Below are 60948 nucleotides of genomic sequence, written 5' to 3'. Positions count from 1 at the left end.
ACATTTGTCTGCATTATGAATACTTATCTCCACAACTGCAATTGCTGGAAAATGGGAAAGAAGGAACAGAAAAGCACTAGTAAATAAATTACCTTCTGTCATATATCAGTCTTGGGTGTTTGTAAGCTCCACTCAGGCTATTATGATTATGATTATTAATATTAGGATTAGGATTTTAAACAGGGCTGCCAACTCTCACGCATTGACCTGTTGACATTTTTACTTAAGTATTTTCAATTCAGGATTCTTACTCATAACTACTGTAAGTATTTCAGCACTGTCATATTGCTCATTTTACTTAACTAAAGTCTTCTGCTTCAATCTGTCATCATGAAGTAAATGTGGATTGCACAATGTAACGTTTACTTTGGTTCCCTATAAACATCTCTATCAGTAATACAGTTACTGGGCCACCGGGCACACGGTCACCCAGGAAGAGGAAGGTTAACTGCCGATTCATTTTCTATTATAGACTTTATGATCGAATAAAGTCACTTTTCGTCCTGTGTTGTTTTTATCTGTAACTCTGAGGAAAATGGAGACAATCCAGCTGTTTTTGACAACCATCAAACCTCCAGGAAACGCTCGGGGAGAAAAGTTGTCTGTTGTCACTTTGAGTAAAAGAGTATTTCTTTCTCCACTGACAGTCTTCAGTTTGTATCAGTCTTAGTAGCTGATCTTTTACATTGGTCAAGCAAACATGCCCCCGCAGGTCCCACTTTAAGATTGTCTCTCCCCGACACGGCGCATGACTTCTCCGGACAGACCGCTGGACCTCACAATCCTTTGTCCCGAAGGATCACAGAAAACCCCATCTTGAGGGTTTAGAGAGGTCAGTGGTGTCGACCTCGGACTGACCTGTGTCAACACCAAAGCCTCTGGTCTGAGGCGAGGTCAGTCCTTTTTAGTGCCCTAAAGGGTAAAAGATGGAGCAAAAGTCCTCTTGGTTTTTCACAGCCGATTGAGTGTAAAAGAGGCTCATTTCCAAAAGAGCTCTCAGTAACTTTTTTTTATGTGTCACAGCAGGCACACAGTGTCCCCTAAGGATGGCACTCAGACACCCTATAAGTCAAGTTGTCTGAAATTACCGTGCATTTAGTTTTTGCAGTGACCTCTGAGAGGTTACCCGAGCTGACAAATATTTATTCCTGGTGTGTAAGCGGATATTGTGTAAAGAAATGTGTTAAATCAAGTGTAGTGCAATTACATATTTAAAGGTACAGGACACTTAAAAAACGAGATGGAATAAGAAATCACAAGAGGGACATAATGATGTTATATATCATTCTTGTCTCTGAAGCAAGACAGAAATTATAAAAGTGAAAAAAAATGTCCAATGTGGGTATGAAGTAACCTCACTGACCCAGCGTTTTGGATCTGAAATGATGACGGGGCCCGGGCTTCGTTACGCTGCTCTGAAAAATTAGAATAATGGACTATGAAAGAAGGAGAGATGCAAAGAAAGGGACAGGGGGAAGAAAGAAGGTCTTTGGGAAAAGAGGAATTAGATAGGAAGAGAGGGAGAAATAAAGGGAGGGAAACGGTAAAATGGAGACAAAATAAGTAGGAGAGAAGAAAGAGAGGGGGCAGTAGTGGTGTGATGTGAGTGTTATCATCAGCTCTCATTCTCAGCATGGAATCTATAATGGGAAAATCAACCTCTCTGACTCCTGTGTAATTGGATTTGCCGGGTCTCGTGCTGAATCAGAGCCCAGTGGGTAGCACAAAGCTTGTTAAGATTGGACAAGCATTGCCGGGCCGCTGGGCCATGGGGGAGAGGTGGGGCGACGGCAGAGGTAACCTTGACAACTTTTCTGGAGAGGAGAGTGAATAATTCAAATATGTTGAGTGGATACCCGACATAGATAACTGACTGGAAAGCTATCCAAACATTAATCACTCCATTAATTGTGTGAAACCTGATCTTTTCTCACATTTAGGTCACCAGAGCAGAGAAAATGGACACCTGTGTTCCCCCTGCAGGGTGTGTGTGTTTTCTAGAGGTGGTAACCAGGTTACAGATGTAAACACATCTTACAACCTACCTGTCTCGTCCCGCAAGGTGCAGCGGCATCTTAGGTCACTGAAAACAGACCTTCTGAACACCCATGTTGTCTTCCTAATTGGGCCCTATCAGTGTATCATTAGCAAATGTGGTGATATTGGAGTATTTGTGTCCAAAATACCTGTGTGCACCTTGACTAAGCCTTATTGTTAGTAGATATGCTCAGCCTTAAAACAAAGTCCAGGCCCAGTAATTTCAGTTTCAGTCCTTTAATCAGTACGTGATTGAGTGTCCAGTTAAAAGCAGGAACAGATGTATTTAAACTACATGTAGATTTCATGCAGTTTTGTTCTGTTTTTATGACTGTACCAGCTTTATTTTCATCCAAACCAATGGTGTGGCTTTAGGTCGAACACTTTGGTCCAAATTTAAGGATCTTAACAAGTTACCGACAAGTTAACATCTGTAGTTTTCATATCTCGACAACTTTTGCCATTTGGTTTATGACCAAAAAACCTGCTGAACTAACGACATTTGGTCTTTGGCTCCACCTATCAAATGTTAGCATACTAACCCACCTGGTAAACATTATACCTCCTAAACATCTGTATGTTAGCATTGTTATTGTAGGCCTATTAGCCAGCTAATATTAGCTTTAAGCTTAAGGCACAGCTAGCAAAACTATTTTGGGTGTGCAAGCTTCTCTGTCTTACAAAGATTTTAAGGGAATGAATGATTGTGTTTGGGTTTTAACTGTGTTTACAGCTTACTGAACACTTTTATGTTGTTGGTACACTTGTGTACATAATAATCCTGTCTGTTCTTTACCTTTATCTGTTCATTTATCTTAGCAGTCGTGTGTGTTCCTGTGTTAGTTCACTATGAACAATACGCATGACATTTCTACAATGCGTGTCATATCACGTTCACATTACATGTTTATGACTTGACTTTCAAATCAGGGGTGCAGAGGATAGTTGTGGAGGCGAGAAGGCTTCAAAACCAGTGGACATTTTTGACTAGGGACTATGCTGTTTCAATATTTGTAAGTGTCATACAACTGGCTATTTTTAAGGCTGCGTCGGGACAAGTTTAAGCCGTGTTCGTGGTGACAGAAAGAAGATATTTTTTAAAGAAAGTCATGACGTGTCTGTCACGACCAAAATAGATATTTAAGCCAAAACATGATCTTTTCCAAACCCTAAACAAGTGTTTTTTGTGCCTAAACTTAAGGAGATCATAAGCAGAACACTAACACAAAATATAAACTTGAAGCTAAAGATACATAGATTTGCAATATAAAGAAATGTGTTTGCATAAACGTACATTACCAACATTTATTCTGGCGATGGGCTGCAAGGCAGATTTTCTCTTTGGTGCATTAAAGTTGAAGTTGAAACTGAAGTAGAAGGCTGGTTACAGAATAAAGTGTGCCCTGGTGGCCTGTGGGTTTAAGTCATCCCGGGGACCTTTGTTGCCCTTTGTCACTCGCTAAAATACTCACAATTGAGTGCTATCAGAGGGAGATTATCTGATAATTGTTTTCTCCCAAGCAAAAAAATGAGGTAATTGCATTTGGGCATCAACCCAGCAGCATTTTACTGAAGCACTGAGCACTGGCAGCTCAGACGGACGCTCCAAACAATGGTGCTCCCCCTGACCAGCATTGTAACACTGAGTAATAAAGCAGTTGGTGATTAGCCTGTAATGTATCCATCTAATCAAAGATCAGTAACCAGACCTAGACTGTGCCAGCAGGGAGACTGACTGGGGGCTTTTTTGCAGTTGGCAGTGATGTAATGGAGCTGAGAGAGAGAGAGAGGGAGAAGGAGAAAGAGAGAAGAAGTAGAAGGGGGGATGGTTAGATTGGTGTGGTTTGGATCTTGTTTCTGTACTGTTATGTTACACTCAGTGGAGCAGTAGATACCCAGGTAAGCACTGAATAAGATCTCTCTGTCCCTCCACCTCCCACGGCATGAATGATTAAGCAGCCGGCCCACAGTGCCCCGAGTCCTGGGTCAGGATGATGTGGAGGAGCCGCACACAGGCCTCCTCGAGCATCACCAGCACCAGCACCAGCACCAGCACAGCATGCTGGATGAATGAGCTACCAGACAGGCCAGGGGGGAGAGGACAGTAAATGTGTTGTTTTTTTTAAAATTAGTATTTCACAAGCTGGACTTTTGCCAACTAACTGTCAACAAGTCAGTGTTTACAGGTTCACTGATTGTCTCCATGCAAGCAGACACAGGAGGACACGCTCTTCTGGTCTGACTTCTCCGGAGAGAAGAGATTTATTTTTTCCAGTTTGGATCCTCGTTGAGATTCTGCATCTGACAGCAGAACAATACAACTCCAGACATGCAGGTTTGAGTTTTCTTTTGTGTTTTTCACCTATAAACTATTTCCTATATACTATACTGTTGGTGCAGGAGGCTTGAATTCAGTGTGAATGTACATTGTGTGAGTGCTCATTTTCCAAAGGCATCTAAAGTTTAAAATGAGCTTAGCTTCATTTAGTCTGTGGACTAAAAAGACTGATCATCCCCTCAAAAAAAGATGGAGATGAAGATGGATACCACTCTCATTTCTGTCCATTAAATGAGAGTTTCAGTCTTCAGTTGATTAGCTTAGCCTAACACAAACACTGGAAACAGGACAAACAACTCGCCTGGATCAGTTTGAAGGTAATAAAATCTGCCTGGTGTAAAATGACAATTAGCAATTTGTTTTTCCAGTCTTTGTGCTAAGCTAATCCAACCAGCTGCTCACTTTAGCTTCATATTACATAACAAGTAACATTTCCACATTAAAATGTCAAAAAACAACTAAATATTTTTTGTATATATTTGTATCACATCAAAAAACAAAGATGGACATTTTGGGAAGTAGGCTTTTTTGGCAGTCGGTTAGCTTAGCTTAGCACAAACACTGGAAACAGGGGAAACAACTAGCCTGGATCAGTCTAAAGGTAATAAACTCTGCCTGGTGTCAAAACACAATTCACTATCTGTTCCCCATTTCCAGTCTTTGTGCTAAACTAAGCCAGAGAGCTTATAAGAGAGGAGACAAACCATATAAAGCATTTTGAATAGAAAAGTCTGTAACGTCAGAGATGACAAATATCCCGCCCTTCCCCCCCAACAGCCAATCGTCACAGTTATCACAGCTGAACCGCGAAACATGTCCACCAATGGCGTTGTTGCACTAATGCAAGCGCACATTTGAGATGAATTTGGTCGCCTTACGCCAAAAACGTACAGGTAACCATTGGGTAATACATCAGAGAGTGAACAAGGATGCTGGCAAACATGAGTTAAAGTGACGTGAAAAAGACTACAGATCACATCACAACAACTCCCATGATCCCACGCTACTTCATGATGTCATCTTTTATTTCACTATCATGATTGACAGGCAGAAATTACATACTGTGCATTTAATGGTATCCGTCTTCTTGTCTAACTTTCCACCAGAAGACGAATAAGCCTTAAAATGTTGAACTCCCGCTTTGAGAAGAGCCTGAGCTGAACCAAAACTTAAAACAGTGTTGGAGATTAATGAGAACCTTTCTTGTGAAGAGGAGATATTACGAAACACATGAGATAATTAGACGGAGTCCTCTTTAGGAGGGAGATAAACTTTCCTTTTTCTTGGTTGGTAAATTGCTGCGTCTTAGCAGCAGCTTCCCTCCTCCCTCCCTCCCTCTCTGAAGATACCTCACACAGATGAGGTCACTCTGTCTCAGGCAACACTGACACTCTAGACCAAGATGAGGGACCATCTCTTAATTAAAATACAATTGGTTGTGCTCCGAGGTAGCGAAGGCAATTCACCTGATCTGACGACGGCTTAGCGGACTCATTATATAATCATTCTTTCCGCTGTGCATCAGATTGGGCTGCTTAATTATAACTAGAGCTACAATCCACCACACTTGGTTTGTATTTTTATAAAGCGAGTCGAGTCAAGTCAGGTCGACTTTATTTATACAGCGCCAGTTCACAACAAACTTATCTCACAATGCTTTTCAATCGGAGCAGGTCTAGACCATACTCTTCTTTAGCTCCAGATAACAAATGCATGAGGAGGACGGTTTTGTATACTGCTTTTCTTGAGCTCAGACTTTCTTGTCTTTTCTTGGACTGAGAACGCCCATTCAGTGTTCAGCCTTTCTGGCACAGTGTCTTTAGAAACATTTGTGCATGCTGCAGACAGCTTTCTTAAAAAGAAAATACCTGCAGGACACCAGAGGAAACCTGAATGGAAAACAACAGACCTTTAGATGTTGTCACCGCCCTGAATGAAAACCTAAAACATTAGCATTATTATCGCCACTGAATTCATTAATCCCTCCTCTTGACAGGAGCTTATCTGTTCATGTTATTACTTGTAATACTGTATGGCAGATCCCTAAGTCACGCTGTCCCAGCATATTGTCTGCTTGTGCTGCCCTGAGAGAAGTTTGTTCCCATGAAGAAAGGGGGTGTCACAGATACCCCACACCAGCACCACTACCATCACATCGCCAGATTGATTCTGACGTCCAAAAAAGGGTTCCTTCAATGATATTGTTCACCTGTCTCATTGGCTTAAAGTGGGTGGCTGGGAGGGGGGGGCGGCTATGGGAAGGGGGTCGGGTGAGGGTTATTGGTGGGGACACGGGGTGAGGGGTATTGTTGAGGAGAGGGGTGAGAGCATTGGGGCTGCGGGGCTGACAGGTGGAAAAAAAACCACTCTCATCTGACTAGCCTCCTCTATCCTTCCATGGGGCCCCGTGTGAGCAAAGTAATGAAGTCCAAATTACAGCACAGGATTGCTAAGAACAAGCCTCTATTGTTCGCCCTCAGGGCACACTAAATGAGTGTCACAGCAAGCAGCGGGGCACAGACCGTTACTGCACTATTTAGTCTGTCCCGTTGTCTCAAGACGGCCCCGTTTGAGAGGTTCTCAGATCAGACAAATACTGCTCCCCTCCTCCCGCTCTCCTTCGCCTTCACCCTTCCTCTGTACAGCCAACCCCTCCCCAACTCCTCACCCCAAAATAGGCCAAATCTCCTCCATTGTGTTTCGACTGCCTAGTGTGAAATTCAGTGTGACGTTAAATGTTTTCTAATGAATAATTACTGAATGGATATGCAGGGGGAATTTGTGTAATGGATTGTAGACTGCATTTTAAAGACGTCTTTTTTGTCTCTGCTCCGTGGTATTTACAGGACAAAAACACTTGGCCTTTCTCAGAAGAAATGAGGGCCATAGGCGGAGGATAGAGGCAGGGGAGGGTGGGGGACGGAGGGCTTTGTGTCAATTAGATCCAATGGATTATCTTTTTTAATGTTTTTACAGAGAGAGTTGAGAATCAAAGGACTTCTGCTTCCAAAGGAGAGAGAGAGAGAGAAAAAAAATACAAAACCAACAAAAGCTGTGAAAACCTTTGGTCTAAGTGTTGGTGCTGAGAATGCAAAACAGATTGGTGGAATTTTTCCCACTATGCCTCTTAAATGTGCCGCTGTTTTGGGCTCCCCGAGTCCATTTGCACACTGTGTTGTGTTTGGTTGGTGCATCAGCTCTAGTGAACTACGGGCTGGCAGCCAAGGGCCCTGCGTGCTGTGTAGCGATCATTAGCTTCTGTCTGTTCGTCTGCACAATCACAGAGCTTTGCTTCAAAGACACATAGGACCTCTGGACCTCTTATTTCAATAGAACTAACAGGGACCATGTTTGTGCTTTTTCTGGTGCTTTTTGCTGCTCCGTCCTCCCCCATGGAGCCATTTATTCAAACACTCATTCATCCAGCCGCACATGTCAAAATACATGGCTGAGAATTTTGAACATCATTGTTATGCATGCAAAAATGTGTTACACATGTTATTCTTGATTTTGCAGTTTGCTTCCTCTAAAGTTTATAATTAATTTGAATCATTTATAAAGTTAGCCCTCAAAAACTAAAATGCATGTAATAATGTTAAGTATTTAATGTGTCTTATGTTTAAGCGACAGAGAAATCTTCAGATCGTGATGCTAGGTACGAGGACATTTGACTCTCAGGTTGTGCATTTGGCTGCCTCATGGTTGATACAACTTGTTGCACAGGGGCAGCTGGACATGGAGGGCGCCCTGACTGCCAGGGACCGCGTTGGAATCCAGGATTTTGTCCTTCTGGATGAAACCACAGACGCGGCCTTCCTCAGCAACCTCAAGAAACGCTTCAGCAAAGATCTCATCTATGTGAGTCTGGAGCAGCTTTTAGATGCATATTTTTCCTCTTTCCTTACCTTCATCTAGATAGTTTTTGGTGTGAGTTGCTGACTTTTGGTGGTCTTCGCTGTAGAGATACATTCGAAAAACTCAACAGCAATACAGCTTTTTTCCAGAAATCAGGCCCCAGTTACTCAAGATGTGATACAGACTTTGATGTAGGAACTATTTTCTTGGACTTTCAACTTTCTTTTTATGGAAGAGAGGGTGGAATGTAAACATTAATGCCGTCCTTACAAGCAGGGTCTTAACGTTAGCTCTCTTAGTTAGCTAAGTTTGCTAGCCTCCTGTAGATGCACACTTCCTTCTGTGCAGTGATACGGTCGGCAGGCGTAGTTTGGTAGAAAGAAAATAGCTCCTCCATGAAACTGAGTTTTTCAAATGTATTATATTGGCACTCTAAAGGTCCATTATGTAAGGAAAGTTGATTTTTGAGTCTCATTACTGATGCTTTTGGATGGCGACCAACCCAAACTGCAGTCTACTATTTTTGGGTGAACTTTCCTTTAATCCCTGCTGTCAACAAATGGATCTTAACGATTAATTTGATAATCATTCTTCTCATTCAACTCATTCTTTTAGACGTACATTGGCACATTGTTAGTGTCAGTCAATCCCTACAAAGAGCTGGACATCTACAATAAGAAACAGATGGAAACATACATGGGTATCAACTTTTTTGAGCTTCCACCACACATGTGAGTGTAACAACCTGTATGAAGACTATGAACATTTCTACATTTGTGTGACTTGAAGAAGCTCTTGATGGTAACCTGAAGTTGCCCTGCATCCCTACAGCTACGCCTTGGCAGACAACGCCTACCAAACCATGCTGACAGAGTTCAACAATCACTTCATCCTCATCTCCGGTGAGAGCGGAGCAGGGAAGACGGAGGCCTCCAAGAAGATCCTGCAGTATTACGCTGTCAGCTGTCCGAGCACCACTCTTCTCAACACCGTCAGGGACAAAATGCTCATGTCTAACCCCATCCTAGAGGTCTGATGCTTATGTTATATCATTGTAAAGACAAAAAAAAGCAGGTCATGCTTTAATAAATGAGTCTGTGTCATGTGGTGTTTTTCCTGCAGGCTTTCGGCAACGCCAAAACACTGAAAAATGACAACTCAAGCAGGTTTGGGAAGTATATGGACATTCAGTTTGACAGCCAGGTAAGAATCAAAGGACAGATAAGCAGAAGTGCTTCACAGAGATCAGTTATAATTCATACAGAAAAAAGCCACCTCGATTTTTTACATCCAGATCCATGCATTATTCCCTGAGTATATTATATTTTCCTGAATTAAATGAAAAAATGAGGAATAAGTAAGGGAGAAAAAAAATCCTGGATCCAAGTTTCGTAGAAATCCGTTTTTTTGTAATCCTGCTGAAAAATCATCTAACCAAGAAATGGACACAGGTGAAAACATCACCTCCTCTGTGGAGGTAATCACAGAAGAAAGTTCTGCTAAATACCTGATGAATATTAATGTACGAGAATGAAACTTTAGCTGTCTAGAAGAAGATATTTAATCCAAGGAGATCTTTTTAATCCGTCCACTGGACCATAGGCTGTTTGTTTCTGTAAGTCGTAGAGCTGCTGTCTTTAGGATCATGACGTCCACAGGGCGACGCTGTCGGAGGCCACATCCTGAACTACCTGCTGGAGAAGTCGAGGGTCGTGCATCAGAATCACGGGGAGAGAAACTTCCACATCTTCTACCAGCTCGTGGAGGGAGGAGAGGACAACCTCCTGCAGCAGCTGGGCCTCGAGAGAGACTCCCAGCATTACAACTATCTCACCCAAGTATGCATAACTCAGTGACGCTGTTTCAGTAAAATATTTATGTCTCATTAAGATTAATGAGACAATTTGACAACCTGATGCTGTGTTTGCTGTCTCTGACAGGGAGAGTGTGCCATTGTGTCATCCATTAACGACAGAAATGACTGGAAAACAGTGAAAAATGCTCTGCAAATCATCAACATCGAGGAGATTAACACTAATGTAAGTTGGATGCTGACGCTCTTATTAAAACCACTGACTCTTCCCTACTAGTTTGTCATTGCCTCATAGAATTTTTTGCTCTGTGCAGCACTTGTTTGGGATCGTTGCGAGCGTTCTCCACTTGGGGAACATTCAGTTTGAGTCCAACAGTAAAGGCCAAGCTGTTCTGGCCAACAATGCAGAGCTGTGCTGGGTCTCAACTGTAAGAAAATCGAGGTTAAACACGTCTAGATATCCAGGATTTTTTGCAAAACGTCAAAAAATAAAATTACTCTATCACATTTTTCCCTGAAGCTATTAGGAGTTGATGCTCACAGCCTCCAAGAGGGACTGACATACAGGAAGATCGAAGCCAGATATGATCAGGTACACATGTTAACATGACCTTTAGTTTATTTATGGTTATGTTTTCATGAAGTGCTTGAACTCCAGCTTTCATTTTGTCTCACTGTCAAGGTCCTCAGCCCATTCACAGTGGATCACGCCATCTATGCCAGAGATGCCCTGGCCAAAGCCATCTACGGGCAGACCTTCACCTGGCTGGTCAACAGGATCAACGAGTCCATGGAGAACAAGGTGAGAGAGAAGAGTGGAGGACACATGAAAAATGACGGGCAGTGAGGATGAGCATGTGCTGACTTTATATTTCATCAGGACCCTTCGAGGAAGACTGTAATCGGGCTTTTGGACATTTACGGATTTGAGGTTTTCTATGTAAACAGGTAGGCAGAAATATTTTCCCACTCCATGGTTGATTCTGTGATGATGGTTGTGACGTGTTTGTCCCGACCCGTTTCCTCAGTTTCGAGCAGTTCTGTATAAACTACTGCAACGAGAAGCTGCAGCAGCTTTTCATCCAGCTGACCCTGGCGTCTGAGCAGGAGGAATATGAAGCAGAGGGTATTGAGGTAATCCTGCCACATGTGTTTACATCGACTGGTGTTGAATGGAGCTCCACAATCTGTTTTATCATTTTTTCTCCTCAGTGGGAGCCGGTTCAGTTCTTCAACAACAAGATCATCTGTGACCTGGTGGAGGAGAAACACAGAGGGATCATATCCATACTGGTGTGTGTTTTCTGCAGCTGAACTACACTGGAATATAATACGCTGAAGCAGAAGTTTTATCATGTTTTAATGATAATCCTGCAGGATGAGGAGTGTCTGAGGCCAGGAGATGCCACAGATCTCACCTTCCTGGAGAGACTGGAGGACAAGATGGGAAACCACCCTCACTTTGTCACGTGAGTTAAAACAATGATATTAATTTGCGTATTTTTGGTTATTAAGCATTTGTTTAAATGTACAAACTCCGTCTAAACGTTATTATGTAATTCAAAGCTGCTCCTTAACACTAAATCTCCATCCATCGATGCTCTGCTGGCTGGTGTTGTGTGAGCGAGCCGACACTGAGCCGATAGAGATGGAGGATTAGGGTTTGGTCTGTAAAGCCTCTCACTCCTCATCCCTCTGTCTCTCTCCACCTCTTTGACTGCAGGCACAAACTGGCTGACAAAATGACACGTAAGACTCTGGAGAGGGGAGATTTCCGTCTCTTGCATTATGCCGGGGAGGTCACCTACTGTGTTGTGGGTAAAAGAAGCCACAACGTCAAGTCCTGTTACTCAAACATCTGAACCTTTTTTCTATTTTTTTTATTTGCGGCTGATTAACAGCCTTTTATTTCTTTTGTGTTACATTCTAGGTTTCCTGGACAAAAACAATGACCTGTTGTATAGAAACATAAAAGATGTAAGTCTGGAAATTAACATTTTATATTTCTTCAGGCAAGGATTACGTTTATTATTTTGTTTTTTGACTGTTTTCACAGCAGATATTTTGACTCGTCACAGCAGAAACTGCACATTGAAGGAAAAGTTCACCCAAAAGGAAAATTCAGTCATTATCTACTCACCCTCAAGCCGATTAAGAGTCAGGTGAAGTTTTGCAGCATCTGAAGCAGATGGGAACTTGTAGTTGTAATTCAAGACTCTGGAGGCCCAAAGATCCCAAATTGATTTGAAAAGAGGTTTTTTTACTCACTTAACGCATGGTCGAGCTTGTGCACCCACTTAAGACTGGGGCTTAGCAGCTAAAATGGAGATTTTGGCTTAAAAATGGTTGTTAATAAAATATTTTTGAATTAATTTAGGATCTCAGGACTTCTGGAGACTTGGATTATGCCAGACGAGCTGTGTGGAGCCATTTTATGTTTTTCTTTTATTTGTTTTGTTAAGTTTAAAGAAAAAAGTCCCCATCCACTTCAGTTGTTTAGGACAGCGCTGCAACTCTGTTTCGCTGTGAAGCTCCAGAAATGTTTTGTGGGTACATAATGACTGGATTTTCATTTCTGGATGACCTTTTTGTTGAGCGACGCTTTAGGATGTCTGACCTAACAGCCCACAGCATCTGTATTTGACAACCTCGGAATAAGATTCAACAATCGCCTATCTTTCTCTGGAGTTGCTTTTTTGATGACTCTGTTCACAGTGTTATTAGTTACACCTGTGTTTGACAAGACAAAATGTTTTTTTCTTCTCAAAGCTGATTTGTCAGTCTAAAAACGCCATAGTCAAAGAGTGCTTCTCCACGATGGATGCAGACAGCAGGCGACGACCAGAAACAGTGAGTTCTCACCATGTTTGACCCTCCGTACGTCACTGACAGAGCTGGTGTTATACAGTGTTGTTATGGAATAATGTTTTTTTGAAGTAATGCAGACAAGACAAAAAACTGACAGCTCTTTCTTTAATATAGAAAGTAGCATCGATTATCCCCCAAATTTACTATATTACACATTAAATACAACATAAGTAAAGTCTGTACGATGTAGAGAAGAGGAATCAGTGGTGAGTGGTCTGGATAGAGTGACCACTGAGACAAAGACGAGTCATTCCTCCTCTGTCAGTGGCAGTCTGACTGTGTCATCACTGAGCCATATGTATCGGACAGATGAACTGTTGGGGATTATGACCCTCATGTTGTGTCTGTAGGTGGCGACCCAGTTTAAGAGCAGCCTGCTGAAGCTGACAGAGATCCTCATGGCTAAAGAGGCCTGGTACATACGCTGCCTCAAGTCCAATGAGTCCAAGCAGCCAGGTACTTTTATAGACGGCACATGTAGCTAATTTAGTAAAAGGTTGCAGATGTTTGAATTGGATTCTCCCTCACGTAAACACAGGTCAGTTTGATGAAGCACTGATCAGGCACCAGGTGAAGTACCTGGGCCTGATGGAGCACCTCAGAGTCAGACGAGCCGGCTTTGCGTACAGACGTAAATTTGACGTCTTCTTAAAGAGGTATGAAGGACCACAGAGCCTGAGACCCTGTGCTTGACTTTCAAATTAAAAACCTACATTTGAGGAATTCCTCTGTGGTGCATTTCAAACATTTTGAAGAGGTTGTTTGCTTCATTTTTACAGATATAAACCCCTGTGCCCAGCCACCTGGCCTCACTGGAGAGGAGAGCCTGCTGATGGAGTGGAAGTGCTGGTTCAACATCTGGGCTACTTGCCATATGAGTACAAAATGGGACGGTGAGGACAGCGTTTCCTACAGACAACACAGCAAACATGCTTAAAGCAATGAGTAACCAAGTACATTTTTTTACCTTTTCCCTTTGTTGTAGCACCAAAATATTTATCCGTCATCCGAGGACTCTATACGCCACAGAGGATGCTTATGAGAGATGTAAACATGAGCTGGGTGAGTGCAAATCAGCTGATTATTATTAATGTACGTTGCAAGTTAGACACTGATTTGATTTTATGCTCTGAATTTGCAGCAACGAGGCTCCAGGCCAAATACAAAGGATACAGACAGAAGGGTGAATTCAAAAAACAGAAAGAAGCCGGTAAGTGCTGCGACATATGACACAGACAGGATGCACTGTGCTGGTTTTTTGTGTGAGTAATGGGACATTACACACCCTCTGTTTTATTTTTACATCCTCAGCCACTAAGATTGAAACTTGTTGGAGAGGAGTGCAGGCCAGGAAGGAGAGAGAGAAGAGAGCCTGGGCTGTAAAAGTCATCAAGAAGTAAGATGAAAGTCAAATGTCATTACACAGCTCCTCTCCTACATTACAATGTCACTAATTCAATATTTTATGATTAATTATAGATTCATCAAAGGCTACATGAACAGAGGGCAAGCGAAAAGCTCAGATAACTCGGAGTACCTGGCCTTCGTGAGACAAAACTACTTAAACAGGCTTAAAAACAATCTGCCAAAGACCGTTCTGGACAAAACATCCTGGGTGTCTCCTCCAGCTGTGCTCACAGAGGTACAACGATTTACTCAGCTTCACCGTAAAACAGTTTAAATACAAGCTCACATTCGACTCTGTGTTTTTGTTGACAGACATCAGAGATACTGCGAAAGCTTCACTACCGTCTGATGGTGCGGAAGTATGTGAGAGGGATCACGGCTCAGAGAAAAGCACAGGTAACACACATGTAAATACATTATATAACATACTTGTTTGGGTTTTTTTCTAGCGAGCAACTTAATATTTTTCGTCCCATCAGATTCAACTGAAGCTTGTTACCAGCAACATCTTTAAGGGCAAGAAGGAGAGTTATCCTCAGAGTGTCGCTCAACGTTTCATGGACACCAGAATCAGTACGTATCAGAAACATTCACGCTCTGGAGTTTTTCTTTTTGAATGTGTTCAATCATTTAATATCTTTGTAGGTGACCAAGACATAAACATGAGGGTTCTCCAGATGATTCGTAATGAGCACATTAAGGTAATAAATGTCATTATGCACCCAGAGGAAGTACAGCGTCAAATCAAACACAAAAACTCACTGTGTTTTATTCTGTGTTTCTGCAGTACAGCGTCCCAGTAATTAAATATGACAGGAATGGTTTCAAACCGAGGCCGCGACAGCTTATCCTCACCCAGACGGCCGCCTACGTGATCGAGGAAGCCAAGATCAAACAGAGAGTGCTGTACACGTCCCTCAAAGGTCAGAGCAACATGATAATAATGTACATTACACCGACCACCAGGCGTGTTTTCATATTGGGTTAAAAGTGTCTGTACTTCTCACTGCAGGTATTTCGGTCAGTAACTTGACTGATGGCATCATCGTGCTCCACATCACATGTGAGGACCCTAAACAGAAGGTATGTGGAGAATATTTTAATATTTATAAAGAGAAGCAAAACAAAATGCTGGGATATTTTTTAAAATCAGATTTTCAGATAGAGGTTTCTTAAAAATGCACATACAAAAATATACATAGTAATGTAGGTTCCATTCATCTGACTGTATATTATCTTGTGATTGTTTCAGGGGGACCTCGTGATGCAGTGCGACCACTTGTTTGAGTTTTTGACTAAACTCTGTCTCATTGCTAACAAACAGAATGCAGTCAAAGTGGTTCAGGGCAGGTGAGTCTGTGTATAAGAAAGAATTAAAGAGGTTGGATTTTATATGTGCTTTGATCTTAAACACTTGTGTGGGTTGATATTTGTTTACAGCATTAAGATCGAAATCCAGGCGGGTAAAGAGAGTGCAGTGGACTTTAACACTGGACAGGAACCGATGGTATACAAAGCCAAGAACGGACACCTCATGGTGGTGAGACGAGTGTTATTTTTATGCTTACTGCTCTGCTCTAAAATTAATCTGCACACAAACACATACAACACAAATCAAGTTGTTTGTCTCTGCAGGTTGCCACTCGAGCTCGGACACGGTAACGTGTGTGGGGTTGAGAAGACACACAAGAAGCCCCTGCATATTTCATCAGGAGACCCCTAAGGGGAGATCAACATTTCTACAGGAGACACACCTGACCTGAAATAAGCAGCACTTTAGAAAACATGGATGAGCTTGTTTCATTGTTCAGCAACACAGTTTTTCATCTATAAATACTGGTCGACAATGATTTTAACATGATTCTGTGTTCAGCAAAGACTCACACTGGACTATAAATCAAACATTTAAATCTACAAGGTAAAAAGAATACTCAACTTTACTCAAACAGCTTCAAAGAATGTAATTCTGATTTCAGAAAATGAAGCCATATGTATCATAATTTTCTATGTTCACTGGTGAGAATGAGCGCATTAAAAACAGAACCAAAGAATGTTTGTAGAAATTTATTTGTGATAAAGTATGTATAAATATAAAACATACATATATGTTGACTTCTGTACAACAGACCTACAAGTACTGTGATTGTTAGACATATTTCAACTCAAACCCATCGTGTGCAAACACTACATTCTCTGATGAATGCGGCGATGAAGGATAGGTCTAATTTCTCTCCCTGTTAAAAGCTTGTAGACAGGATTCCCTCCCTGCCAGGGAGATCTCTGGTTACAGTCATTCACTTCAACCTCAGCATCCATCATTCAATCACCCCGGTACATTTAACACCTCAGGTCACATCTCAAGTTCCCTCCACTGAAAATAATGAACATTTAGTGGAGTGAAGGGAAAATGCATAAATGTTAAAACTAAATATGACAGAAGCACTACAGTGAAATGTTGCACCCAACTGTGATATCTTAAGTGTATCAAAAATTATTAAATCTTAAAAAAAGGTTTAATTGCCATTACCTGCAGGCCACAGAGTAACCTTGGTAACATATTCTAAGAGAAAAACATTGCCACCATGTGGCTACATGGTGTACAACATCTAGGTAATCCACTGATGACCTTAGAGTGGACCCGTCAGAACCGTGTTAAGGAGAAGCAAAAATTATGTACATCGATTTTTTAGCTGCTTTCATGATACAATTCTTGTTCTCCTGAATTTAATGTTAGGACCTCAAATCACAAGATTTATACCAACAATACTATATTCTTTTTATTCACACACGCAGGTAAAACTGGTCACCTGCAGTGATAAATGCTATCAAACACGTCTAAGGTATTCTGCACGCTAGCAGAAAAAAGTGATAGAAGTCATCATGACTAACAAACAGAGAACAAAACACTACAGCCTCTCAGACCACACGACAAAGACAACAAGTGGACACAAACAAACACTCAAAAATCACTTCACCACTACACACTGTTGCATGACACTCATCTCATAGTAGTCTCCTGGAGAAAAAAGCTGGTAAAATAAAGAGTAAAAGTGAGACAGAGAGGCGTTGGGTGATGTAAGGCACAAGCGTGGTGCAAAGATTGTCCAGGGTCAGAGACACAGGCCGACGGGTCGAGGGAGAAAAGGTCACTGGTGGTGGTGTGTGCGGTCATCAGGTCGCTTGATATGAATCCTACGAACTCGCTCAATTCGTTCTCGCTCCTCATCCTCATCCAGATGATGAGATCGCCCTGCAGCGCCCCCTGTGGCCTCCAGCAGGGCATTGTCGGGACCCCTCCCATCATGGGACTCATACAGGAGGATGTTGAGGGTCTCCTCATAGATTCGAGCTTCGGGGAACTCAACCTGGGAGACAAGTAGAGTGTTACACAAGAGATTAACAAAGATATTTAAACAACATACCGTAGCTCTATGATCACAAAACAGCAAAGAACTCTTCAGAGTGGGGATATTACAAACACAAATCTACCTTTGTCTGCTTCTTCTCTGTAGCATAAACAATGGAGGTGCAGCACACTTCAGCAATCTTGCGTCCTTGGCCATAAAATGACCAACAACAGATCTCATCCCCGATCACATCTTTGATGAAGAGTACCCGACCGTTGAACCGCAATGACAGCTTGTCAAACAGCTCAATATTTTTCAGCATGTTGTCATCAGAATTGCTGGTGGGGAAGAGAGAGTTACAGGACCGGCATTTATCAAAACAACTTGTTCCATCCTTCTTTTATTAAACATGCTATCGCCTCATATCAGTTGAAGAGGACTCACCTGGTATATGAATACTTGTTGTTGCTTCTGTTATACAGCAGTTTGACAGTAGGCTGTGAAGACAAAGAGGTTTGCATTTTAAAAGAAAAACATTAATAAGAAATTTCTCTTGCTATTCAACACTGCACATTCAGCACATTATGTAAAAAAAAAAACATAACCTACCTTATTAGACGTTGCAATAAGCTTCTGCTCTTCCTTAGATGATGTCATCAGAGGCACTTTACAAAGGGGTTCATAAGTTTCTTTGTTCTGGAGAGAAAATAAAGAAAAAATGTTGTTTTTTTTCCATTAAAAAGTTCTGCCTGCTAAACTGCAACATTCAAGAGGATGGACTCCACCTGCTGGAACAGAGTGGCACAGATGGTGAAGGATTAGCAACCCCCACAATACAAATGTGCTTTTCACACTGTACTCCACCCAGAGCTGCAAGCATAGAGCCCCAGGCTGAGAAAGCTCTTTAACAATGCTGCTGGCTCTACTTTAGAACAATTAAGAATAATATGCCATTAAAATTGGGGCTAAAAGGTAGTGGTGTGAATGGGGGCTTAAGTAAACAGAACAGTCATGCATCATTCAAGAATGTAAGCGTCAACTAACATTTCACCTAAGAAAGCTAAAGATAACTCTGGGCTAAGAATATGCAGTGTGAAAAGCCCTACTAAGGATCTTTGTTTTAGTTACTGTCACCAAGAATTGATGACATTAGTTTAAAATGATTTTCCACCATAGTAGTTTTAAAAAAAAAATATTGGTGGGATATTCGGTACAGTGCAGTCCACTGAAATTAAGTTAATATCAAAATCTTAATTTAAACTTGATAATTAAAAACTCAACTTTTGAAAGGTGAAGAATTGTCAGAAATTATTCCAAAGAAACATTACAAAGTAATAGTTCTGTGGCGTTACTTTAACAAATATTCCAACGACATGATGACAGATTAAGTATTGATACATTGCTCTGTCTATAACTGACAGCCCTTTTTGGTAATGGTACCTGCAAGGCAGCTGTACATTCATCAGCTAGGCCTTGGACAAGGTAATACTTGGCCTCAGCGAGCAGTTCCTCAGTCTCCCGTCGGCTGTCTGGGAGCGGCACAGCCCCATCTCTAAGGTAGTTAAGGATTGTTCCAAAATGTTTCCCGCAGCGATCAATCAAGATCCAACCTAAAGATTTAAAACCGTGAAACATAAGTTAGTAAAGGATCCTATCCAGTGCACTGCATATAATTTAAATATGTCCACCAACAGCTCACCTTCACTGTCTGTGAGGACCTCCATCCTGCCACTGAACATGGCTTTGAGCATCGTGTCCTGTTTGGTTAATGTTTGCATTGTAGTGTAGTACAGTGCTCCACCCACATTTAACTTCACATACTTAGAGCTGGGGCTGGAGCCCTTGAAGGATGTAGTCCGGGTTGTAGCTGCCGGCACTGCCGAGCTCACCACACTCTCTCCTGACATATCTTCCTGGAACAGAACATAATGAAATATAAAGTGAAACCTGAGTCAGGGCTGGTATGTAACTGGATTAATGTGATAAATCCAGTAACATTTTAAGGATTAGGTTGGTGTTATTCTCAGTTTTTTCTGACTTCCCTAAATTCATGTGTAAGTCTAAAGCCCATTTGTTGTAACTATATGAGAAATTATTTTTTAACTGGGCTTCTGATATAAAATTTCACTTTTAAAAAGGTGCAAGTGTTGATGGGAGGGGGACAGTATATGTCAGACTGAGTCAGCATGAATCACAGTGTCCATTTTCACAGTGATGGAGACTCAGACAAATAAGCTCTGACAGGCTTTTAGTTACTAAGATGAGTTAATTGCTGTTATTCTGATGAGATTTGTTGACTATAAGAAAAAGTGTAGAATATCACTTTAATCATTTACCCTGCAAAGTTAAAAACATGTGATCGTAATAGCAAAATTTATCATTTGCATTTATTTCACATATCGACCATGACCTCACGTTTTATTACACCTTTAAGCACTGTGAATTATGACCTGGCCTATCAGCTGAAATTAGCTGACTCTGTTTACTTTCACTTTTATTATACCACTTTATTAAAATTACACAAAGACGACCTTTGTGATTAATCTTTTATTTGTTCACTTCTAAATAAGAACTTCCACCACGGTAACATCTCATCTATTTTATTTAATTTTCTCATTTGAATCTGTAATAACAGCTGAGGCGACTGTCTTATTAAAATGATTGGTTTTCTGGAAAAAATGTTTAACTACATGATTACACACTGTGTATAAAGCTATAATAAAAATGTTATTCATGTAGTCATAGACGTCTGTTCAGGATATGACAATTTAAAAAACATAAAATCACTCCATGTCCTGGGGTCTTTCATACTGATGGTACAAATTAAGGAGAAATTCAGTATTATCAAGTTCAGACTGCCATGACAAGGCTGTGAAAAAGCTGGAACAAGGCAGAGACCATTCAGACAGGACTACCGACTTTTGCTATACGGCTGCTATCCTTTCTCAAAACGCTAATCTTAAACGCTATTACATGTACGACAGTCCACACCCGTCTTCTGTTTTATAAAGTAGCTAAACACCAAACCGCATCCATCAATCCAGCGGCTAAAGTCAGGAGTAATTTGATTTTAGCCAGAGCGGCTAATGAGCTAGCTAGCTGGTTAGTTAGCTTTAACTAAAGTTACCTATATGAGTACAAATCTGACACGAGATACACACGCTCTGACATTCATCGTTAAACTTTCTCTACATAACGCAAGGAGCGTGTTTGTACACGAAGTTTGATTAAAAAAATGAGAATATTTACCATAGAAGCCGCAACCGACTTATTAATTGTTGCTTGCTAACGTCAGTCAGCTAACACCCACTTCCTTCCGGTCCAGCACTGCGCAGTTATAAAAAAATGACGTCAACGTCCCAGTGCTCGGTTTAAAGGGACCGCTAACGTTAGCGTTGTTTTTGTTTTACGTTAAACAAGAGTTGGAGAGTGTTCAAGATGCGCTCAAAGGAGAGTTAAGTGACAATGCAGACGCTCACTTTAAGTTTTCACGTTGAATAATATAGTTTTAATTGCGCTAGCTTTAGCCTGCACATTTCCGCTGTCGGAGGTGTAACAGTGAAAACAGTCCCCGCGCCACCCACCCTACACACCGGACGGCGGCGTTATCCGCCATCAGAAATAAAGTTGCTGCTCTAGCGACACGAACGAAAGGTAGTTTCTTACATCTCAGAGCTTTTATCGGCGGATATCCTCCTTTAATGATTTATATATGTAGACAAACCCAACCCGGAATCATTTAATGCGACACAGGGGGGGGGATTAATGGCTGCAGTCAACGTACGGATCTCCTCTCATTGTTTACATTTCGAAACGGTATGTTCCGTGTGTTTTTGAGGTTGTCATCGACACTAGATCAAACCTAACCTCGCAACGATGACAAATATCGCTAAATGAACGCGAAAAGATTCTCACTGAGACCGTATCGAGCCGACAAGCGGCGAACTAGCCCTGTGTGCTAACTATCCCAGCTCCATCTTTACTGTATCGCCCGCTGCTGTACACAGAGATGGCAAGTTAGTCTTCATTTTTTGTTTGGCTTTCCTTCCGCTTGGACTTCAAGGACAACCAGATGACCGAGGAAGTATAGCGCCAGGTGAGCCTGGAGGCCAGACTAAAACCTTCATTTTGAGGACTAGCGCAGGTAAGTGCACTATTATGCTCACTCAAAAACAATGTGATGATGGGGCAGTCACTGGGGATGGTGTTCGTGTCTGCTCTGTAGATATCACCGCGGATGGTCAGTGTGTAGTTTCAAAACACAGCCGGGTGAAATTCTTCTTTTCCAGGCTGCACAATGTTTACTGTTCCTCAAAGCTCCAAGTCCGACTTCCTGGACAAAGCCAGGCAGGCCAGGGAGGAGAGGCGAGGACAGAAGGACAAGGAGAAGGCAGCAACCCACATCCAAGCCCTGATCAGGAGGTTTCTCTGTCGCTGCAGACTCCAGAAGCAAATAAGGTATCCCTCAGATTGTGTTCACTGCAGATTTATTAGCCACTTGTAGTTTAAAGAGCTCTGAGTTCAGTATCTTTGCCTTGAACATCATAAAACAGGTTCATGTTCACGTATTTTCATTCTGTGTCTCACCAGAAAAGAGGTTGATGATTATTTTCAAGCTGCTGAAACTGGGACGTCAAAAAGAAATGCACTGTCGATTTTCAAAATTGCCCGGAAATTGCTGTTTATATACCAGCAAGAGGATAAGATGGTGAGTTCACAAGTAGTAAAAAATCAATTCACTTTCATAATAATACTCATTAGGCTTTTGAAAGACTCAACCGACTGTAATTTTGTTCATCACGCAGCGGTTCGAAAAGCTCTGTCGTGCTATCCTTGCCAGCATGGAGGTTGAAAATGAACCTAAAGTTAGTGTGCATATGTTTATACCTTGAAAACACCAAACATTTTTTATATAAAGTGATTTTTATTTATTTTATCAGTAACTGATCTCATGTTTGTCTCTCAGGTTTGGTATGTGTCCTTAGCTCTCTCCAAAGACCTCACCATTCCCTGGCTCAAACAGATAAAAGATGTGCTGTGGGTCTGCTGTCAGCGACTGAAATGTTTAAAGGTTGGTTTTAATTTGAAGCAGAAGAAAATGCCATGTTGGCATTAATTTATGACTTGAATTGTACACATCACTGTCTGTTTTGTGATTTGCAGCCTGACATACTTCAGGACAATAAACTGGTAACGCTGTACCTCACCATGCTGGTGACATTCACAGACACTTCAACCTGGCGGATAGTCAGAGGGAAGGGTAAGTCTGAAGTCAAGCAGTATGATAAACATATCTTTTGTTATTGTAGGACATGCTCTCTGCAAAAGTCAAAACACAATATTTTCCCCCTCATTATTAAAGGAGAAGCTCTCAGACCTGCTTTGACAAGGATTTGTGAAAACATCATGGGCCATCTCAATCAAAAGGGATTCTATTCAATGCTGCAGGTTCAGTATTACATCCGATACTTTTTTCAATTTTGTCAAGATTCAATGAAGTCCTGTGTCTCGCCTATTTTCTTCTTCAGTGCAAACGTATAACGGAAATGCACATTGTTTGTTATCTTAACTCATTTATTTAGATCTTGCTGACAAATGGCTTGGCTCGCTCTAAACCGTCTCTCTCCAAAGGCACTCTGACTGCTGTCTTCACTTTGTCATTAAGGTGAGGTGGAAGCTGGTAATTCAGATGCCTTTATCTCCAGTTTGCTTTGTCTTCATGTGGTTTTATCTGCAGGCCCATCTTTTAACAAAAATCTAATATATTTCAGGCCAGTCATTGCTGCCCACTTCTCCGACAACCTGCTAAGATCATTCCTCATCCACATCATGTCAGTTCCAGCCGTCGTCTGCCACCTCAATGTCCTCACTCCAGAGGTAAAAAAACCCTCATAGGTCACATGTTGTTGATGCTAATTCCACTATATATGATAATTCTAAACTATCAGAGAGTAGATTTTAATTTGCTTCTCTCTCGACAGTGCATGGCGTCCATCCAGATGCATGACCTCCTGCGGAAGTTCATTCTGTTTCTCAGCCGGGAAGAACAGTGTTTGGACATCTGTGTGTGTCTCGAGGGGAGCCACACACTCTGCTTACTCGGTAAATTATTTTGACTGAATACGGGCTTGTACTTTCATCGATGCGATCTAGTCGCGTTTGGATGAAAGAATCGTCGAGTGTAATGTGGACTGTTAATTTCTCCATTGTGACTTCATCTTTCTCATGTTTGATAGGCAACTTGATTCACTTGGGCTACCTTACTGAGAAAGTCCTTGAGGAGGAGGCCAACCATTTTGTGAAGGACCTGACCGACATGCTGTCCTATTGCCAGAGATATGTATCCCAAAAGAAGTCCAACCTTACCCACTGGCACCCTGTCCTGGGCTGGTTCTCCCAAACTGTCGACTATGGGTCAGTGAAATACTTTGGATTTTTGCTGAAATTCAGCACCTTAATATTCATAAACTGCAAAGATGTGTACCCAAATATTTTTTATTGAGCCGAAGATGAGGCATACTGTATATTGTTTATATTTATTTATATTCTATTATTTATATGAAAAAATTATACAATAATATTCAAGTGAATTCACTATATGAAACAAAGTAAAGAAATAAAAAAGTCAATAAACCAAAAAATGTCAAAGATATAATACATGTGTATATATATACTAAATCAAAGAGACTTGAAATAAATCTAGATCTAAGATAAGGCAGTCTATCTTCCCAGTTAGTCTTTGCTATCTGGCTAAACCTCACTTGTTTCTATTAACTGCATAGACAAGGAGCTCTCAGAGGCTCAAAATCTATAAACAGAGGAAAGGTTTTAGGCTCTTTGCATGCAAAAGTAACTGTTTTACTTTCTTAAATAGCACAAAAATTAAACTGGAACACATAGAAATGTTTTGATGGACTTACTCAGTGCTCCTGCTCTTTCCAGGGGAAGAGCTGTAGCTTGAAATTTGTTGCCTATGACGACTGAATATTAAACAGTTATGCCTTTTAAAGCATGATTATTTGTTTACTTAATGCCAGATGTTTGTACTTGACTTCATGTGCCCTCTGCCTCCTCTGTCTCCCGTTTCGCTGCAGTCTGAATGAGTCAATGCCGCTGGTGACTAAACAGCTCCAGTACCTTTGGGGTGTTTCTGTCATTCGGACACTCTTCAATGACGTCCTCTCTAAAAAGCTGGAGAGTCAGGAGCCCACTCCCCCACCCCCGCAACCCAGCACATCACAAAACAATCTACCAGTTAAAAGTGAGTCATAAACCCAAACCTATCTTAAGGTTTTAAAGTGAGTGCAATCTTTTGATCTTGAAGGTTGTCTGCATCTCTGGCGTTTCTTTGTTTTGACAGACCTGTTCAAGCGAGCATTTCAAAAGTCGGCCTCTGTACGAAACATCCTGAAACCAGTCGGAGGGAAGAGGGTTGACTCAGCTGAGGTTCAGAAGGTGTGCAGCATCTGTGTGCTCTACCAGACTGCTCTGTCTACATTAACGCAAATACGACTCCAGATACTCACTGGTCAGTACCAGAAACTGGCTTTTTTTAATATTACACAAACAGTATTTTGGAAACATCCTGGAGTATCTAACTGTTCATTCTGTTTTTCTCTGCAGGCCTAACTCATCTTGATGATCTTTTGCCAAAACTCTGGGCCTTCATCTGTGAGCTCGGCCCTCAGGGCGGCCTCAAACTCTTCATGGAGTGTCTGAACAATGACACTGAAGAGTCCAAGCAGCTCCTGGCTATGCTCATGCTCTTCTGTGACTGCTCACGGCACCTCATCACGTAATTTCACTTATTCTTACTGTGTTGTGTGTAAGATCCTCGATGTAGCTGCAGCATTATAATACACACTGTTATTGTATTACAGAATTCTGGATGACATTGAAGTTTATGAAGAACAAACATCTTTCAAGATAGAGGAACTCATCACCATCTCTTCATTTCTGAACACATTTGTGTACAAGATGATATGGGACGGCATCTTAGGTGAGTGCATGGCGTCACTGAATCTTGAAAGTTGTGATGATGGCACCTAATTTAAAAATGTATATTTTTATTGAAAAAGCTGATTTGAATGTTGTGTTTAATAGAAAATGCTAAGGGGGAGAAACTGGAGTTGTTCCACAGTGTTCATGGCTGGTTGATGGTGCTTTATGAACGGGACTGCAGACGACGATTCACCCCTGACGACCACTGGCTGCGCAAGTAAATACAAACACTGAATAGGTGTTGATGTAGGGCTGCAGCTAACCATTATTTTCATGAACTGATTAGTTGTTTAGTCTGTAAAAATGTAAAAACAAAACAAAAAGATAGAAGCTAATCACAATTTCCTGGAGCCCAAAGTGACATCATTGAATAGCTTCTTTTGTCCAACGAACAGTCCAGAACCCGAATATTCTTCATTTACTTTCTTTATTGACAAAGAAAAGCAGAAAATTCTTACATTTAAGAAGCTAAAACCAGGAAATGAAAACATTTTTACATGAAACGTGACTTAAATTAATTATCAATTATAAAAATAGTTGGCAATTAATTTTTTCCAATTAACTAATTGATTGATGGACTAATTGTTGATGTTATAAACACGTCAGCCGTCTGTTCCAGGATAGACCGCTTTGTGATTACATTTAAAACCTCTACTTTACATCTTTGTGGTGCATTCAGGGACCTGAAGCCCAGTCTGTTGTTCCAAGAGCTGGAGAAAGGCAAGAAAAGAGCCCAGCTGTTACTGCAGTACATCCCACATGTCATTCCGCACAAAAACGTGAGTACACGGGATCCTTTCATCTAAGGAAGAATGTTGTTTTATTTCAGTTGTGTAATAAACGTCTGTCTCCTTTTAGAGGGTTCTGCTCTTCAGGAACATTGTCACAAAGGAAAAAGAAAGTTTGGGGTTGATAGAGACGAGCTCTGCTTCACCTCATGTCACCCACATCACCATCCGTCGCTCGCGGATGTTAGAGGTATGGAGCCAACAGATAAAGTAGATTTAGTATCATACCTCACTGCCTTACACTTGTATTTTCCTGTCCTAAGGATGGATATGACCAGCTCCGCCGATTACCAGCTAATTCTATCAAAGGTGTCATTCGTGTGAAGTTCGTCAATGATCTGGGAGTGGACGAGGCCGGTATCGATCAGGATGGTGTGTTCAAAGAGTTTCTAGAGGAGATCATTAAGAAAGTGTTCAATCCTGCTCTCAACCTGTTCAAGGTAAGTCAGGCAACTGGAAAGGAATTTTTAAAAACATCACACTCCTGCTGCTGCAATCGATTTGACTGTTTTGTATGATATATTTAATTTCCTCAGACTACAAGTGGAAATGAACGGCTGTATCCTTCGCCTACATCGTACATCCATGAGAACCATTTGCAGCTGTTTGAGTTTGTGGGGAAGATGCTCGGGAAAGCCGTGTATGAGGTATATTTGTGCGTCCTGAGTCTCCTCAGTTGTTGGTCTGTTATCTGAACACCTTCAGTGTGTAACTGTAACTTCTCATACTCAGGGCATTGTCGTGGACGTCCCTTTCGCCTCCTTCTTCCTCAGTCAAGTCTTGGGTCACCATCACAGCACTTTCTACAGCTCCATCGACGAGTTGCCCTCGCTGGACTCTGAGTTTTACAAGAACCTTACTTCCATTAAGGTCAGCTTCAGTTATAATTTAGTTTTTCTCTAATTTGCACATTTGTTTATATTTCACATCTTTCATTTTATTTGTTTTTTCAGCGCTATGATGGAGATGTAGGGGATCTTGGACTGACATTATCCTATGATGAGGATGTGATGGGGCAGGTAAGAAGGGAAAATGTGGACGATATGATAATACAGTGTAGTTAATTACATGAAATTCTTATTATTTATTGTTATTAATTATTATTTATGTTCCCTTATAGCTTGTCTGTCATGAGCTGATTCCTGGGGGGAAAACCATGCCAGTCACCAACGAAAACAAGTACGTTCATAGGGTACTGAATCATTGTAAATGTAAAATGTTCTCCTTTTTCTGATTGTACTCTATAAACCTGCCATTTCCTGCAGGATCAGCTACATCCACCTCATGGCTCACTTCCGGATGCACACGCAGATCAAGGAGCAGACGGCAGCTTTCATTCGGGGCTTCCGCAGCATCATCAACCCAGAGTGGCTGCACATGTTTTCCACGCCTGAGGTGCAGCGTCTCGTCTCGGGAGACAACGCTGAGATTGATCTGGATGACCTCAAGTATGTTATCAACGCTGTCAGGATATCAGACATCTATGCTTTCCTTGAAATCCTCATTCCTAATTAGTTTCCTCTCTCTCACTCAGGAAACACACCGTCTACTATGGAGGTTTTCACAGCAGCCATCGTGTCATCATCTGGCTGTGGGACATCCTGTCAAGTGACTTCACCGCCGACGAGAGGGCTATGTTCCTTAAAGTAAATTGTTTATTTTGTGACGAGTGATTTTTGTATGTTGGCGTGAAATAATCACATTTAACATGTTTCGTATTGCTTCTTATATTGTGTTATCATAATTATTCTATTGTATTATTTTAATCATTCCACATTAACTTTTAAATCATTGACTTTGTTCAAGGTTGACTCTATTTCACCTTATGTAAGCTCACCAGGCTCCAAATTGGTTAAGGAAAGAGAGCACCTCAGTAGTTATCAGTTCTGGACCTCCATCTAAGGCATTGTTGTTAATTCATAACTGTCACAGTTGAATGCTTTTAATGACTCCTGTTCATCATTGTCTCATTTATTGTCTTACAACAGTTTGTTACCAGCTGCTCCAGGCCGCCTCTTCTGGGTTTTGCCTACCTCAAACCACCTTTCTCCATCCGTTGTGTGGAAGTTTCAGACGACCAGGTAAGAATAATAAAGGAGGACATCGATGCTGCTTGCAAGTTACATTTGTGTTGGAGCCTCCATCTGTGTGATATACTTGTAGTAACAGAGCATTTCCTGTGTCTAGGACACTGGAGACACTCTCGGCAGTGTTCTAAGAGGCTTTTTCACTATTCGCAAGAAGGAGCCAGGTGGTCGACTTCCCACTTCATCAACGTGCTTCAATCTGCTCAAGCTGCCTAACTACAGCAAGAAGAGCATCCTGCGCGACAAGCTACGCTACGCTATCAGTATGAACACAGGCTTCGAGCTCTCCTAACTCAGCTGCATCAGGACAATCTTCACAGGAGAGTTGTGTTAAGCAGCCTGAAACAAGCACGAGGCTCGGCATACCTGGACTGGAGCCTTTCACATCAAAGGAGCATCATTAAGGACCTACAGACTCTCCTTTTGTCTCTTTTAAAAACTGGATGAGCTCTGCTCAACTCAAGTCCACTCCCTCACATCGAAGTGGGGGAAGCTGTTTCTGCAGCACAATCCAATTTTTAGCATCTCCCTTTGCCACTCCAAGTGTTCAATATGTCGTGTATTTAACTTGATGAAATACAGATATCCAGTGGCTAGATCTCTGTTTCTCAGGCTTAACAGAATCATTCTCGGATCTAACACTCCCATTTTAAGCGAACTGGAAAGCAATACAGATGCAATGCAAGCCATTAGACACGTGGTCGACTCACTCGAGTGAAGCCAAGCGATGCGTTGTTAATATACTTACAAGCTTGGACTCCATTATCCAAGCAACTTTTAGCCGATATTGGATGAGTCTTAAAAATGTTTTGCTGAACGTAATGCATCTTTTACAAATGGAAGACAAATCAATGTCTTGTGTTCAACCCCCATGAAGGAGTGGCTCACAACGGTGATCCTGTGTTTATTACATTATGTCCCATTTTTCGAGGAAAATCACTTTGACCTTGCTCCATTTCTCCCCAGTAAAAGACACTGCAGTTGACTGAGAGAGATGTGTCGGCCCTCTGGTTTTCCTGATCACACTACATTTGGAAATCTAACCTCCGTTCTGGTGACGCAGCAGAATTTCTTGACACGACAGAAAAAAAAAACTGATCCTGCTGTTGTTAGATGTAGAAAAGATGTCCTTGCTGATTTGTCTTTTGAGTAAGAAAAACTGGAAATGTATTTGTACCTGCCCTGTGCTTGACTTCCACTCCAACAAAAAAAAAGTCAAGTTAATCAGTAATAATACTAGTAAAACTTAAGACTTCACACTACACCTTTGAATAATGCTGAGTGCCTCATCTAATGCCACCCCCCTCTTTGCTCTCACACGTCAATCTGTAACCAATAAACATGTATATCGGAAACAAGCCATAGAAACGGGGGCTATGTACCTGGACTTATTCTCTGCTCCAACTAACAAAAAAACACTCTACTACCACTACAACAACAACAACAACAACCGAGGAGGGTTTTACTCTGATGCCCTCTGATCTCTGGACATTTTAAGCCATGTGGAAAAGATTTAGAGGTTTTAAAAACCTCTCAACATGATGTCATGGACTGGTTCGTCGACCATATGAGACTGCTTGATTTGATGTCCCCTCGGATGGAAACGTTGCACACCTCTCTGCTGTTTTATCGTGACTGTTGGGGAAAAGGGACATGAGGGTGAATGTTACCTTATAAGCCTAAATATTACTTTACACAGGGTTCAATTACATCTTAAAGTTAAGGAAGAGAGACGTCATCGTCATGAACCAGAAAGAGGACTGCGACTTTAGAAAGGTTTAAGGAAAATTATTAAATCTTTACCATCTTCTTTAATATGCAAAAAAAATTTTTCTGTCATGAAGGACTGTGGATACTTTTGTTGATAAGACAATGCCAGGTTTCTAGCTAGTAATATTATGGCCACTAACCTGTGTGAAAACAACAAATAAGTCATTATAATTAAAATGCAACCATTATATATAAATACAGATAAATGACACTGGTTGTGTTGAAGTAACATACAGTCTACTAATGAGATTAAAATATTTAATCAGTCAGGAGGACCTTGCTTCGGTTCTCCTCCTTTTTCAATCTTTTCAAGCAAGAAAATCGTAAAACAGCGAATTGATTCACAAACACACACTACGCTGCAGTGTGTGTTCGTGTGCCGGAGGGATGAAAGATACCTCACAAGCTTGTCTGTCTCGTCTGATGAGGTCACTCATCTGTTTCAAAATGATGTCAAGAGTAGGCTTTAAATGTACCAGTGGGCTGTTGATGCTGACTTTGAATATCCACCCTTTTAGTACAAAAAATAATAAAAATGATACCGGACGTGTTCCCACCCTTCATGTCAAAGTTTCCAATCTCTTTTTGAAGTGTCTGTGAAACTGGCTGCTGTACAGTGTGGAAGGAGAGATTCCTATGTAAGATTTCATCATTATCTGCTCAGCCCCATGCTGGTATTAAAGCCGGATGAGGTTTCATGGTTCACAAAACATTTATGGAGCTTCACAGCAAAACAGAGATTCTCCTAAACAACTGGAGCAGATGGTGACTTGTTTTGAACATTTAAAAAACGTTTTAAAAAACAAACGTGGCTCCATTCATCTCGTCTGGAGTAATCAAAGTCTACAGAAGCCCCGAGATTACAAACTGATTTGAAAAGACGATATCTACACTCTTGATGCGTGGTTGAGGCCGTGCACCCACTGCGGATGGACTGCGTGCTAATGCTTTTAGCTTAGCAGCTACAGTGAAGATTTCAGCTTTAAAAAGGGTGTAAGTAACAGCTTTTATATCAATTTGAGATCTCAGGGCTTCCAGAGATTTTGATTACGCCAGAAATCTTTTGTGAACTATGAAATTTCACCTGACTTTCCATCGGCATGGGGCTGAGTAGATAATGACAGAATTTTTTTAATTTTTTTGGTGAACTTGTCCTTTAAATCACGTCTGTCTGAAGTGGAGCCTTTTTAAAACTTTTGTTTTTTGCTATAAACATCTGGTGGGCCAAACTGAACCTTTTGTTGGGCCAACTGTGGCCCACCAGATGTTTTTAGCAAAAAAAGGACAGTTAAAAAAATATATTTAAATATGTAGGATCCCTAATTATTCATATTTTTTTCATAATGGGAGCACAGAGGGAGTTCAGAGGGACACTTTGCACAAGAATTCAGTCAATTAAGTGAACTTGGGATCCTTGAACCATTTTGCATCTGAACAGTTCAGCATCATAGGTGTTTGCTTTCTGCCTCTGGGCCAACAATACATTTCTTTTTTGGCCCTCCAGGGGGAAAAGGTTTGGGCACCCCTGCTTTAAAGAGGTCATATTCTGCTTTTTGGGTTTTTGCCATTCCTTTATTATGTAAAAGGTCTGCAAACTGAAAAAGCCCAAAGTCCACGCCGAAGGGATTTACTCTCTCCCACAGAAAACTCTGCTCCTGCACTGCCTGAAACGCCTGGTTTGGAGTTGAGCCTTTACGTCTGTAACTTGTGCGCATCACTATGTAACAGGCGTTATGTAAATATATATATATATGTATATATTTATTATAAAATATATACACTCCAGTCAGTCAGCAGAAATACAGTTGCTAATGCAGTTGTGGAGTTATTTTAGATCACACTACCTCGCTTGGCATGATCCTACTCTCACCAAAGACTGAACAGAGGCGAGATGTCTCACTCTGTAGCTGAAACGGAGCGTTCAAGACACAGTGTGAAAAGGGATGCTGCAGCAATGCACCATATGAGGAAAATTATGTGTTTTTGAAAATTAAAGCATGTAAACCTATTCTACTAGGACCCCCAAATAAAAGTATGATAATATTACCTATTTAAATCATCAGTATTCAACAAATCAAAGTGTTTACAGCACAGGAGTGTTTGTGTCTGACTCAGTTCTTAACATTTCATTAATGAGTTTATTACAAACACCTGCTGAGTGTGGCTGACCGCCTGCAGGCAGCTCCGCAGGGACTGAAGTGTATTGTTGCTCTATTGACAGCAAACACGTTAAAAGCATTAACAGCAGCCTGCAGGACTGAGAATGTGTCATTGCACCACATTTTCCTGCGCTGCTGAATAACGTGCATGGAGGATTATGGTGCAAATGCGCACGTCTGACTCATTTTCTCTCCGCCGTGGCCGGTTGACCGCACTGTGACTGTTGATGAGAGGTGAAAGCTGCTGCTGGGAGGATTTCCACCACAAGCTGCAGCTGTCTCAGCTGTTCACCTGCAGGACATGAGCAGCCCGCCGAGCCCGTCTCCAGCCCGATGGTTCAAGGCGCTGCGGAGGTAAGAAAGCAACACCTGTAGGAAAGTTGGTCTGTAATAAAGTTGTTCTTCAACAAGTTTTGTTGGAGATTTCTTCCTCTATGCACCTTGAAGTAGCTGAAGCTGTGCCACAAATCCTTACTTTGCTCCAAGTTATTATGAAATGGGACTTTAGATTCAATTTTTAAGTGATGAGGTAATCAGTACAGTAAAGGAAGCAACCAAAGTCAGTGCAAAGTCATTTTTAAAGTGTTTATGTGTTTAAGTAAGTGAATACAGTGAATGAGACACCTCCAGGGTCCTCTGTTCACCTCTACATGATGCTTGGTACCCAAAAGTACCCAAAAGTGTGTTAAAATATTACTTTAGTAAAAGTGACACCCATACAAGTAGTACTTAACTAAAACTACTTAAAGGTGCTATTTGCAAGAAAAGTTGATTTTTGAGTCTCAAGAAAGTCAAATAATGACGCTCTGGGTTTCCTAAATCGTTAAAAACTGTCGCTTTGGCATGTAGAACAGGTCAGCCCCCATCCCAAAGCGTCTTTCGTTACAAATAGCACCTTTAAGTATCAAAAGCAATTTTCTGGCAATAAATGTACTTAAAGCAACAATGAGGAGCTATGAGATTTTGTTGATTTTGGAGGCCCCTGTGGACAAAAGTAGAAGTGATTCCACCGTCGGAGCGACAAAATATAAATATCCTGCTTCTTTTTTACTTGCTAACGTCATACTCACTGTAACTTTCCCTGTAAAATGTAAACACAGACTCAGTCTGCACGCCGCCCTGTTGGCAGACATTAAGAAAAACTAAATTCTTGCTGATGGTCTCGTTTGCTTGTGCAGGTCATAGAGAGACATCAGTATTAAATTTAGACTGTTTCATATTCAGTTAAAGTCCTTGTAGTAGGTTGAAGTATCAAACGTACAAGTATAAGTAAGTGTTGTGGAGTAAAAAATGCCTCCAAAATGTAAATATACTTAGTGACATTCCATCACTGGTCTTAAGACTATTAGACTCCAGCTTTGTTAGTTTGTGCATCACCTGATTGGCTTGAGTAGTTAGGATTTTCCCCATCGTCCCTGCTGCCAGTGAGGAATTTGCATAGGCTCAGCTGCACACTAACTCCATTCAGTCTGAGAATACTTGAGTGGAATAAACATGAGTGTAAAAGTAAAGGCGTGCAGCGCTTGTCAGAGGAACGGCCGGTTAACATGCAGAAGGTACGTGATGATGATGATGAGCTTTGGTTTTTCTTGGCCTGTGGTGTGAAAGTTAGTGACGTGACTGCTGTTTCAGGACCAGGCTGGGGGAGCCGTGTCTGAAGACGTACCCTCTGGAGTGCGTGGATCTGCTGAAAAGGGCCAGAGTCGCCTTTCAGGCCGGACGCACGCTGAAGGAGGGCTTCAGACTGGCTCAGCTGGAGGCTGCGGTGCGGATGCTGGAGGAGCACGAGTGTGACTTTGTGGATGCTCTCGGAAGGGATCTTCATAAGGTGAGGAGGGCATAGCATAGAAGTAGCATATTTTGATACTTAAGTACATTTAATATCATATACTTTAAGACTTTTACTCAAGTACTGTTCATAACTGTGACTTTCACTTTTACTAAAGTAATAGTTTAACTGGATATCTTTACTTTTACTCAAGTATGACATTTGGGTACTTTCTACAACACTGCCTCTGAGCTGACACAATGGTCCAAATACAAATCTTTATGGTATTTTCTTTAACCAGCCACGCTTTGAGACAGTTGTGTCAGAACTGATTCTGGTCAAGAACGAGGCGCTTCATGCCGTCAACAACCTCAAGAAGTGGATGCAGCCACAGCACGTGGAAAGAAACCTGGTGAGACTTTTGTGTTTTGTAAATCCTCATAAGCATCTTCATAATATTATTAGGATTATTATGAGGACTTAAACAACAGTTTTTGGAGAGAACATTCCGTCTGGCTGCTACAAAGAATTGTATTGTGCCGCCAAAGCAGATTAAAACCTAAGTTGCTGTGCCCTTCTTGTAGGAATGAAGTCTTTTTCTGTGAGTCAACCTGTGCACTGACGTCAACTTTCACTCATGAGAGTTCTGTTTAACTTGATTGGTGCAGTCCACCTCGCTGGACGAGTGTCTGGTGGTCAGTGAGCCGCTGGGGGTGGTGTTGATCGTGGGGACCTGGTGTAGTCCCGTCCAAATGTGTCTGGTGCCGCTGGTAGGGGCCATCGCTGCAGGTGCAGGCACTCAAGAGCATTTCATTTAATCAGTTTAATTCTAATGTTATTTTTCCTCACCCAGGTGTCTAATGATGTTTCATTAATTTGTGTAGGAAACTGCGCAATAATCAGCCCCTCTGAGTGCACCGCTCACACAGCAGAACTTCTCCACCGCCTCATCCCGTTCTACTTGGACAATGTGAGTGATTACATAGCGGGGAGGATGGATTGGGTCGTTTTCAGTAATCAGGTTGCAGCAGTAACTTTTCTTTTTGAAGTCTCATGAAGGCTGACTTCATAGCTCAAATATTGAGTGGTTCAGCTAATGCTCAGTATGTAGGATGGAAAAGATTTTTTTTTTTATTCCACTAAATTAAGCCTAATGACTCATTTGTAAGTCTAATCAAGAGGACTACATTCGGTGCTTTTTACGCTACGTTCAGACTTCAATCAGCAGTTTTAATGTGAGCTGAGACTTTAAAGAGGTTATATCAGGTCAGATCTGGAGTATGGAAATCTTCACCTTGTGTTACCGAAGGCCGCCTCAAAACTTGACTCTCAAAATATGATTTTGCAGGTGTGCTCTGTGTAAATGTAATGATCTGACCAAAAGTTCTTGTTTTCCTCAAGGAATGCTTCCATGTGATTCTTGCAGGCACGAATGACTTGCCAGAAGTTGTGGAACTTAAATTTGACCATGTCTTCTTTGCAGGTAAAGATAAAGTTACTATAAAAGCATTTTGATATTTATTGAATCAGTCATTAAAGACATCTGTCGATCCGTAGGGAACGGAGAGGAGGGGAGCAGAATTGCTCAGGCTGCAGCTCGCACACTCACACCTGTCACCTTGATTTTGGGCGGCAAGAACCCGTGTTACGTGGATCAACAGTGTGACATTGCCACCACCGCACAGCGTGTCGCCTGGGCACGTTTTCACAATGCTGGACAGAGCTTGGCGGCTCCCGGCTACATCCTGTGCCACACGGATGTCAAGGCACGGCTGGTGCAGGCCCTCAAGTGCTGCCTGGTGCAGTTCTACGGTTCTGATCCCAGAGAGTCCCGCAGCTATGGCCGCATGGTCAATCTAGAGCTCTTCAACCGTACCAGAGACATGCTGTGGAGATCTGGAAAGGTGGCTGTGGGTGGACAAGTGATAGAAGCAGAGAAATACATCGGTAAGCGGCCTCTGTGTGGGATCCTCTGAAACAAAGCCAGCTGTGTCTTGTGCATCAGATTTAATGCTGTTCTATTATTATTTTTTTCTCTCTGAAGCCCCAACGATTTTGACAGAGGTAGCAGAGCAAGATCCCATCATGCAACAGGATGTTTTTGGTCCAGTTCTTCCTGTTCTGACAGTAAACAATGTGGATGAGGCCATTGCCTATATTAATAAGCAAGAGAAGCCCCTCTGTGTGTATGCATATTCCAGCAACAGCAAGGTACATGAGGGATCAAAGTAAAGACACTCTGTATTCATAGTACAGGCTGGATGCAGCCGGTGTGTGTTCTGATCATGTGCTGGCCTTTCTGACAGGTCATCTCAAGACTAATGACTGAGACCTCTAGTGGAAGCTTTTGCTCCAATGACAGCGTCGTACAGAGTCTGATGGTGGCTCTGCCCTTCGGTGGAGTTGGTAAGTCGGTGGCATTAGAGTACATAGTAGCCTGAAGAAGTGGAATAATACAAACTACATCAACTGTCTGATCACTTTCTCGTCAGGTGCCAGTGGAATGGGTTCCTACCACGGCTGCCGCAGCTTCGACACCTTCTCTCACAGGAAATCATGCCTGCTGAGAAGCACACGGTTTGAGTGTGTAACCTATCTGCGCTATCCGCCCTATGAGGATCGCAATCTGTCTCTAATGACATGGGCCAGCGCCCTGTCCCAGAAGAGCCAGGGCTGGTGCCAGATCCTGTGACTGTGTGGGAGGGCGATAACAGAGCGGTGCTGGAAGAAAGCCGAGTGGCCCCTCAGTCCTGAACAGATCTGACGTGGAAGTGTATTGTTGGTGTATTAAAAATAGATGAGAACAAAACCGAACTGGGGTACAGCCATATCTGACAGAGAGAAAGAGAGAGAGCGCAGTGTGCGTAGTATTTCATCAATCTGAGTGATGACTGAGGATAAGGTGGCTTAATGTTTCTCTGCTGCAGTACCATAACTGTGAGAGCTGATCAAATATGAACCGTGATCCTGTTCATTGTCTTTTTCTCGCCTAAAATGTTTTCAGTGTACTGATTAGCTGTAATATGATATTGTTTATGAATTGGATGCCATACTCTTTCCTGTTTCAAAACGGACTCCAGGCCAAAACCAAGCAGCACCAGCCTGCAGTACGTCACCCATCAGGAGTGTTTATTGGTCTGTTGCAGCCGTAGTGCATTCAGGTTTTTGTTTTCTACTTTTTGAGAAAATGTGAATAGCATAGTCGTTTTTCTGTTTTCTCTGGTCACGTAGCACCAATTTCAAAAATATTTGTCTTTCTCCTGCAGAGACAACCCAGTTGTATGCAAGGGCCATCTATCCAGTGGTGAAAGACCTTTAAATCACCAGGATGTGCATGTATTGGCTGCATTAAACATTATGTGATGAATAAATAAGAAAACAATGTTGGATCTTTTTCAGTTTTATTGATATTTACAGTTTGAATATCCAAAATGAAATGTATGGATCACCAACAACCCTCCCCGAAAAAACAAATTAGGCCCTTGTCTTATTCCTCGTGAGAATCTGGTCATTCTGGTCTTTTGTAGATTTTCTCCTCGCTGCCTTCTTTCATGGCCGCATATCTTGCCAGGGTGAACAGGTAGTCGCTCAATCTGAAAGAAAATGTTGGGAAGTTTATCAGACGTATAACAAAAGAACCACGTATTCATTTAAAAGCAAAGGACTGACCTGTTCAAAAACTTTGCAACATCTGGATCTGCCTCCCCTGACCGCACAATTGGAGCAACACTTTAACAAGAACAAAGATCCATCAGAACCAACTGTGTCAGAGGAGCAAGAGAAATAATTTAACATATGAACATGCTGCAACTGACCTGCGCTCTGCTCTCCGACACACAGTCCGAGCTAAGTGCAGCGCTGCGCTGCTCTTCCCTCCAGACTGTGACACACAATGCATTAGTGTTAGTGTAGCAGGAACAAGTTGGACTCAGTGTCTGACAGATGCACATGTGAGCTTACAGGTAAAATGAAGCTGGTCAGTGGAGGGAGTTCTGCTGTAAATTTATCAATCCAGATTTCCAGGTCTGCGATCGGCGTGGCAGTAAATTTTGTTCTCTCTAAAAAACAGAACAGACAAAAACCCAAATGATCTTGAAGCACACAAGACACAATATTTTACTGCATCACACTAGCTGGCAAATGCATACTTGTGTGACTTTCTCTCGCAGATGATCGAGGGGTGGCAATATTGGAGCCCACGTCTTGTAAAATGCACTGTATCTACAATGAGAAAAGCAAAAACAATGACAGGAATCTTCTATCAGGCTGGTGCAAAATGTCTGCAATGAATGAAGTTAATAAATGCATCATGAAACTCAAACCTTGTCCAGCTGATCTGTGAATGTGTGTCCTTTGTCGACGCAAAACTCTCTGGCCAAGCTGTAATGTACATTTCAACAAGGTCACTTCAGGTGGAGCAGATAACAGAACAAGCTACAAAGTAAACAGAAGAAATGTTACCCTATAGCTGATGACAGCTCGTCTGTATTTCCCAAGGCTTCAAAAATATGATCTTCCTTCGGCCTCCTTTCTCCTGTAAATGTGCTCGAGAAACCTTCAGGAAGAACAGAGTCAACTTTTGTGAGAACAATTTCATCAGACGGTTAGGAACAACTTGTTTTCCTGCTTGAAGAGTTGAAAACCAACCTTTGTCTCCAGTTTTGGTGTATATTTTGGGGGTCCTGTTGTCTCCTTCAGTGGCATAACTGTTGGTAAAAAGAAAACAAATGGAGGAATAACAAGACAATTAAGGCATGTAAACACTATAATAATGTATTTTGTGTTTTATTGGGCTATTAAAAGTTTAAGCTACAGTTACTGGTCACATTCAAACAAAGAGTTTAGCCACTGTGCTTAAATTACCTTTACTTTACACTGTATCTCTCTGTAGTAGCTACCTAGCTGACACTTACATAAACAGTTACATGGCTAGCTTGAACAACACCCAATCATTTTGTAGTTTGACAAAGAAAGGTGATGTATAACTACCTTCTGACTGAACACAATGTGTTCCTTGTTCGGTGCTCGTTTATGAGCCTGCCTGTCCTTAAAACACAGCGCAGGTGAGCAGGTTTGATAATAAACGATGCCATGTTACAGCTAGAAGCTAGCAGCTAGCTTAAAGGTGAACGATAGTAGTAGTAGTGGTTTTTTGTCCCTCCGTAGTGTCCGTAGTTTGTGGGCGTTTCGTTTTCATCGCACGATTGGTCAACTCAGGGAGAGTGCGGGACGCTGATTGGACAGAAGAATACGTGTTCGAGGAGCTACGACGCTGATTGGACGCTGAGAGCCAATCCTATGTTCGGTCATCGTTCTGTGTTTGTAACGTGATTTTTCCACAGCGTGATGTGGAGAAAGTGCTCAGACTAACTTCTTGTACTTTGAGCAAGAACGCTTAAATGTTAAAGCTCTTATTTTCGTCGAGTCTTGATGAGAAACGCAGAGCTGTGTGGCGGACGTGTTGACTTCCTGTTGCTGCTTCGGAGGATTAACAGTCGCTAAAGGGTGTTTAAGCTAGCTGTCAGTGACTAATTGAAGGTGAAGGCTGAGGAGCTGCCCCCCTGGACACATAGTTGTTGTACTGTTACAGAAATGCAAGTCAGGGACATCTACGTGTCTGCTCCAGGGAAGGCGATCCTCCACGGGGAGCATGCAGTTGTGCACGGAAAGGTAACGTGGAAGGACACAGGTGATACTGTGTTTGAGGTTTAAAATGAAGCTGAGTGCATCAGTCAGTCAGAATGATGACTGATGAAACTAATAATTACCTGGAAAGTAGAAAAACACATCCAACAGACGATAAACTATAGTATGCTTTCCTCTGCTTACTTAAGTTGATGTAAAACACACACACATGTGCACTAAATGGGTTAAAACTTGCAGAAGTCTGCGTATTCACCCTGGTGTCTCTGCTCCATTACAGGTGGCTCTCGCTGTGAGTTTGAACCTGAGAACATATTTAAGCTTGAAAGCCAGCACTGATGGAAAAGTTTGCATCAACCTCCCAAATATTGACACATTCCTGTGTTGGGACCTGTCTGAACTGAAGCAGCTGATTCCTTATTCGTGTGGTAAGAGATGATGAAGCACTGGCCACCATCAGCATCTTCATGCACTGTGATTCCTGCTGTTACACCTGTGTCATGCATCACATGGTCCAGACCACACAGGGACAGTTCAGTGTTCAGACATTTTGCATATCCCTACATAAGTGAATTACTACACTTTTGCAGTATTTGTCATGCACACTATCTTTATATCTTTTTCATACAACTACAGATCCAAGTGTGTGTTGTTGTGATATTATTTTTGCAATGTTGATGGTTGCTCATGTTAACAGGTAAAAGGGAGGAGGCGAAACGTCTGGATGCTGAACTCCTGAGGAGGCTCCGTGAATTTCTGGATATATCCAATGGAAACTTGGATACTTGCAACATGGCCACCTTAGCCTTCCTCTACATCTACCTCTCACTGTTTAGATCAAGGTAAGATAGTTCACTTTTCCTCTGAGCATTTCTTCATTTTATTTCTACAACCAGTTGGCTCAGACAGCTTCAAAAATCATGCATTTCAGATATTTTTGATACAGTTGACAACCAGAGAACAGGCCCAGCTGCAGAGCTGTAGTGCCATTTGTTTCAGACCAGCAGTTTCAGTCAAATAAAGGGCACCAAGCAGTGACAGCTAAGACTGTGAGGTGTAGAAATTTTTGTTGAATACTTGATGTATTAATTCTTCTGTCAAGGATCGTCTCAAGCACCGTGTGCCTCTGGGAGAGAAGGGGGAGGGAGTTCTCACCATGTACTTGTTTGATGGTTAAGTCTCAGTTAAAGGGGAAAAAAAAATTTACAAAATCTTGAAAAACTAGCATTTGGTGTTTCACAGACAGGAAATGAATAGTGTTTCTGTTGGTATTTAATGTCCTATGGAGGAAAGTGTGACATAATGATCTCTCATTTCTATTTATAATTGTATTTTATCTGATAAGAGGTAGTGTTCCCTGATACACTACCTTGAAAAATATCGATATTCAATGCCATGGGGGAAAATTAACACCGACGGCAAGACATTTTAGATTTTTCATTAAAAGATAAATATAACAAAGTTATAACATGACAATGAGATGCAACTGTCTTTGCGAGTAGCAGAGAACAGCAGAAAGTCTGTAGCAAACGTTAACTTTAACTGTGACACATTTTTAGAAACATTTCCCTTTTTCCTCTTTAAAATAGACCTTTAAAAATCTCCCCTGTCGGAAAGAAGAGAGTGGGAAAGTGCAGCTGGTACTGGTGTATCGAAGACACATTCAAAATATAAAGCTGTAAAAATCGTCTGGTGGTGGCACAGCTGTTAAAATTGCTGTAATTATTACATCCTGTGCCTGTTTATGACCTGACCTGCAATAGTAAAACACCTCTGACTGGGAGGAAATCTGCAGCCTGCTATATGCTTTATGTTATTTATAAAGTGCTACATGATGTGCTGGAGTGTATCATGCTGGGGATAATTTGCATGTTACATGTTATGCTTTATCACTGCGCCCGCTGCACATACTCACATTCAGATGGTTTTGTTGAAATAAAATTATACTAAATTGTGCAGCTCTTGTCAACTAAATGCCGTAAATGTAAACAAAACACATAGAATATAATAAAGGTCACAAGTATTTGTCACCATTGTGTTTACTCTTCAAAAAACTAAAACTAAAACTTTAGTCATTCCAGCTCTTTCTGAAATGCTTTAGTTCCAAAAACGTTCTCACTCTTTATGTAGATGTTTCCAGAGATTTGTAGGCCATAAAAAAATCCCCACACCTTGAAATGAAGATAGCAAAGAGAGACGGACAGAGAGGTCGGATGTTAGTTTTAGCGACTCCGGCAGCTGTGAACAGGGAAGATGCTCAGGAACATTAGAGCCGCAGGTTGTCGGGAGGTTTAATCTGCGCTGACACGGTGCTGCCGTGTCGGAGAGAGGTGATGGGTTCTGACAGGATGGCCGCTAATGAGAGTCTGGCACTGGGCCACGCTGCAGCCTTTAACAAGTCTGGATGTGTATTTCCCTCGAGAGAAGAGCCGGACAATTAGTTTAGAGTGTTCTCCTGTCTGCCCAAAAGCAGCTTCCCTGACAGACATTGACAGCAATGTCAGCAAGCTGCTGTTGCTTATAGAAATGTATGGATTACTGTTTATTATCCACTCCTTTAAGCCTCCTCTTCTTATGTATACAGTGTATCTGCACCAGTTAATGTGATAGTAAAAAGCAGATATGATACATCAATTAATACAGGATGTTTTTGTTTTGTTTGTTTTTTTGTAAAAAAATAGTATTCCAGACAATAACGCACATAGATTACTGTAACAGTCATTAGCTATCTGCAGCCATCTCTTGATAACAGCAATGAGAGTCATAAATACAGTATATATGTGTTTATATACAGACAGAGACTCAGTTTTTGTGTTTATTGGTATCTTCTCAGTGAGCTGCCCAGCCTGAAGGTGTCTGTGTGGTCGGAGCTGCCGACTGGAGCAGGACTCGGGTCGAGTGCTGCCTACTCTGTGTGTTTAGCTGCGGCTCTACTCAGTGTGAGTGAAGCCATTCCTTCCCCTCTCAAAGAGTGGGATAACACCGCCAGGTAACGACATCTTAGTCAAGGAAGGTCTCTTTTATGGGCTGTGTATGCAGCTTGTGATGATCACTGTTTGAATTATTAGGCCTGATGACTGATGGTCTGAAAAGCGATCACAGAGGTGATTTTACTCCTCACATATCCCACACTTTATAAACAGTCTTGTCAACAGAGATGAAAGACTTTGAATCGGCATGAAATATAATAAATAATGTCTTTTGTAGTAATAATAAGTGTTGTAGCCAAGTGGCTGTATAATTATATCGCACACACCAACGCAAACAAATGTGAAGAATAGACAAGAAGAAAAAAAATGAATGAAAATAGTGTACCATTTCAATCCCTTAAATGTCTGTAATTTTGAATTTACATATATCAGTCAGTTAAAATAATAATATAAAAGTTTTTTGGAGCTCGTTTGAAGTTCATGAATGCTCTTTTACTAAGATCTGTATGACCCATTGATACAGATGAGAGCAGGAAGTCCTCTACTAAGTAACGTCTCTCTTTGTTGTGTTGATCGTATTTTGTTCCTGCCAATGTCACATTTCAGATACATTCATGTCTTTGTTTCCATCCTGGGTTCCTGGTAGTGACAGGGGGAACCAAAGGCACAAATTAAGATGTATAGCCAGTTGGATGTTGTTGTACCGTACCATGCAACAATGATTGCTTGATGACAAACAACATCTGGATGTTCATTTACTGAACATACATCTGTATTTCCCCTCCATGTATTAATGTTATGTTATGAAGATGTAGTCAGAGGTAAGGTGTGAGAGGATCTGTTAGGCTACAGAGGTCCCCTTTAATTAATGAATATTTACAGGTGGTGTCAGGAGGACCTGGAGCTGATCAACAGCTGGGCTTTCCAAGGGGAGATGATCATCCACGGTAATCCTTCAGGAGTGGACAACGCTGTAGGAACATGGGGTGAGGCCTGAAATAATCTGGCATATGGTGTTATACCTCCCTTTGTCTCGGTGAGACACAGAGCACTTTAATGCTCTCCACCATCGTTCTTATTATCATTTGATGATTATCTATTTAATGATTTAGATTCCCCCGTATGTAGGTGGCATGCTGAGATTCTTGGCCGGGAAGATAATACCACTGAGCAGGTACTGACGCTGATTACAATTTTTTAATCTAACACACACTTAATAAAATGGATTTTTTTTTCTCACATAAAACCTTTTCTGGGTGAAATGAGTGCATCAGCAGAGCACCAAAAATAATCCGTCTGTATGAACTCTCTGATCTGTCTGCTTTATTTCCAGGGTGCCGCTTTTAAGGATCCTCCTCACTAACACCAAAGTACCACGTAGCACCAAGGTACTTGTTGCCAGGGTGAAGGACAAGATTAACAAGGTACTAAATGGTTTCTTCCTCCCCCGTGTGTTACTTGCCGACACTGTAATTAATATAATAGGCGGTGCTTTTACATGGCAGATACTCCAGAGCCTGCCGTTGAGTGCCTTCATAAAATATTAAAATTAAACTCTTAGCCAGCACCCCTGTGTGCTGTTGCCTTGGTGACACCAGCAGGTGTGCAGATTTCTGCCTCACACATAGATAGGGCCGGGACGATGTTGTGGCAGTGTTGTGATCAGGCTGGAGCACAACTAAAGTCAAACCTGCCACTTTTAAGTCTGTATACAGCTGACTCATCATAAAACTGCTAGCAGTTTTTTTTTTTAACAATTGCAGGAATGACTTTTTGGTAGAAATGTTGAGTAGAGTGATTTTTTTTTGCTGTTCTGTCCTGTAGTTTCCCTCTATCATGACCCCAGTACTGGACTCGGTTGACGCCATTTCCTGCACATGTGAGAAAGTCCTCTCAGAGATGACCAGCGAGCCCATCACAGGAGAACACTACAATATTCTTGAGGTACAAAATATGAATAGATTGTGTAAAGCATCTTGCATTGTAAACGTCTTATTGAGACTTTACTGAGGTAAAATTTAATTTGAATACAAAAGTCCTTTTTTTAATATAAAATGCATTTTCTCTGCCAATAGCAACAGGTACTAACTACTGTGTCATATCATTGATAGGAGCTCATTGACATTAACCAGCACCATCTGAACGTGATGGGTGTGGGACATCCTGCCCTGGACACACTGTGCCGGGTCACATTGGCCAAAGGGCTCCACAGCAAGCTAACCGGCGCCGGGGGCGGAGGCTGTGGCATCACTCTTCTACGACCAGGTACAAAAGTGCCTGTAGAGACTTACATTTTAAGTATAATTACTGATGCGTTATGGACATTAACCGCACCTCACTTATATAGAAGACATTCAAGGCAGTGACCTAATTCAACACAGGTGTGCAGCAGACCACACCCAAATGGGTATAAACGCTTAGCCAGAAACAGACAGCCAGGCTTCTTAACCCTGAATACAATCACAAGAAAGATTGAACAGGTAAAACTATCATTGTGGCCTGCTGGGACCACGACACTTAGTGATTGCTGCCACGCTGCAATGTGCACTGGACCTTAACTAGATAGATTAAGACTTTTTGCAGCTTCCATATCCTATAACCCCTTAAACATACAGCCTCCTGTTACCATTCCTGAAAATGTATGTAAAATGATCCTAGAAGGCCTTTCCCAGTCTAACCAAAAGTAAATTCAAAGCTGTTATTGAACTATTTGGAGTGCAGGCATGGTTAAGGGCCTTTTTGAAAGATAAAAGTCTGAAGTCTTTTTCTCAGACAGTGAGAAGCTCTGTAAGTACTTCACACTGAAGTACTGATTATTTTTCTTACCCGAATCTTTCAATGCAAAATTAAGCCTGCAGATGACCTATAACTGCCCCTATTAGCAGAAAAACACAATGGGTCCACATCACACAGTCTTACATGGTCTGAGTACATACTTCAATTTAATAACAGTATTACTGAAAATGAACACTTCAACACATTTTTTTCTGAGGAAATATCCAGGCGCCTGGCAAAATAAATGCCCTCATGTGACCCCCGCCTGAGAGTGAATAAAGGTCCTAATAACCCCCTTTCAGACACACGGCCTCTGGTAATGACAGCATAACAAAGACACTGTACTCGTTTGTGCCCAACAAGCAGCCATTTTTGCTTTAAGATGCCAAAGACCCTTTAAACCTGTTACCATGTAGAGACGACTGTTCTGTTAGCTAGTTGGGACATAAAGAGGGAATAGAAGAAAGATCCAGAGCAAACACAGACGGTGTGACTGTCTCAAGGTAGATGATAACAGACCTCAAACTTCTATCATAAAGCTATTAGCATACAGCTAGTAATTATCCAATAACAATATACCCACAGACAGTTTTTAAGATAACATTGAACTGCTCATCTTTTGTTGACTTTATGTCAAAATCAAATAACAAGTGTGAACAGAACTGGAGGGAACCAGGCAAAGGTGTTTTACAAAAAGACAAACAAAACGAACAGTGTGTTTTCTGACTTTGGTCACAGCCCTGCAAAAATTAGACACATCATTTATAAGGTATCTTTAGTAACTTAAGATGTGGACATAAATGTAATGCAAATGTCATATATTTAGAATTTGGGATCTTTAAGCATCCATTAACCGGTAAAAAGGTTTTTCTTGTCCAGTTTATTAATTGAAACCCTACAGATGTCTATAAGTTGACCGGCCCTGCGGAAAGGAAAACTGAAAGAGATATTGTGAAATATCTTTCCCAGACGGAGCTGATTTGGACTGGCAGGCTCAACACAGTGGTCTCCACAGGCCTTAATGATAGTTTTACTTTTTTAACATCATGTTTGATTTTTGATGCATAATTCAGCATTTGTGTTCTTTTTATTTCTGCTCTCTGTACTTGGTTTATAAGCCTGAGTCTGTCCTTGTTCTATAATGAATTCAATTTAATGCTGGAAGTTTGATGAACCAAACTGTCAGGACTCCTGCTGACAACAAATGTCGTGTTTTCTCACTCTTCCTCTCTGAAGTGTTGAGATGGCTTTGCTGTGCGGGTACTTCTGTGCAATTTGGATACAAGGAAACTTTGTGTGATCCTCGCTTTGACAAAGCAAACAAGCTAAGAACCTGTGAGTTCAGTCTTTGTTTATGCCTGCAGCAGAAGGAATTTTAATAAGTTCAAATTCCTCTAAATAGACCTCTAAATGCTTTATTTGTTTTCTTAGCAAATGACTCCATCTGGGTGAACTGCAGTTCTGGTATCTTTCTCACATGTTTGCAGAGATCGCACAGACTCCAGAGTGACTTGTGATGAGCTGTTTGTGTGGCTCCTTTTCTTTTTTAACTGTAGCCCACCCTGACATGACGTTATTATGACCTGTTTATCTTGTAGAGACCGACTCCTCCGTTGTCCAGACTACAGCGCAGGAGTTGAAAGACTGCGGCTTTGACTGCTGGGAAACGAGTATCGGTGGGCCGGGCGTCCAGCAGCACTCTCCTCTCTCTGTGAAGGAGGAAGTTCTGGAGATTTTAACCCGTTATTGAGAAACCACGTGTGACTCTGGCTGATCAAGAAGATGGACGCGCTGCTCGTCTCTTTTGTTGTTTCAGTGCTCTTCTAATGGACCGAGGAAACTCTCACAACGAGTGGAGCTGGATGGAGCTTCCTGAAGTGTTAATTATAGATTTTACTGACTGACTAATCGTTTTGAAAACCAACAAGACAAATGTTGAACGAATGACTGGGAAAATGAAGAGGAATTTATTTTTTTTGTCAATCATACTCAAGGCACAACTACATGTATTGAGCGGTTTGTCCACTAGATGGCATCAGAGTCTCATGAATGTTTTTTTATAAACAGGATTTATAGTACGAGGCTCTGATAAATTGATTAATGTGCAAGTGAAGCACCGGCAGAATTAATTTATAGTTTCATCCAAATTTTTTAAAGCAGGAGGGCCAACCTGTCTTAATGGATTAAATGATTGTTTAATCATCATTAATTGCTCACCGCTGGCATTGTATAATGCAGTATTGTTGGATAGCTGCTAGAATGAAGGTGGTAATTTGTAGAATTCATCTTACAGAAATAATAATGTTTGATAAATGTTGTTCCTTAACAAAACTCAAGGGCCATTATTCAGATTTCTTCTTTAGTCTTCACAGTTCTTCAAATAGGTTTATGAATGCGGCTGTGCGTTCATTTCTCTGACTCATGAACACTGTTGGTGAGAATATGTTTGATAAGGCTGAGGCCAGGAAGTTATAACGTCATAAATTGACCCTGAGGACTGTTTGCATAAAATAAACTTAAAGGTGCACGCCGTAGTTTCGGGGAAGGGATTTTAATAAAGACATTGACTCATTTTTTTTAATGTGTAAACAAACTAAATAAACAAACTCTCTTTGTTTTCATGACTGAACAAACCGAATAAACAAACTGACCTTAAAGGACAACACAACTTCATACTGTTTTACTGTGTTTATATGTGGCGGACCCTGCCACCTTTCTAGCTTCAGACAGTGTTTTCCTCTGAGAACAGCTTGTTTATTCAGAGGAGGAACAAATAAATATATCTTGAGTTTTTTATTATTATCTCATCAATATTATTTGAATTTCTTCTCCAAAACTACATGTGTGCCCCTTTAACTCTCATAATTATTCTTGTATGTTGCTAACAGTTTTTTGTTGTGCGTTTACTTTTAACATAAAAGTTAAATGCAAAAATGAAGCTGAAACCAGAGAATTTACTGTGATTTATTCATAGAATAATATAAAACATCTGTCACGGTTTGGTTGAAATTTTATGTCAGAATAATGTAACGCAGCCACGAGCTGTTTGTTTCCTCTGTTAGGGACTAACTGGCTGCGTTGTTTTGCTAATAGAGGACGGGGAGAGGGGGACAGCAGGAGCGTGTGGCCTCTCTGGAGCCTCTGGATTAGCGCCACTATAATGTGAATCAACAACAAGCAGCGTCCTTCTGTGAGTCACACATTTGTGCTGACACATATGCACACACACACACACACACAAACGTGCGCACACACACACACACACGCCAGCTTTCCCAAATTCAGCTCCACCTAATTGCTCATCCTCCTCGGCGTTACAAAATATTCTGCACATGCCGCAGATACAGAAGACGGATCTGTTTAGAATATCCCTGATTTGGGGAAAAGGTCATTGCGGGATTCAGTTGAGTCTGAATATCCATTTCATTTTCTATTTTTTAAATGTCATGAAGATTGAGTAGTACGAATCTGGCAGTGTACGTGAATAAACAACATTTGTCACCCTCCCTCCTTTTCCGCCTGGCCCCCTCTGTCCTCTTGAATTGTGTCATCTTTATGTCAGGGCAGCCCCCCGTCAGTGTGCCGCACAGTTGCCCCTAACCCCTGCTGGAATTTAATTACCACTGCGCTTTTCAATTGAAATGGCATTGACGAGGGGGGACAAGAGGGAGACAACAGAGCCTGTTTCATTTGAAGCCCCTCTCTTTCTTTTCTGTCTCATTCTCTCTCACTTCTTTTACCCCTGCAAGGCACAGATGGTATTTTTTTTTTTTTTTTTTTTTTTTTTATCAATGTCAGCGCCTGCTTCTTTCTGCTCTGATGAATAGAATCTAAAGAGGCCCAGAGATTATTTCAGATAACAGAGGGAGTGAAGAAAAAGGGGGTCAAGGATAGAGGGAGAATGTCAGAATCTGAGAGATATGGTGAAAACAGTGTGCTGGTGGTGCGGAAGGAGACGTACAAATCATTTAACATTTAACGTTTTAGGGAGTTTTGTCTGGATGGATCAATGCGGGAGAATCAAGGACGTATAATTCATTCTGTCCAAGCAGGAGGAGTGAAATGTTAAATGTGAATTTGCTGAGTGGTCATGCTCACTGTGGCACATTCCCTCTGGTCTTTCAGTCGACTGGTGAAATGCTTGTCAGGAGCCATTAAGTTTGAATACAGAATTAGACGTGACTGACAAGATATCATGCTGCTGTTGGCCACTGGTTTTACTAAAAGGGTTTTCAGTAAAGGCACTTCCTACAGCGAGAATTTTCATTTGCATATAAATGCCTCAGGATCAGAATATGTTGTGGGGTTGTTATTTTGGAAAATTACACGTGTGTGTATTATGATTTATGTCATGATATTTCTGTCAGAGGGGGAAATGCAGTTGTCCGCAGCGGGGAGGTTTCGAGCCACCGTCCTCTCCCGGCGTTAACGCCAGCGCACTGACAGAAGAAGCATCAGCATCATGAGCTCCCCTCAGTCATGATGGGATGTATGATCCTCCGGGGGGTGTTTGCCCTTTTGGTAAGTGGGGGCTGATGGACGGTGTTGATAGCAGGGGTACAATTAAGACAGCGGGGTATCAGGGTGCTGTCAAAGAACTTTGAGGATTTAGCTTTAGGGATGAACATTGTTTAAATCCCAACTAATATGCTGTTGGAGTGCAGCTTTCACCATGTTGGACCTTGATCCTGTTTGTCTAGTGATGACACAGCGGGACCCCTCATCTATAGTCACATATGTTGAGCAATTGTGAAGAATGATTTTGTTTTCCAGCGATTCACAATATGGATTTTTTTTTTAAGCTGTTATAGATAACTGATAATTACCTGCTTCTCGTGGCCACTATTGATAAGATAACCGATAATTTCACATCTTTGTAATTTAGAATTAGTTCCCAACCTGTAATTTATGCACACCTTAGGGTAAGAAAGGCTTAGCAACGATTAATGATTTAATATTCCAAAGCTCTAATATGATTTTTTTTCTGTGCGGCTAAACTCATAGACTTTTGCCCTCCCTGCAGACCAGGTATTACAAACTGCGATGGTGTTGTTGTCGTCTGAAACGGTAAAAAAACGTCCACACTGGTGGCGATATTTTGCTCTCTTGTCTCTACTCTGTGTGGCTCTACCCAGGTGCAGCGGTTTGATGTGAAGAGTGTGACAACAGCATGCTGCCCTTCTTCTCTTCCTCCACCTTCTTCTTTATGTGCGTTCATGTGTCGGCATAATCGGAAAAAACGACTCGGAAAGTCTGAGAAAATTATGGCACATGTTGAGTTGTTGCCAAGTTGATATCATATGATGCTGAAACATGCCAGACGAAAGTAAACATTGGGTTGATGGTAAGAAACTTACTGTTTATCAAAGTCATGTATTACATATCAACTTTTGTCTCACCTGTAATCTGTAATATGGTACTTTAAGTTGTAACTGTTGCTGTCCAGGTAGAGTGACCTATATTAGTTTGAAACTCATTCCCAGTTCCACCTCGACACACATGAACTTACTGAAGTCAGAAGAACGAGTTCCCAACTCCGGAAGTGGGGCCTTCCAAGGAGCACATGAATGCAACATATTAGTTTAGCATATTAGCATGCTAATGGTTGCTAGTTTGCACTAAACACAAAGGACTGAGTATGATGGGAATGATAGTTTTGCAGGTGTTTCATTATAAATCAAGTGTTTGCCAAGTTTTGACCTGATGCTGCTGGAGGAAAACACGAATGTCTGTGCAAAATTTTCAGACAATCCTTCCAGTAGTCGAATAAAAACAAAAACTGCGAACCTCATGGTCAGAGGATCACCAAAGTAATTCAGACCCATCCTCAGGATTTCCCCAGAACTTCACATCTACCTAATAGTTGGGATAGTCCAGCTTGGACCAAAATGGGAGGACCGACCATCCAACAGACTGACTAGCACGGCTACAAAAAGCAAACACTGGAGGAAGGACTCAAAAATCAAGCCTGATTTCTGTGGCAGGATTTTTTTCTGCTTCTCCTGGTCAGTTAATCTTCTGGTGACCCATAAGAGTTTTTCTCTGCGGGGCTCCCGACCTCCTCTTAACTCTCACCGTTAGACAAAATATTGCAGATGAGGTTCCCACCTGCAGGATGTGTTTGGTCTACAACCGGGCTTCACTCATGTTTATGAAACGAGCCCGCAGTGTATAGACCTGCCTGAGCTGTATTATTGTAAACATCTGAAACACATGACACAGTGCCTCCCAGTCCACGTCCCATTTTCCATCATGGAATTGTATCATGTCGTCGTATTGATCCAGTAATTGATTCTGTGAAGTGGAGGGCACCTGCAACATACTCTGTCATTCCTCAGTGCCAGGAGCGCTCTTGTTTAATTGCAGGCTAAGGCACTGGTTTTTCTTGTTGCCTTTGAAAAGCCTCATTGATTTTTATACTACCCTTCATCCGCGCTGTTCTCCGTTTTAAGAGCAAATCCCCTGTGTCGAAGTTGCCCAAAATGTAAAAGTATGAAAGCTGTCAGCGTTTTCAAAAGGCTTCCAGGTGCAATCCAGACACATTAACACTGAAGTTAAAATAGGCAGGCGACTGTGTTTTTAAAAAAATGTTTAAACAGAAGAAGGATGAAGAAAGGCTGAGCTTTATTCTGCCAGTCTCTGTCTCATATGGAGCCAGTTGAATGTGAGGATGTGTTGAAAACACCCTGAAGGTCAAAGTTCATCACTTAAAGGGGAAATTCCACCAATTTTATACATTAAAGTGTGTTTACAGGTCTTGTGTAGTACTGCGTATGTGAAAAATAGTAGTATAAACTCAGAGGAAGCTGCATGTAATGGGATAAATTGCCTCCAGTGATGTCACTTAGTAGCTAAGTTGCATTGTGGGTAATGTAGGCTTCAGATTTCGAAAAAGGAAGAAGAATGTGAGGAATAAAACATCATTCATCATTTGTTTTTAAACTGTCCATAATGTCCACCGGTCAAGAGTGCAATGCTCGACCGGTGGACTGCTTTTCAATACTGCCGCCTACATTACCCACAGTGCAACGTATCCACAGCTGTTAAATTGGTGGAGTTGCCCTTTAAGATCTGCCTGTTTGGATTGTTTTTGTTAAAATGAACGGATCTTGGGAGAAAATATTCAGTCTTTGGGAATAAATCAGCAGCCGAGCTGTATTTCTGGTATCACAGAGCAGCTATGTTCAATCAATTGGATTTTTTTCTATTTGTTTACATGTATGGCTCTTGTACAAGAAATATATTATACTTTGATGATGTATTGCATTTATTAATCTGAAGCCACTAATCCAAACAGGGATTGTGATTTTTTTTGTCAGGCTTTAAACTGCAGTTTAGAAACTGGCACAGAAATATATTCAGTGCATTAGTGTCTATATAGAACAAAAATACCCTAAATGAAATTTGATTTGCATTAATTTGAGAAGCAGCTTATCTAACATTCATACTTTGAACTTGCTTTGAATTAGAAATAGGTTCTCATCATTTCCCTGGGATTGCAGCCAATTTATTGGATTCTGTTTTTTTTCTCTCTCTCTCTCTCAGAGGCTCTGGGAGGAGGATGATCTCAAACTGTTATCACATGACACCGGGTGATTGATGGACCATTAAAATGTCAGCCAGATGTACTTAAAACCACAGCTTTTAGGTTGATAAATCATGGCACAAATGGATACATAAAGCTGTTAGAAACAAATATTCCCATGCAGAGCTATCTGCAGTCAGATTATAATGGATGGTCTTTCTGCTCGTCTGTCTGTCTCTCTGTATGTCTCTGTCTTCACATTTAGCCCCTCTCCCAGTGTATCTCTCGACCACTGCAGTCATGTAATTACAATGGGACAGGTAGGAGTGTTCATATTTCATCTGCTGCATTCAGGATAACATCTAATAATCCGAAAGCGTTGCAAAATTGGTATCTCGTTGCTCATGCATTATGAATGAGTCACTGATTGCTTTTTTGCATAGATTAGCAATCATTTCACAGAAATCTTTCATATAAAAATGTGCCAGGAGGGTTCTATCTCTTTTTCTGAAGAGTTGAGGTGACACATCCCGCCGCTTTTTAAGATAAGACGGATCAGGTGATACCACTTCTCCCCCTTCTGCCCCTTCTCTTGCTCTGTGACTTATTCTCCATGCATATCATCACGGGGGGGAGGGGGATAAGTGTAATTTTCAGCCCACTTTGCAACTGATTGCTCACTTAGTGAATATATTCAGCATCTGCAGTGTTATTGTGTTTGGAGCCAAGTGGCTAAGTACCGCTGAGATTCTTTGGCATGAAAGTAAACATTTGCAGACTCCAGAAGTGCATCGAGGGAAGCAAATCTTCTTCTGAGCTCTGAGATTGTGCGCCCTACATATGGATTCCAGTGACCTCTGGTTGTCCTGACGTGCAGCTTCAGATGGGCGTAACACATAAACGGGCTTGTAAGGTCTAGTGGTTAGGAAAATAGACTGGTGACCAGATCGCAGTGTAAATTCCCAGGTGAGGTTCACATACCACTTTGGTTTCCTGTCAGGCAAATCACCTGTTTCACAGTCACAGATGGCGACATCATTCAGTGACATATCAAGTCAACTCTCACAGAGCGCTTGAAGAGAGTTTCTTCAATCATTGGAAAAGTTGTTTGTATGAAATTCTTGTTCTCTGGCCCCTTGAACAATACTCATACAATATATATACAAAGAAAACCACAAGGAATGAGGAAGAGAAAATAGTGCAGAAGTTATAAATAGTTTAAATATAGTACAGAATAGTGGTAGACTGGTGTAACTGTAATATATGTAAATGTAGCCTATTCTTAAAGGTGCAATATGTAAGAATTTTGCAGAGATATCTATTAGCTAGCTAGCACCGGCCCAAGAGGTGATAGTGAGTTACTGTAGCCTCCAGTTTGCCCTCAGTCAAACAACAACAAGGGGGTTTTCTTGCCAGGTTTGGCTCCCGGCACCCTGGGCTGACGTAACCCCAGCACAGGCCCCTGTGAGTGGACATGACCTGATGCCTGACCCCCCATCACTCCTCTCCTACGTCACGTCTCTCCTGTCCCTGCCCGAACCCACCATTTCTTTGTCGTCCCCTGAATCAAAATCAGACCGGCTTCGGTCCTGGCGATGAATTCAGTGCTGCTCCCTGCTAACATGCTAACGCACTCCTCTTCCCGACACTCCCCTGGTATTCTGAACTCCCAGTCCTGGCAGAGTCAGCTAAAGGAACTGCTATCTGCACGGCTTACTCAAACAAGCCCACAGGAACAGCATCAGGCTTTAAAGCCAATTTGTGTCGCTCCACATGATGCACTGGAGAAAGAAGCAGTTTTAAAAGAGTGTCACAACTCGTAAATTACATATTTCACTATCATAATTTTAGCCATTCGGTCTAATAACATTTGGAAAGCCTAGACGAAACGCATGATTAAACCAGAAGTTAGCCGTCTCGGTCGCCTAAAGTCTCTAGTGTTCACACTCTACGGGCCCCATAACGCGGAAGATCTGGGTAATTTTATACCCATGGAGTTGAGCTTTTTTGGCTTGATGCGCCACTGAGCAGCTTTCATAGGGATGAGCATGGTGCTGTCTGTGACACTGTGTCCAGATTTCCCTTGTTTTACCCATGGGCTCACTGAGCTAACTACCTGAAAGCAGTTACAGTAGCTTACCAATTACTCTGGTGACATGCTGACCCTTATTTGTTTGGAGTATGAATTCAACAGCTCGCTAATTCCTTCATGTGGGGCCTTTTAATGAGAACTGGATGTAGACAGGCAGTAACAGGTGAGCAGAGCAACATGTAGCTGTAAATGAAACAATCATTCTCAAACAAAAGACTTCTGGCACATAAAAGCTTTATTATCACTTTTAATTTAAGCTTTTGTTTGATGCTTATACACTCTTACACTTATACACAGACTTGATTTTCAGCTCTGCCTCGTTACTGATTGAATAACAAAGGAAAAGTGTCACCAGCCTGAGAGTGCGCGATGTGTGAATGCCTGCGCTGTGTCTCCCGTCGTAACCCCTGGCCTTTGCCCCCTCCCCCAGATGGGCAGTCTCTCAGCCAAGGCCCTGTGGAGGTTGGTGCCCTCTGCCTGACAGCCTGTCACTGTGCTATGGTGGTGATTTTTTTTTTCTGCAGGAGATGGTGTCTGATTGGGAGCAGTGTGTGAATAGCCCTGTCACACTCGATAAGCCAGCAAGACGACCTGTGACGGGGACATATGGCATGTTTGACAGGGAGAGAGGGTGCGAATCGCACTGAATGATAAAATGGTGTTTTTCCCCCTTCGGCAATGTCATGCTTTCAGGCAAGCGTGTGGACCATCGCTCACTCAAGCGGCTGACTCCGGCCTCCTTGTGACATCTCCTTCAAGGTCCTGGGCTTTTCTGCCTCGCGCCTGGCCAATTCTAACACTGCAAGTCTGTGCTGCCACAGCTGCTCCGTTAACTTGTCGATGTGGGGAAACATAATTGGATATCAGTTTAGTTTAGCGATGCAGACTGGGAAATTCATCTTAAGAGCCTGTTCGTCAGAGCTCCTCTTAAAGCTCTCCAGCACCGCAGCCCCTTCATCCTGTCTCTTTTCCAGCCTGTCACACGCCTCACACTGTTGATTAATACACACACAGTCTCATCAGACGACTCTAATTGATGGGTTCAGCCTCCTCGGGACCCTGATTTATTTAAAGGGCCATGAACGCTGAAGAAAAGAGAAGAGAGGGAAAAGGAGGAAGGAGACAAACAGGCTTGGATTTAAGTGTGTCGGGGAAATTATTGAGTTGAACTGCACGCCTCTCATCCTTACTGTCAGCTGGGTCTTGACTTCTGGTGTTGCAGCCTCAACTCCTATCCTGTCAAGTGTCACATTGTCTGTGTTTGTGGCCGTGACAGACAGCCCAGGTGTCACACTCAGGCTTCAGTGCACCATCAGGCACCCCTGCTCCGGTCCCCAGTGGCTCACAGTCAGAGAGACAGCACAGTCCAATAACCCCTCTCAAACCCAGCATGTCTCGCTCCCCGGGGACTCCCCTGTGGAGTTTACTCTCTGTCCATTGGGCCAGAACTTAGAAACTCTGCCAACAGTCACATGATCCTGCTTTCACTCTGAATGCTAATTATAACACTCCAACTGCTACAGTGCTACTTCTGCCATTATTATGACAAATATGTCCTTAAATTCAGTGGTCGGTCAGTGTTGACGAGGGGGATTTGAGAAAGGTTAGCAGACATTATTGCTTTTAAACAGTCACTTCTATCACTGGTCGTCACACCTAAACCTCGTTGTAGCTGCCAGTAGTTCCTGAAACAGTTTCACCATAGAGACATTGAGGCCCTTCGCAGGGCCCGACCTGGAGCTTGGGGACACTTGTGCTAATCTAGCTAACTGTATATAAGTTATTAACTATCTGCACTTCTACCAGCTGCATAATTAAACGCTGCTTTTAATACTTTAGGTACATTTATGCTGATGATACTTTTTGAATTTTGAATGCAGTACTATTTAGTATTTTTGAACATAGTGATGCTACTTTTAAAGGTCCAGTGTTTTGCAGATTGCAACAAACAAAATAACCCTTGTGTCACCCTCAACCTATGGCAGCTGCTTAAAACTCAAAGATGCCCTCTAGAGTCACAACAACAACAACAACAACATAATGGACTCCAGAGGAGGACCTGAGGTAATGAAAAAACAACAATTCTTAGTTTCAGGTGATATACTGAATATAATATGTCAGTTCTGCTCATAGATCCTCCACAATCCCCCGAAATTCTGTATACAGGACCTTAAAGTAAAGGATCTTCTGGAGCTTCACAGCAAAACAGCCTTGTAGCGTTCTCCTAAACAACTTATGTAGATTGGGACTTGTTTTAAAATGTTAATAAAAACAACAGAATAAAACATGGCTCCATACAGCTTGTCCGTTATAATCCAAGTCTCCGGAAGCCCCGAGATCCCAAATTGGTTATTTGCATCCTTCTTTAAGCTGAACTATTCGCTGTAGCTGTCAGGCTAAAAGTGTTAGCGGGCACCCCGTCTGAAGCGAGTGCTGGAGCTCTACGGTGAGTCGAAGGTGTAAATAACATCATTTTCAAATCAATTTGGGATCTCGGGGCTTCTGGAAACGTGGATTACGCTGGACAAGCTATAAGGAACCATGTAATGTTTTTTACCATATAGAAATCCCCCAGCTAAATCAGTTGTTTAGGAAAATGCTGTGAAGAACTTGTGGACTACAGAACTTCTCCTGACTTTCCACTGGTGACTGAATTTTTCATTTCTGTGTGAATGTTTTCTTTAATAATGTGGAAATAGCGTTAACTGTATTTCCAAGCCTTACAGAGTAATTGAATTGGAAAGAAAACAAACATTGCTGTTGTTGGATTTGGATTTGTAGCTTGAAAACAGTAATGATCAGTTATTAGTGCTGCTGTTATAATTTTCCTCCAAAGTTAAATGAGTCTGGCCTCCTGTTTGTGTTTACATTCATTGAGAGGGTGTTGTATAATTCAGTCACAGTTTGGCCTTCACTTCTTGCATATCCATAAATTGTTTTGACATTTTTCCATTTCTCAGCGCTGCTGTCCATGCCCGTGTGAGTACTTTGTGACAGCTGCTGGTCCACTGGACACAGTTTGAAGCTGAGCCGAGATAGGCCAGGACCTTCACTCATTGACCCCCACATCAGATTTTTTTGTTCTGGATTCTATCAATAAGGCTTGAGTGGCATGCTATCCCCTCGTACAGCTGCTCTGTTGAATGCTAAAGCGGACTCGGCCTTCCAGCGAGAGATGACATCAGTGTTGTGACCGTCCTGCTTTAGTGCCATCAGGGGACGAGATGGGGTCTTTATCATCACGCACGTTAGTGATGCGCCCTCTCTCTCTGCGATGATTGTTTGTTTATCAGCTGTTTGGGTCCTTGGTTGTCAGAGAAACCTTAGTCAAGTAGCCATTTTAAAGATTTCGTTCCCTTTTATTTCCTACATTTTTTTTTACAAGATTATAGGGATAGCTGGCACTACAACAATATTCATAAATATGCATAGAGGTTTGTTAAACACTAGAAACACAAAAGTGGCCATTTTGCATGATTGCATTCACTCACAGGAGGATGATACTGTGGAAGAAGCAATTTTAAAGAATCGGGAAATAAATCAGCTTCTTTGATTAGCAAACAAAATCTGTGACTGTTTTGAACGGAGGGATATTTTAAGGACGGGGAACAAATAAAGGAAAACAAGACGTTTTTTGATGCAGGAAACACAACTGAGGGAGGATGTTGATCAGCGTGGAGGATCGCTGTTAATATAGTGTGCTCTGATTATAGTGTACAGATTATACACAATCATGTATATCATTTTGATTGTTATCATATTAAAAATCTACACGTTAAACATCTTATTGAATATCACATTAATTACCCCATAGTCATGTCTCCAAATGTTTTCGAATGGACTACATTTACATGTCACATTTAATTTTTCTCCCAGTTTATCTCACTGCTATGTGTTTCGTAGTTAAATGTATTCATTTTTAAGGAAGTGATAATGAATTCGCATCAGTCTCACAGCTCAAGAGATGATTACTGATTTCTGTTTTAAGCAGAAAATGATTCAACACTTGCTGAACGCATTTTAAAGTATCCTGTCCTTACCAATCATGTATTACATCCATATCAGGGAACCCAGAGATTTTCTTTTCTCTGCCTGGACCTCTTTTCATGTGCTTGTGATTTTTTCCATTAGATGTGTAGCAGGAAGAGAGGAAAAAAAGATCCCAACCACTGAGGATGAACACCAAAGTATTTAGTCCTCATCTGTAGTCATGAGGGCATCAGCGCTGATGAGCATGGTCAGGGTCACAGCACTTAACTCTCTAAAGGAGGACCAGTGCTTGTAATCACATAATATGTATGATCTCTCATTCAAGTGGAGCTGACATTCGGCAAATGCAAATGCTTTCATGGACTGTGCAGCTGTGAGAGTTTCACCCTCTGCATGCTTGGTATGATGTATGGTACCATTATGTAAAGCATGCCACATGTAGGCTGTAATGCTCAGGTTGGAAGAATGATTGACATAATATTGACTATTATTTTTAGCACAGCGTGCAGACTATCATTGCAGTAGATGTTCAATTTGCCTGCATTCTGCAGTGGATAAATTGAACCCGAGGGGATCATGCGGTAGCTGCAGCCCCTCTCTGTGCTGTCTCTCCCACTCTGTAATTAAGAACAACATTTTGTGTTAGATTATAGGGGGACCCATCGTGCCATTGAACTGGTCTGCCTGATTAATAAAAGGCAGCTAATTTCAGTAGAGGAAGGCAGCGCTCCAAAATGGCTCCTAATTACACATTAGGAGTGTGAAAGGCTCCTGCCGCTCCGGCCTCAATCCTCCACCCAACCCGCAACCCCTCCCCAGCCGGGGTGCATGTGCTGGCCCACCAGCACATTAACGCCGCTCCCAGGAGTGGCTAATTCCAGCCAACCCGTCGGCACAATCAGTGGCAGATGTCAGGAATCGAAGATGATGAATTATGAATATCCCGGAGATGTGGATAGGATACCAGCGTTAGGGGAAAAAAGATTCCTCTTTTTTTTCCCTGTGCCATTTTGGGCAGCCAAATAAGCAGACAGATTCAGGAGGAGTGTGCAGTGGTTTGGAGTGATTGATTTCTATTCGTCATTATAAATGGGGTCCGACTGAAATTGGATGTTTTAGTGAAGTCGTCAAGGACTTTATGAGTTGGAGGGGCTGTCTGGCAGTGTAGGGACTGTGCCTGACTGTGATAGCAGTAATGACTTCCTCTTCTCCCTCCCCTGGGTGGTCAACTCAAGGGCTCAGGCAGCTGGGAATGATGTCCCGGAGAGGGCAACACGAGCCTCTCAGTGCACAGCATTTGCATGGCTACATGATTACAGCTGAAATGGAGGAGGTGTGGTGAGGGTCGGGCAGGGGGTGGAAGGTGGTGACAGAAACAGCTGCAGAGGAGAGGACAGGAAATGGAGAGCTGTTGTTTTCCTTGCAATTGAGCCACATCCATCCAGAGAGGCATGATGGGAATGCTTTGATGAGACAGAACTGATACTTCTGCACCGGCGTATAATAAAACTCTGCTTGATGTAATTACATTTACATACCTTGTAGCCCTTTTTTCCTTATTAGGATTCAGTTTTAATAAAGATTGAGTCGAACTGAGATTAATTTTAATAGATTTTTATCCAGCTGAAGATAAATTGTTCTACTTTTAAGCTGCAGGCAGGTGCAGGTGCTTAAACTATGCCTGACCTTTAAACATAACCTTTCCATATGAATGCAGGAGAAGCAGTGGGCACTATCGGCTGCATCCTGGGACCT

At 41.8% G+C, this 60948-nt stretch overlaps 6 protein-coding genes across 6 annotated transcripts; 4 read left to right on the top strand and 2 right to left on the bottom strand.

The window, feature by feature from the left end:
* Window positions 1-4301: 4301 nt before the first annotated feature.
* myo1ha (myosin IHa) lies at window positions 4302-16351 on the top strand. The gene is made up of 32 exons (XM_073466155.1): window positions 4302-4372; window positions 8099-8233; window positions 8846-8961; window positions 9062-9260; window positions 9353-9433; window positions 9889-10068; window positions 10171-10269; window positions 10358-10471; window positions 10564-10635; window positions 10726-10845; window positions 10924-10991; window positions 11072-11177; window positions 11256-11336; window positions 11421-11512; window positions 11767-11861; window positions 11974-12020; window positions 12813-12893; window positions 13262-13367; window positions 13450-13567; window positions 13691-13804; window positions 13897-13973; window positions 14053-14121; window positions 14223-14307; window positions 14391-14553; window positions 14631-14714; window positions 14798-14891; window positions 14964-15019; window positions 15106-15241; window positions 15331-15401; window positions 15571-15668; window positions 15759-15858; window positions 15954-16351. The coding sequence occupies exons 1-32, from the start codon at window positions 4367-4369 to the stop codon at window positions 15978-15980; spliced, it is 3090 nt and encodes a 1029-aa protein (XP_073322256.1). The 5' UTR covers window positions 4302-4366; the 3' UTR covers window positions 15981-16351.
* A 16-nt stretch (window positions 16352-16367) lies between these two features.
* kctd10 (potassium channel tetramerization domain containing 10) lies at window positions 16368-20975 on the bottom strand. The gene is made up of 7 exons (XM_073466154.1): window positions 20915-20975; window positions 19365-19578; window positions 19106-19275; window positions 18275-18361; window positions 18110-18162; window positions 17808-18003; window positions 16368-17683 (listed from the first exon to the last, which is right to left on the bottom strand). The coding sequence occupies exons 1-7, from the start codon at window positions 20915-20917 to the stop codon at window positions 17465-17467; spliced, it is 942 nt and encodes a 313-aa protein (XP_073322255.1). The 5' UTR covers window positions 20918-20975; the 3' UTR covers window positions 16368-17464.
* A 307-nt stretch (window positions 20976-21282) lies between these two features.
* ube3b (ubiquitin protein ligase E3B) lies at window positions 21283-30874 on the top strand. The gene is made up of 28 exons (XM_073466483.1): window positions 21283-21319; window positions 21729-21809; window positions 21955-22123; window positions 22256-22373; window positions 22471-22530; window positions 22632-22736; window positions 22829-22925; window positions 23028-23113; window positions 23248-23330; window positions 23437-23542; window positions 23647-23767; window positions 23902-24079; window positions 24760-24926; window positions 25026-25193; window positions 25289-25460; window positions 25546-25664; window positions 25769-25883; window positions 26346-26445; window positions 26525-26644; window positions 26718-26894; window positions 26991-27101; window positions 27187-27324; window positions 27408-27473; window positions 27575-27633; window positions 27720-27902; window positions 27989-28100; window positions 28443-28535; window positions 28642-30874. The coding sequence occupies exons 3-28, from the start codon at window positions 21963-21965 to the stop codon at window positions 28831-28833; spliced, it is 3207 nt and encodes a 1068-aa protein (XP_073322584.1). The 5' UTR covers window positions 21283-21319; window positions 21729-21809; window positions 21955-21962; the 3' UTR covers window positions 28834-30874.
* Window positions 30875-32510: 1636 nt separating this feature from the next.
* aldh3b4 (aldehyde dehydrogenase 3 family, member B4) lies at window positions 32511-37625 on the top strand. Its single transcript, XM_073465358.1, has 10 exons — window positions 32511-32824; window positions 34103-34298; window positions 34540-34650; window positions 34907-35027; window positions 35123-35208; window positions 35640-35721; window positions 35796-36185; window positions 36283-36449; window positions 36545-36644; window positions 36731-37625. Exons 1-10 carry the CDS (start codon window positions 32772-32774, stop codon window positions 36928-36930), a joined length of 1506 nt encoding a protein of 501 aa, XP_073321459.1. The 5' UTR covers window positions 32511-32771; the 3' UTR covers window positions 36931-37625.
* On the bottom strand, window positions 37623-39357 carry mmab (metabolism of cobalamin associated B). The gene is made up of 9 exons (XM_073465360.1): window positions 39228-39357; window positions 38886-38944; window positions 38700-38793; window positions 38561-38618; window positions 38387-38459; window positions 38199-38296; window positions 38054-38118; window positions 37908-37967; window positions 37623-37831 (listed from the first exon to the last, which is right to left on the bottom strand). The coding sequence occupies exons 1-9, from the start codon at window positions 39329-39331 to the stop codon at window positions 37747-37749; spliced, it is 696 nt and encodes a 231-aa protein (XP_073321461.1). The 5' UTR covers window positions 39332-39357; the 3' UTR covers window positions 37623-37746.
* Window positions 39358-39627: 270 nt separating this feature from the next.
* On the top strand, window positions 39628-49092 carry mvk (mevalonate kinase). Its single transcript, XM_073466239.1, has 10 exons — window positions 39628-39908; window positions 40162-40309; window positions 40579-40723; window positions 42715-42870; window positions 43694-43797; window positions 43940-43985; window positions 44145-44235; window positions 44636-44755; window positions 44923-45076; window positions 47185-49092. Exons 1-10 carry the CDS (start codon window positions 39831-39833, stop codon window positions 47334-47336), a joined length of 1194 nt encoding a protein of 397 aa, XP_073322340.1. The 5' UTR covers window positions 39628-39830; the 3' UTR covers window positions 47337-49092.
* The last annotated feature ends 11856 nt before the right edge of the window (window positions 49093-60948 follow it).

This window comes from Pagrus major, chromosome 5, assembly GCF_040436345.1.
Source record: "Pagrus major chromosome 5, Pma_NU_1.0".
NCBI lineage: Eukaryota > Metazoa > Chordata > Actinopteri > Spariformes > Sparidae > Pagrus > Pagrus major.
Note: the sequence above shows the minus strand (reverse complement) of the source record. Positions and strands in the feature narration are given on the sequence as shown.

Bases quoted from the DNA above. Each gene is read 5' to 3' on its own strand.
- myo1ha (XM_073466155.1), top strand. The intron at 15,020-15,105 runs GTAATAAATGTC...GTGTTTCTGCAG, and splicing joins TTCGTAATGAGCACATTAAG to TACAGCGTCCCAGTAATTAA. The intron at 15,242-15,330 runs GTCAGAGCAACA...TTCTCACTGCAG, and splicing joins GCTGTACACGTCCCTCAAAG to GTATTTCGGTCAGTAACTTG.
- kctd10 (XM_073466154.1), bottom strand. The intron at 18,163-18,274 runs GTAGGTTATGTT...TTGTCTTCACAG, and splicing joins TTATTGCAACGTCTAATAAG to CCTACTGTCAAACTGCTGTA. The intron at 18,004-18,109 runs GTGAGTCCTCTT...CTTCCCCACCAG, and splicing joins AACAAGTATTCATATACCAG to CAATTCTGATGACAACATGC.
- ube3b (XM_073466483.1), top strand. From the start codon at position 21,963: ATGTTTACTGTTCCTCAAAGCTCCAAGTCCGACTTCCTGGACAAAGCC. The intron at 22,926-23,027 runs GTAAGTCTGAAG...TCATTATTAAAG, and splicing joins GCGGATAGTCAGAGGGAAGG to GAGAAGCTCTCAGACCTGCT. The intron at 26,645-26,717 runs GTATGGAGCCAA...TCCTGTCCTAAG, and splicing joins GTCGCTCGCGGATGTTAGAG to GATGGATATGACCAGCTCCG.
- aldh3b4 (XM_073465358.1), top strand. From the start codon at position 32,772: ATGAGCAGCCCGCCGAGCCCGTCTCCAGCCCGATGGTTCAAGGCGCTG. The intron at 36,186-36,282 runs GTAAGCGGCCTC...TTCTCTCTGAAG, and splicing joins AGAAGCAGAGAAATACATCG to CCCCAACGATTTTGACAGAG. The intron at 36,450-36,544 runs GTACATGAGGGA...CCTTTCTGACAG, and splicing joins CATATTCCAGCAACAGCAAG to GTCATCTCAAGACTAATGAC.
- mmab (XM_073465360.1), bottom strand. From the start codon at position 39,331: ATGGCATCGTTTATTATCAAACCTGCTCACCTGCGCTGTGTTTTAAGG. The intron at 38,945-39,227 runs GTAGTTATACAT...TTTTACCAACAG, and splicing joins ACATTGTGTTCAGTCAGAAG to TTATGCCACTGAAGGAGACA. The intron at 37,832-37,907 runs GTCAGTCCTTTG...ATTTTCTTTCAG, and splicing joins GTTGCAAAGTTTTTGAACAG to ATTGAGCGACTACCTGTTCA.
- mvk (XM_073466239.1), top strand. From the start codon at position 39,831: ATGCAAGTCAGGGACATCTACGTGTCTGCTCCAGGGAAGGCGATCCTC. The intron at 42,871-43,693 runs GTAACGACATCT...GAATATTTACAG, and splicing joins GAGTGGGATAACACCGCCAG to GTGGTGTCAGGAGGACCTGG. The intron at 44,236-44,635 runs GTACTAAATGGT...TCTGTCCTGTAG, and splicing joins TGAAGGACAAGATTAACAAG to TTTCCCTCTATCATGACCCC.